Below are 72089 nucleotides of genomic sequence, written 5' to 3'. Positions count from 1 at the left end.
TGCTTATGGATTAGTACCAGAAACGTAATGAAGCCGTTCAGAAACATAAAGAAAGAACCAGGACAGACTTATGTGGAGATCTATACAATTAAACATAGTAATCGTTCTGCAACATCTCCAGTCTCCATGCGTCCCTCTGTCATGGTGAGCTGCTTCAATCCCCATAACATTTCCTGTCTCTGTACACCATCAAGTTGATACAACCCTTCTGATTTCTATCATGTCCTGCTTACCCGTTTTTGTGAATTCTGCTGAGCACTGATACTCTCTCTATCTGTGTAAATGCCTCAGTCTCTACAATCCCCATTACTTTGCAGCCCCCACCAGACCCGAAAGCCATCACTATCTGTGAAAGCTCCTTCAGGTCTATATCATCCACCTTGCTGAAACCCGCTATCACCATTGGAACCCCCAGTATTTCCTAACATTGTTGAGTCTCTAAAACCGACCCTATCAGTTTAATCTATTCCACTGCATACAACACTCCAAGTCTGTGTAATCTCTTCAATACCTTCAGTTCCTTTATACATATAGGTGTGACTGCATTGTGGCCATTGTATACTCATTTATATCTGCAAAAGAAGCTGCTCACTGTAGCACATCCTATGCTCATAAGTGAATCTGGTCTCTCACAAGCCTCTCTACGACTCTCTCCTCCAGTCTCTACAAGCTTCCCTATCCCTGTAGTATCTTGCAGCATGCACACCACTCACTCTCTCTGACATACCTTCCAGTGCATGAAATCATCTCTCTTTCTAACTTTTTTCCCAGTCTACAACTTCCTCCCTATCCCTGCAACATTCTCCAGTCTACATCATCTTCCATGTGCTTGCAACATTCTCCAGTACATACCACTCTCCCTTTCCCTGTAACATTCTCCAGTCCATACCATCCTCCCTATCACTGTGATATTGTCATGTCACGATCCACAGCCCTACACACATCCCTTTCTCTGAAGTCTAATCAAAGACGCTTTATCTCTCTAACATCCTCCAAACAATAAAATGCTTTCTCCTGCGAACATTCTGTAGCAACTGTAACTATGTTTAACCCTGCAACATTGTCGCGCCCACAAACATCTCTCCCACTCTGTGACCTCTACCCATTCCTCCAAGGCCCTCTCTCGGTGACACATGCCATGCATTTGCAACAAGGCAGATGGAATGACAGCATTAACTGAAGAGAACAGATATGATCGAACTGTTATTGTGGAGCGGTGGCTGCAGAATGACCATGACAGGGATGTGATTATTGAAGGGTTCTAGGGATTTAGGCAGGATCAGTAAAAATTCCAAACAAAATCCCGTTTTGTTGTGAAGAAAGGATGCAGTCAGTGCATTAGTGAGACAGCCAATTTAATCAGGGAATCAAAATATAGAGTCAGTTTGAATGGACAGCCTCCAAATAGCAAGGGGGATCTGGAAGATCAAATCACAATCCATGCTCGTTGTTAAGTTAGATACAATATTTTCTTGGTGATCGTCGGCAGAGGCATGTGGAGTGGTCAATTTTTGATTGGACGTCTGTGGCCAATGGTGTTTCACAAGGATCAGTGCTGCGATGTCTGTGTGTAATTTCTATCTGTGATTCAGATGAAAAGGTCAGCAGTTTGATTAGTATTTTGCAGACGACATTTGGAAAGGCATGTAATGATTAGGGATAGTTAGGGGAATTGTGGATAGTGAGGAGGAGTGTTAAAGGTTGCAGCAGTGTATAGGTCAGCTGGGACGCTGTGCAGAGAAATCACAAACCGAATGTCATCGGGACAAGTGTGAAGTGATACATTTATGAAGTCAAATGGAAGAGAGAGGTGCACTAATTGTCTAATTGGAAACATTGATAAATAGATGATCTTGAATGTAAATCCGTATCTCCCTCAAAATAACAACACAGTAGGATGTGGTGGTAAAGGAGGAGTATGGTATGCTTACCTTCATTGGTCACAGTATTGAGTACAGACGTTTGCATGTCATGTTGTGACTGAATGAAACTTCATTCGGCCATGTTTGGAAGGTTACGTGTCGTTTTCATCACCACACTACAGGAAGGATGTGGAGGCTCTGGGGAGGTTGCAACAGAGGGATTGTTTTGCGAGAGTATCGGAGACTGAGGGGTGACCTGGTACAGGTATATAGCGTTAGGAGAGGTGTGAATAGTGTGGATAGTTGGAATCCTTCTTCCAATGTCGAAATATCAAATACTGAGGCGCCTCGGTTTAAGGTGAGAGTAAGAAGTTTTAAATGAGATGAATGAGGCCAGTCTTCTTTACCGAGAGGGTGGAAGCTGCTCAGGAGGTGGGAGAGGTGGCAATGAGAGCAAAGTTATGAAGTGGCATTTAGACAGAAACATGAACAGGCAGAGAATAGAGGGATATCCCCCATGTGCAGGCAGATGGGATTAGTTTAGAATAGCATCATGGTCAGCACAGCCATGGTGGGCCGAAGGGCCTATTACTCTGCTGTACTGTTCAATTTTCTAACTTAACGGCATCTACCCTGTCCAAGCCCCTCAGAATCCTGGATGTTTCATTCAATTTCTCTCCCATTATTCAAAATCCCAGTTGGTTCCAGGTCAATTTCCTCCACCTCTGATCATTGGAAAATCCCGCCATCTCCAGGATCAGCCGAGTGAACTTTCCCTGGCCTGCCTCCAACACAAGAATGTCTTTCCTTAGGGCACACATACTGTTCATTATAACCTAGGTGTGGTTTGACTTGTACCTTGCATCATTTTCCCAAGACCTCCCTATTTTCAGACATTCCCTCTGTAACAAGTGCCACCATTTGATTTGCCTTCTCTATTACCTGCTGATCCGTAAGCTACATTTTTCAGATTGATAAACAAGAACTCCCTCACCCCTTTCTGCTGTCAATCTGAAACCAAATAGTGTTAGCCTGACAGTAAGTCGGGAACGTGCTGGAATGTGTTTTAAAGGATATGACAACAAATGAGAACTGGATGCTTAGAAACAATGGGAGACACATGATTTTGTAAAAAGGGAATATTTTAAATCTGTTGGATTCTGCATTTTGGTGTGACCATAAATGCAGAATAGATAAGGGTAGGGGAGGCTAGTTGCAGTAGAGGGATATTTGAAATTTCGATAAGTTTCAACAAGGGCTAAAAATGAGCTCGGGAGAGAATCGGGCCACTGAAAGGTCAGTGCGGCTGTCTGTGTGGAATCACTGCTGATGAGGGAGATACTGAACAAATATTTTGAGTTCGGATTTACTGTGGAGAAAGACATGGAAGCTGTGTGCTCTTCCAGCACCACTAATCCGGAATCTGGTTTCCAGCATCTGCAGTCATTGTTTTTACCTCTGTATCTAAATGGCTAGTTCTCCCTGTGTTCCATGAGATCGAACCATGCGAATCAGTCTCCCATGGGGAATCTTGTCGAAAGTTTTACTGAAGTCCATATAGATCACATCTACCGCTCAGCCCTCATCAATCCTCTTTGTTACTTCTTCAAAAAACTCAATCAAGTTTGTGAGACATGCAGAAAGCCATGTTGACTATCCCTAATCAGTCCTTGCCTTTCCAGATATATGTACATCCTCTCCCTCAGGATTCCCTCCAAACAGCTTGCCCACCACCGAGGTCAGGCTCACTGCTCTGCAATTCCCTGGCTTGTCCTTTCCACTCTTCTTAAAAAGTGGCACCACGTTTGCAAACTTACAGTCTTCCGGCGTCTCACCTATGACAATCTATGATACAAATATCTCAGCAAGAGGTCCAGTAATCACTTCTCTAACTTCCCACAGAGTTCTCGATTACACCTGATCAGGAAGTGGGAATTTATCCACCTTTATGCATTTCAAGACATCCAACACTTGCTCCTCTGTAATATGGACATTTTGCAAGGTGTCACCATCTATTTCCCTCCATTCTATATCTTCCATATCCTTTTCCACAGTAAAATCTGATGAAAAATACTCGTTTAGTATCTCTGTCTTTTAACCGTTGTAATTGTACCCACATCCACCCTTCCTCAGGAAGTTCATTCCACAATCAAAACACCCTCTGTGTAACAATTTGCCCCCATGCCTTTTTTTTGAACATCTCACTCTTCTAACCTTTAAATTGTGGTCTCTCCTTTTGAGACTCCCCCATCCTACAGAAAAGACAATTACCATTTAATCGATCTAAAAAACTCATTTTTTAAAATAAACTTTTATAACATCACGTCTCAACATCCAGACTCCTGTAAAAAAAAAGACTCACCCGATCCAATCATTTTTCAGAACTCAAGCCTTCCATATTCAACAACGCCCTGGTTAATCTTTTCCGAATCCCCTGCAGCTTAATAATATCCTCCCTATAACTGGGCGACCAGAACTGGGCAGAGTATTGCAGAACAGGCCTCACCAATGTCTGTGCAATCTCAACATGACGTCCCAAATCCTACACTCAATGGACTGAGCAATAGTCAGGCATGCCAAGCACTGTCTTATCCATCCTGTGATGCAAACTTCAAGAATTATGTACCTGAACCCAGAGGTCCCTCTGCTCTAAAACACTAACCGAGGCCCTAACATTAATTGTATAAGCTCTGCAATTGTTTATTTTACCTTGCATTTATTCAGATTGAATTCCATCTACAGTTTTTCAGCCCATTCACCCATTTCATCAAGATCCCTTTGTAATCTCAAAAAACCTCCTTCACTGCTGACAATGCCACCCTCCAGCCTTCCAGCCCATCACACAGGGCTGTCAATGGTACAAATATCTTTGCTCGGGGCTTCACAATTTATTCCCTACCATCACACAATGTCCTGTGATACACTTAATCAGGTCCTGGGGCTTTCCATAAATTTGTGTTTTAAAACCTCCAGCACCACCTCTTCTATAACATGGCCTCTTTTCAAGGCATAGAGATGTACAGGATAGTAACAGACTCTTCAGTCCAACTCGCCCATGCTGACCAGAAGATGTAAGTACATCCATCTCATTTTACAGCGCTTGGCCCATGTACCTCTAAACCCTTATTATTCATAAACCCATCCAGATATCTCTTAAAAGTTGTCATAGTATCAATATCTGCTACTTTCTCTCTAAGTCCATTCCATACACACATCGCCATGTGCATGAAAAGGCTGTCCCTTTTTATTCCTTTCCCCTCTAACCTTAAACCTCTGCCCTCTAGTTTTGGACTTCCCAACCCTTGGGCAAAGACCTTGAATGTTTACCCAATCCATGCCCCTCATGTTTCCATAAACCTCTGTCAGGTCACCCCTCAGTCTCCGACGCTCCGGAGAAAATAACCACAACTTATTCAGCAACAACCCTGTCAACATCTTGTGATTTTTTTCTGAACACATTCAAATTGCACAACCTCCTTCCTATCTTGGGGATACTGGAATTGCAGCGAACTCCAAATATGGACTAACGTATTACTCTTATTCCCTGAGTTCCCCAGTTTTTGTCCACAGTAAGTTCTGGAGTAAAAAATGTGTTTAATGTCTTAGCCATATCCTGCTGTTCCACACATCCATGGCCTCATTGATCTTTAAGGAGCAATATTTTGTCTCGAGTTTTCTTTTACTCAATATATTAATACAATCACTTTTGGATTCTTCTTCTCATTATCTGCCAAGGCTATTTCATGTACCCTTTCTGCATTCCTGATTTCCACCCAAAGTATATTCCTACTGCCCCTGTGATCCTCAGAGGTTCCCTTGATCCAGCTGGCTATACCTGACACGTAGCCCCTATTCCTTGACCAGACCCTCAATAGACAGCCAGTGTCTCCTAATGCTGTCAGCATTGAGTTGCACACAAACAGGAACCTGCTGGTAGTGATCGCTCAATTTATCTCAATTTTGAAATATTCTCACTTGCCAGACTTCCCTTTCCCTGCAAATAGACTCCCCAATCACCTTTTGAACGTTCCTGGCTAACACGATCAAGATTGGTCAGGCCACATTTTATGACTTGAACCTGTGGACCAGGCCTGTCCTTTTCCGAAGCTGTTTTCAAATTAATAGAATTGTGGTCACTTTGGCAAAATGCTTTCCCACTCACACCTCAGTCCCTTTCCCGACCTTAATACCCAAGGGAAGGTCAGGTTTTGCCCCTTTCTCTTTTCAGACCATTTTCATATTAATTGGGAGTTTCTGGAATACAATTACCAAATTCCTCCCTTGCAAACACTGAACACTGGCAGTCCCAGTCTAGGTTTGGAAGATTTGAAAACCCCAACCGTAACAGCCCTATTATTATGATTGATATTTGAGATCTCCTGATATATTTATTCCTCACTCTGCCACTGATTATTCGGGGTCAGTGGGACAATCGTGTCAGAGTGATGACCCATTCTTATTTCTCAGTTCCACAAACATAGGTTCACTGGGTGATCCCATCGGAATATCCTCTCTAAGTACTGCTGGGATGATTCATGCAATCAAAACCCACCACCACACGTCCTCTCTTGCCTCCCCTTCGATGCTTCCTGTAGCATCTCCAACTTGAAACAATGAGCTGCCAGTCCTGACCCTCCCTCAGTTGTGTTTCTGTAGTAACTATAATCTCCCAGTCCCATGTTCCAATCTATGCCGTGAGGTCATTCTCCTTAGCTATCTGGTCCCTTGCATTGAAGTAAATGCAGTTTAATCATCAGTTTCCACCCCTCCCCCATTTCTTGCTATATTCGTGCCTGCCTTGTCTGCTGAAATTGCTCTCTTTAACTTGTGCACCAACCTCAATCTTCTTTCTGGCCTTCCAACTGTTTAAGTTGCAACATCCTGCCAGATCAGATTATATCCTCTCAAGCAGCTCTAACAATTGCCCCACCAGGATATGGGTCCCGCTCCTGCTCCCAGTTCAGGTCCACTTATGCTGACACCTTCAGACGTCCAGAAACTTGTTCACCAATGTCCCTGTGTTCCTCAGTACCCCAGGAGGACCTACTATTCATGATGTATATCGTTCACTTATGAGACTTCCCACAGTGCATTACCTCACAGTGATCAGAAGTAAACTACATCTGCCATTACTCTGCTCAGATTATCATCTGATTGATATCTGACTGCAGTCTAAGACCATCCCTCACCTTTCATGTCATCTGCAAACCTACTAATGATTCCTTCTGTTTTTACATCGGAGTTATTATTCCACAAAATAACCAGCAATGCTTCCTGCTCAGATCCCTGTGGACCCACTGGTGAAAGAAGTTCAAACACGAGAAGTCTATCCACTTTTTTTTTAATCCACATTACCAAATTGCCTTGGATCCCAATGGCTCTTTACTTTTGGACCAGCCTTCCACGAGGGACCTTGTCAAAGGTCTTATTCAAGTCCATGTAAACCGCATCATCTGCACTGCCCTCATCAATATTTTTCGACACCATTTCAAAAAAACTGAACTGAATTCCTCAGACAGTATCTCACTCTTCCAAATCTGTGATGCTGCTGCAGAGGTGATCCTTGCCTTTGGAAGTGTTGATTCATCCTCAAAATTCATTCCAATAATTTCCCTCCCCCTGCTGTCAGACTACCGGCTCTGTAATTACCTGGCCTATCCCTGCTGCCCTTCTTGAACAAAAGAACCACATTAGCGACCCTCCAGTCATTCAGCACTTCACCTGTGGCCAGCAAAGTTTTATATATATCCACCAGGGGCCCAACAATCTCCTCCCTCACCTCCCATAGCAGCCTGGGATACATTTCATTAGGCACTGGGGATTTCTCCACCTTTATGCCTGTGAAAACATTTAATACCTCCTCCTTATTCATCTTTTCTTGTTCTCGAACCTCACCGTCCCAACTGAAATCCCCGGCGACAATGTCTTTCTCCTGTGTGAATACAGATGGGAAGTATTCATTGAAGTTCTCACCTATTTCCACTGGCTCCATTACAGATTGGCCCTTTGGTTTCTAACAAGCCTCGCTGTTTACCTGGGAATCCTCTTCCTCGAACTATACTCATTAAATTCCCTGTGGCCTCTCCTTAACAGTATCTGCCAAGGATATTTCATGCCCATTATTTGCCCATCATTTTAAGGATTGCCTTGCACTATCTATATGTTGGTCGGTCTTTGCCTGTTTTCATCGCCTTGTATTTCCTTTATCAAGCTCAGGATATCACTTGACCAGTATTCACTGGAGTTACTGCCTTTGTCATTCATTCTACGCAAAACACACTGGCCTTGAATTCTCCCTGTATCAATTTAACATATTTCCTGTTTCTGAGTGTGAACCCAACTGCAAAAAGTTCCTCCCGGTCTGTGTTTGCCAGATCCTGTCTCGTGATAGTGATAATGCCCAGTGACAGTAATATTCTAATGATGATGGGGCTTCCACAAATTTGGCGTCTTCACTTCTGCCCTATTCTTATTTTACCAAAATGACTTTGAAAGCTAGTGTTAGTACCATTATCACCGAAACACTCTAAAAATCCTTATGTCTGTCATCTTGTCCAGCACTACAGCCCAATCATGTTGCTGTAACCTTCTCCAATCCCAACAGCAGTCCTCCATCCTGTCCTACAGCACCTCATTATCTCTAACCTTCCATCATCCAATTCACCTCACTGTTTGTACAGCGTTTCCTACCAATCCTCCCATTGTGTAATGTTCTGAAGCTTCCTGAACGCTCCCGAGATCTGTAACCATGCCCTCTCTCTCTCTTCAATCTTCTCTGTCTCTGTGACTAACTCCCAACACTACAATGTTCCGTACCTTTGACCACCTCCAGTCAGTACTAGCCTTCCTAGCTCTCGAACATCCTGCAGCCACTAAAACCATCCATGTACCTGAAATATCCTCTCAGTTGTTGTAACAACTCTCATTCTCACAACTGCCTCTGTCGATAACCTCAGCCAGTCCAAAGAATCCTTGCTAACTCAGTAACCTCACCCAATGTGTACAACTCTGAGTATGACTAACTTCATCCAGTCTCCCCAACTGTCCCTACCTCTAATCGTAGAGAGAATCCACAACCCTCCCTATTGCATTCACCTCCTCCAGTCCCTCTCATGGACTTCATCTATGGAACTTTATCCTGTCCCTGACTATATTCTCTTCCTGTTCCAATAAACCTTGTGAACTTTGTGACCTAGTCCAATCTCTGCAGTGCTCTGTGTAATCAGCCTCGCTGTGCCTGGAACCTGGCTTCAATTCCAGCCTTGGCCGATTGTCTGTGTGGACTTTGCATGTTCTCCCCCCGACTGTGTAGGTTTCTTCCGGGTGCTTTAGTTTCCTGCCATAGCTCGACATTTGCACAATACGTGATTGGCCATCATAAATTGACTGTAGTATTCAGGCAAGTGTGCTTTAGGTGAGTTCATCATGAGAAATGCAGGGTTTAATGGACAGGGAGAGATTCCTGATGAAGGGCTTATGCTCGAAACGTCGAATTCTCTATTCCTGAGATGCTGCCTGGCCTGCTGTGCTTTGACCAGCAACACATTTGCAGCTGTGATCTCCAGCATCTGCAGACCTCATTTTTTACAGGGAGAGGGATGGGTCTGGTTAGGATGCTCTTTAGAGGGTTGGTGTGGGCTTGTTGGGCCAAATGGCCTTTTTCCACACTGTGGAGATTCTATTCAGGTTATTGTCCAGTCCTGTCAACCATCCCTGTCTCTTGAACCTTGCCTCATCCCCAATACTCTCCTTATATGTGTAATCTCCAACAGTCTCTAAAACACTCCTTGGCGATGTCAGCTTCTCCAGTCCTTACCACGATCGATATGACTGCCACCTCTTCCTGCTTTTAGAACAATCCTTATAACTGTTGTCATTGGTTACATCACTCCCAATCACTGTTCCATCCTGCAACCCTCCCCCCCCCCCCGCCCCCCAAAACATTTATATCTCTGTAAACCCATCTGGACTGTGTGTACCTCCTTTTGACAGTCCCGTTCTGAGACTTTCTCTATATCAAAAACGTCATTAAGTGTAGGAAACCCTTATTATTGTAACCTCCCTCCAGCCTTACAGCACTGAGGATCTGGAGAAGCTCTCTTCAACCCGCCAGCAATCTGTGTCTGTAATCTCCTCCACTCCCCAGAATTCATTCTCTCTGAGCTCTTCTGTAGTCCATTAAACACTCCCTAACACTGTCTGTATCATCTCCAAAAACACAACATTCCCTCTCTGTGTAAATCCCTACACCAGTCCCTATCCCTCTAAGCTCCGTCTAACAATACAACCCTCCATGTTTGTGTATTCACCTTCAGTCCCTACTCACCTCCCTATCTGTGTAACCTTCTCCATGCATTTTTGCTTCAGTCTCTTCAACTGTCCCTGTCAGTGTAATCTCTTCTGGACCCGAAAACTCCCCTCTCTTTAACTTACTCAGGCAACACAAACCTCACTATCTGTGACCTACTCCTGTCGGAGAATCCTTCCTCTGCGAACTGCTCCAACTCTTCAGCTCTCCATAAACTCCTGCAGTCTTCCAGTCCCTAAAACGCCATCAGTCTGTGGAGACCCTACCACCATCCCTATCTGTGTTATCCTCTCAGGTCCCTGCAGCACTCCGGATCTGTAGATCCCACTCCAATGCCTGTGTTTCACCCGGTCCTGTTCCTACAAGACTCATTAACTATGTAACATTCTCCCGTCACTATCACCCACCGTGTCAATGTAAGCTCCTCCTGTATCTCCATCCATTTACCCATCTCCATAACCTTCTCCAGCTCTTACACCCCTATCTGTGTAAACATCACTCTCCACTCGAACCCTCCCGACTGCAGGAACTTCCTCCTGTTTTTGTAATGCTCCCTTATCTGTGAAACTGTCTCCAACCAAACTTGCCACCCCGATCTCTGAAAAACGAATCCAGATTCCACAGCCTCCATGTCTAAATAACCCCCAGAACATAAACCTTCCTATATCTATAAACATCTTCAGTCACGATGACCCTCCATATCTCTGTTTGTTCCTCCAGATGATACAAACCTCTTTATCTCTGTAATCTGCTCAGTTCCCTAAAACAGTCCCTGTCTGTGTGATCCAGCCCTGTTCTACAAACATCCTTATCCCGGTAAACCTCTCTATCCCTCCCCGCATTCCCAACTCCTTGAACCCGTCAACCCTGCAGCTCTCCACATTTCTGTCCCCTCCTATGGGTCTATGGTCCTCCCTCCCCGTGAAACCGCCTTCAGTCCCCACATCCCTCCCAGTCTGGTCCTCTGCTCCAGATCCGACCATTGCTGTCTCTGTAAACACCTCCACTCCTGACAACTCTTCCCATCTGTGTAACCTCGTTCAGACCCCATACTCTCCAGCTTCCTGCATCCTCTTCCTGCATTGCAACTAAAACCACATGTTTATGTAATATCCACCAGTGCTTAAACCTCCCCAACTCAGTAACCACTTGCAGCCCTAACAAAGCACCTAAACTGCGAAACCTCTTAATTCCCTACAATCCTCCCTCCCTCCCTCCTCAACCACCTTCATCACCATGAAACCTCACAATCACTGAAGTCTCCTTTTGACACTGCAACCCTCCTAATGTCTGCAAAATCCTTTTGTCCTGATATCCCTCCCTGTCTCTGTAACCCCTACCACCCTCCAGTGCCCTTCTGGGGAACATGGCAGAGGAGGGAAGATTTGTAGAGTCCGGGCCATGTTACGGAGTTACAATCCTGGTAATTACAGATTTAGTCTAATGTCTGTGGGGTGCAGATTATTGGCGAGGACACTAAAGACAGGATTTATGACTACTTGGAAAACTATAGTTAAATTAGAGACAGCCAGCACGGGTTTGTGAGGGGCAGGTCATGCCTCACAAATCTTATTGAATTATTTGAGGATATGAGCGAATACGTTGATGGCTCATTCAGAAAATAAGGATGCATGGGATACAGGGAAATCTGTCTGTCTGGATACAGGATTGGATGGCACAGAAAAGACAGAGGGTGGCAGCAGGTGGACAGTATTGAGTCTGGAGCTCAGTGACCAGTGGTGTTCTGTAACAGTCGGCTCTGGGACTCTGCTCGCTGTGATTTTTATAAATGACTTGGATGTGGATTTTGGAGAGTGGGTTAGTAAGAGGTGAGGCCATACTGGATTTGGTTCTGGGTAATGAACCAGGCCAGGTGTTAGAATTGGAGGTAGGTGAGCACTTTGGGGACAGTGATCACAATTCGGTGACTGTTAATCTGGTGATGGAGAGGGATAAGTGTGCACTGCAGGGCAAGAGTTATAGCTGGGGTCAGGGAAATTATGTGCGGTGAGGCATGACTTAGGATGCGTGGCTTGGAAAAGTAGGCTTCAAGAGAAGGGTGCAATCGATATATGGAGCTTGTTCAAGTAGCAACTATTGAGTGGCCTTGATAAGTATGTACCTGTCAGGCAGGGAGGAAAGGGTCATGTGAGGGAGCCGTGGTTTAATACGGAATTGGTTACCCTGGTTAAAGGGATGAGGACGGCCTATGTAAAGATGAGGCGTGAAGGTTCAATTGGGGAAAATGAGAGTTATAAGGTAGCCAGGAAGGATCTAAAGAGAGCTAAGAGCAGCAAGGAGGGGACATGAAAAGTCCTGAGTTGGTAGGATTAGGGAAAACCCAAAGGCTTTCTATAGGTATGTCAGGAATAAAAGAATGACGAGGGTAGGAATAGGTCCAGTCAAGGATAGTAATGAGAAGTTGCGTGTGGAGGCTGAAGAGATTGGGGAGATACTGAATGAATACTTTTCGTCAGTATTCACTCAGGAACAGGACATTGTTGCCGAAGTGAATATTGAGTCACAATTAATTAGAATGGATGGCATTGAGGTATGTACGGAAGAGGTGTTGGAAATTCTGGAAAGGGTGAAAAGTCCCCTGGGCCTGATGGCATTTATCCTAGGATTCTCTGGGAAGCAAGGGAGGAGATTGCAGAGTCATTGGCCTTGATTTTTATGTCCTCGTTGTCTACAGGAATAGTGCCAGAAGACTGGAGGATAGCAAATGTGGTTCCCTTGTTCAAGAAGGGGAGAAGGGATAACCCTAGTAACTATAGTCCGGTGAGTCACACTTCTGTTGTGGGCAAAGTCTTACAGAGAATTGTAAGGGATAGAATTTATGAACATCTGGATAGGAATAATGTGATCAAGGATAGTCAGCATGGTTTTGTGAAGGGCAGGTCGTGCCTCACAAACCTTAGTGAATTCTTTGAGAAGGTGACTAAGGAGGTGGATGAGGGTAAAGCAGTAGATGTGGTGTATATGGATTTTAGTAAGGCATTTGATAAGGTTCCCCACGGTAGGCTACTGCAAAAAATACGGTGTTATGGCATTGAGGGTGCGTTGGAGATTTGGATTAGGAATTGGCTGGCTGGAAGACGACAGAGGGTAGTAGTTGATGGTAAAGTTTCATCTTGGAGTGTAGTTACTAGCGGTGTTCCGCAAGGATCTGTTTTGGGACCATTACTGTTTGTCATTTTTATAAATGACCTGGAGGAGGTGCTAGAAGGTTGGGTGAGCAAGTTTGCGAATGATACGAAAGTCGGTGGAGTTGTTGACAGTGAGGAAGGATGTGGCAGGTTACAGCGGGATATAGATCAGCCTGCAGAGCTGGGCAGAAAGGTGGCAAATGGAGTTCAATGTAGCTAAGTGTGAAGTGATTCACTTTGGTAAGAGTAACAAGAAGCTGGGGTACTGGGCTAATGATCAGATACTTGGTAGTGTGGATGAGCAGAGGGATCTTGGTGTCCATGTACACAGATCTCTGAAAGTTGCCACCCAGATAAATAGTGCTGTGAAGAAGGCATATGGCGTACTGGCTTTTATTGGCAGAGGAATTGAGTTCCGGAGTCCTGAGGTCATGTTGCAATTGTATAAGACTCTGGTGCGGCCGCATCTGGAGTATTGTGTGCAGTTTTGGTCGCCATACGATAGGAAGGATGTGGAGGCACTGGAACGGGTGCAGAGGAGGTTTACCAGGATGTTGCCTGGTATGGTAGGAAGATCATACGAGGAAAGGCTGAGGCACTTGGGGCTGTTTTCATTGGAGAAAAGAAGGTTTAGGGGTGACTTGATAGAGGTGTATAGGATGATTAGGAGTTTAGGTAGGGTTGACCATGAGAACCTTTTTCCACGTATGGAGTCAACTATTACAAGGGGGCATAGCTTTAAATTAAGAGGTCGTAGGTATAGGACAGATGCTAGGGGTAGATTCTTTACTCAGCGAGTTGTGAGTTCATGGAATGCCCTGCCAGTAGCAGTGGTGGATTCTCCCTCTTTCTGGGCATTTAAACGGGCATTGGATAGGCATATGGAGGATAGTGGACGAGTGTGGGTTAGGTGGGCTTGGATCAGCGCAACATCGAGGGCCAAAGGGCCTGTACTGCGCTGTATTTTTCTATGTTCTATGTAAGTTAGCTAATCATACGAAGATTGTTGGAGTGGTGGGTAATGTGGAGGGCTATTGTAGATTGCATAGGGACATTGACAGGACACAGCAATGGAAGTTGCAGATGGAGTTAAATCTGGAAAAGTGTGAAGTGATTCATTCTGGAAGGTTGAATTTTAATACAGAATTCAGGGTTAAAAGGCAGAATACTTGGCAGTGTGGAGGAACAGAGAGACCATGGGGTCTATGTCCATAGATCCCTCAAGTTGCCACGTACGTTGGTAGGGTTGTTAAAAAGGCATATATTGTGTTGGCTTTCCTTAGCAAGGGGATAGATTTTAAGAGCAGTGAGGTTTTAGTGCATCTTAATAGCCTCCTAGTGAGACCACACTTGGAATATTGTGTTCAGCTCCGGCCCCCTGTTTACAGGAAGGATGTGCAAGTTTCAGAGAGGGTACACAAGAAATTTACCAGGATGCTGCTTGGAATGGAGAACATTTCTCATGAAGAAAGTTTGAGGGAGCTAAGGCTTTTTTCAATGAAGTGAAGAAGGGGGTGGGGCAACCCTTTAGAGGTGAACAAAATGATGATAGGCACACAGAGAGTGAATAGTCAGAGACTTTTCCTCTTATGGAATAAATGGCTGTAACAAGGCGGCATAATTTTCAGGTGAATGGAGGATGGATAAGAGGATAGAGAATGGTAGGTGGTTGGATGGACTGCCAATGGTGGTAGTAAAATTAGACACATTCGGGACATTTAATAGACTCTTGGACAGACACATGGATAATAGTAAAATGAAGGGTATGTAGGTAATTTTGATCTTATAGTTGGATAAAAGGTTGGCATGAAATCATGGCCGAAGGGTCTTGGGCTGAACTGTTCTGTGTTCTATGTTCTGTCTGGTAAGCTGGGTGATAAACTCAGATCAGTGTAAAAAGGAGATGGCATTCAGGAGGAGCTAGTGAACTGGATTCAAAATTGGCTTGATGGGAGGAGACAGAGGGTGATGGGAGACATGTGTTTCTGACTGGAGGCATGTGACCAGCGGTGTAGTGGGTCCCCTGTTGTTTGTCATTTGGATAAATGGTTTGGATGGGAATATTGGTTTCCTGGTAAGTAAGCTTCTTGGGTGACACTGACATTGGAGGTAAAGTGGTTCGTGGAGAAGATCGTATATATTACAACATGATGAACAGTACTGCTGGGATAGTGGGCTGAAGAATAGCAGATGGAGTTTAATTAGATAAATGTGAAGTGTTCCATTTTGGTGAAACAAACCAGGGTGGGACCTGTACAGTTAACGTTTGGGCCCTGGGTGGTGTTGTCAGAGAACCAGGGATGCAGGTACACAGTTCTTTGAATGTGTTGTCACAGGTAGACAGGCTGGTGAATCAAATGTTTGGGATGTTTACCTTCATTGGGGCGAGCATTGAGAGTAAGAGTTGGGATGTCATGGTGCATCTGTAAAATACATTGGTGAGGCTATCATAAAAATATTGTTGTTCAGTAAGAAGAATTCATTTGGTTCACTTACCTCCTTTTCGGAATCTGATTCAGACCTACAGCAATATGGCTGACTCTGAGCTACCCTCTGGGTAATTAGCAGTCGGGTCAAAGAATGTTCGTCCAGGCAGTGACAACTACATCCAATGAATGAATAAATAAAAATACCTATGCACTTCCGTACCTCTGGAAACAAGTCCAGCTGCAGCAATCTGTACTGGTTTTGTAACACCATTCTAGACCTGACCACTCTCTGTAACACTCTCACCACCTCCAGCACCTTCAACTCTCCCTGTTCCTATCGTATCATTAAACCCTGACAATGATTCCCCTTCCCACAGCCCTCCTCCTGCTACCAGACCCTTTGCAATCCATTTAACATTTACTCCTAAAGCGCACTCTCACTTCAGGATTTTAAGTATTTTGTGCTGATCTTCTCAGCCTCATAATCTAGTATGATCCCTTTTGTCCTGACTGAGGAACCAGTGGGGATTTCTTGCTGAGGGTTTTACTGTTTCAATGGAATGTCCTTCTGTTGTGTTTTATACTGTTCCTTGAAATGTTTTCCACTGTCCATTTACAGACACATATTTCAGTCTGTTTAGGTTGTTTATCTTGGTCAGTTCTCCTCTCAAACTCATGTAATTGGCTATTTTTGTTTCTAGTTGTAGCTTGTCCTTTCTGTGATTCACTTTAAAACTTTTTGTGTATTTAAACTGTACTTTATCACAATTTCCCGAAGGATCTCTCTCGGTGACATTACTCATTCACTCAGTTTCATCACACGGTCGCTCTGACATAGTTACATCCCTAGCCTGCTGTACAGCGAAACACTGAAAAAAAAAATAACTGAACTCCTCTTCCAATATCAATACTGTCCGTGTGATTGTCCTAGATTATACAAATATTGAAGTTTTCCAAAATTATCACAATGCCTTTATTAAAAATACAATGAGTTCCTGTGTAATACAGTGATGAGCAATGGAATAATGTTCGTTGGCTAAAATTGTTCTGCTGCTTGTGTCCTTGGCAAGTAGTAGCCAGAATTTACATTCTGACTGATTCTACTTCATGATCTGTGGCCAAATGCTTTCTCTGTAATGCCTTCGTTATCCATTACTGTTAGCGTTACCCATTTTGCCCGAGTATCGGCAAGGTTGTGAACTACTGAATATTTTTGTTCACCCTGTATCCATGTTTCCCTGGTGTCTAAATCTCTTTTATCTCTGTGTCACAAATCCATCTACCTTATTGCATTGACGTTGTCCATTCAAAAAAAAGTACTCTTTCCCATAATTTATTGTCATAAATCTATTCACTGATGTACAATTTTAGTTAAACTCTGTCCCATCCTATTCCTTTTTGCTTGTCTTCAGCCACATCCCCATGCTGTTCTGCTGTGTCACCTTTTCCCTTTGGATTTGGAAAGCTCCTTTCACCTGAACGCTGTCCCTGCATCCTCTCTGTCAGTTTAAAGCTCTGTCCATAAACCTACTGACATGATCGGCCAGGACCCTGGTCCCAGCACAATTCCAGTGGGGCCATCCAAAAGGATTATATTTAAAATCAAGTATGGGATGACATATCTCTGGCTGACCAGCCTTTCTTGCCCAGCTGCCCTTGAGCTGAATAACTTTCTCGGCTATTTCAGCGGGTCAGTGAGAGGCAAACTCTTTGCTGGGTGTATGTCGTGCAGACCAGGTGAGGATGGGCAGATGTCCTTCTCGAAAGGACAAGTGTTTGGGTTTTTTTGTACATCAGCAATGTTATACATCTCATACTTATTTGTGGATTGTTAATTACTATTTTTAGAATTATTGATTTCAAATTCCACCATTTTTGATGGTGGGAATCCAACCTGCCTCCTCCAAACATTAGCAGAGGTTTGGGATACATGCTCTAGCAATAATACCACTAGGCCATCACTTCACCTGCTCACAGGTTGCTCATTCCTGATCGGTTATATCAGTGCCTAATGAAGCAAAACCTGTTATTCCAACACAGTTGTGTGATCCTGATATCTTCCAGCACTCTGGCGATATCACTTAGTATCTTGCTTTCTGTCTTTCTCTGTCTGTCTCTGTCTGTCTCTCTCTTCTGAAGAAAGACGAGGCAGCACAATTCCCATTCTGCCTATTCCTGTCTCCTGTAGGTACTCAGGAAGGTTCAGACTCGATTAACTTCCCAGCTGCTGGGTGTCTCGTCTATCACCACATTGAAGATGGTCAGCCAGAGAGACAAAAGAGAGGGAGATCTGCAGCCTGCAATAAATCCTTCAGTGAGGTGAGATCACTCAAAGTGCACAGAGCAGGGAGCATCGAGAGGGCACCAAACATCGGCTGACAATACATGACATTGATACAGTGCTGGAGGGTGAGCACAGTTCACACACACCCCAGGCTCAATCACCGCCCCAGTCTAAGTTCTGTTGTACTAAGACTCACTACTCTGCAACACTGTATCTACAGCATGTCTTGTCCACCAGTGTCTTCAATAATTTGTAACTCCTATAACAGTTCCTATCTCTGTAACCTCCTCCCTTCCCGATAGTCCCTCCACATATTTGAAATGTACTGCATTCCAGACTACCATCGCTGTCGCTGTAACTTGCTTCAGTGTCGACAACATGCCTTTTCTCGGTAATCTCCTCCTCCAATAACAGGAGACAGAGGCATGCAGCACAATCCTTCAATCCAACTAGTCCATGCTGATCAGAGTCCATGAACGAGTCACGTTTCCCTGAGTTTGACCCGTATCCCTTCAAACCTTCTCCTCCCCAAGTACCTGCCCAAATGTATTTTACATGTTGTAATTGTACTTTTCTCTACCACTTCCCCTGGAAGCTCATTCCATAACTGCACCATCCTCTGTTTAGAAAATTTTCTCCTAAAATCTCTTTTAAGTGCTTCCTCTCCCATCTCATATTTCTGCCCACTAGAACATGACAGCGCAATAAAGGCCCTTCGGCCTTTGATTTTGCACTAACCTGGAACCAATCTGAAGCCCAAGTAGCCAACACTCTTCCAAATCGTGTCCATATGCCTACCCAATGACCGTTTAAATGCCCTTATAGTTGACGAGTCTACCACTGTTGCAGGCAATGCATTCCATGCCCCGACTATTCTGAGTAAAGAACCTACCTCTGGCATCTGTCACATATCTATTTATTAATATTAGCATCTACCTCAATTTAAAGTTATCTCCCCTCGTGGTAGGCATCGCCATCCAAGAGAAAAGGCTCTCACTGTCCAACCCATCTCACCTGCTGATTATCTTATATGTCTCAATTAATTGACCTCAAACACATTCTTTTGAACTAAAACAGCTTAAAGTCCCTCAGCCTTTCCCCATAAGACCTTCCCTCCGTACCAGGTAACTTCCGAGTAAATCTCCTCTGAATAATTTCCAAAGCTTACACATCCATCCTGTAATGCAGTGACCTGAACAAATGTGGCTACGCACAGAGTTTTGTAAAGCTGCAGCATGATCTCATCATTCCGGAACTCAATCCCTCTACCAATACAAGCTCACACACTGAATGGCTTCTTAAAAATCCCATAAACCTGGCTGGCAACTTTCAATAATCTATGTACATGGACATAGAGATCTCTCTGTTCAACTACACTACCAAGAATCTTACCATTATCCCAGTACTCTGTGCTCCTGTTACTCCCTCCAGAGTGAATCGCCTCAAACCTTTCCACATTAAACTCCATTTGTGAGCTTTCAGTCCAGCTTATCTATATTTTTTATGTAGCCTACAACATTCTTCGTCACTACCCATAACTCTACCGACCTTAGTGTCTTCTGTAAATTTACTAACCCATCCTTCAATATCCTCGTTCAGGTCATTTATATAAATGACAAGCAACAGTCCTAAAACACATCCTGGCAGAACCTACCAGTAACTGAACTCCAGGATTGATATTTCCCATCAACCACTACACTCTGTCTTCTTTCTGTGAGCCAATTTTTGATCCAAGCTGCTAAATCACCCACAATCCTATGCCTACGTATTATCGGCTATAGCCTACCATGGGGAACCGTATCAAACGCCTTCCTGACGTACATATACACCACATCAACTGTTTTACCATCATCCATATTTTTGTTCACCTTCTTAAAGAACACAGTAAGGTTTGTGAAGCACGACCAACCCTTCACAAAACCGTGTTGACTATCCCTAATCAACTTATTCATCTCCAGATGATTATAAATCCGATCGCTTACAAGCCTTTCCAGCACCTTACCCAGATCAAAGTAAGGCTCACACGTCTAGAACTACCAGGATTGTCTCCACTCCCCTTCTTGGGGTGCCACGGTGGCTCAGTGGTTGGCTCTGATGCCTCACAGCGCCAGCGACCCGTGTTCAATTCCCGCCTTGGGCAACTGTCTGTGTGGAGTATGTACATTCTCCCAGTGTCTGCATGGGTTTCTTCTGGATGCTCCGGTTTCCTCCCTGTAGGTTAGGTGAATTGGCCACTAAATTGCCCGTAGTATTAAGTGAAGGGGTAAATGTAAGGGAATGGATCCGGGTGGGTTGCTCATCAGATGTGGTGGGTGTGGAGTTGTTGGGCCGAAGGGCCTATTTCAACACTGTAAGTAATTTAATCTAAGGGGACAACATTTGCTGTCCTCCAGCCTTCTGGCACTATTCCTGTAAACTGACAACAAAAAGATCAAAATCAAAGGCTTGGCAACCTCCTTCCTGGCTTCCCAGAGATTCTGAGGCTAAATCCCATCCAGCCCAGAGGATTTATCTATTTTTAGACTTTGCAGAATTGCTAACACCTCCCCCTTCTGTACTTCAATTCAATCTAGTTATGGACTCCACTACCCTGGGGTAAAGACGTTGGCTAATCACCTTACCTGTATCCCTCGTGGTTTTAATCATCGTCCTGCAATTTGTATCATCGAAGGACAATGATACAAATAGGTCTGCTCTTGTCCCTGCCACTACTTTGCCACAATGTTCTGGGATACACTTATTCAGGACTTAGGGCTTTCTCTACCTTTGCATTTGAAGACCTCCAGCACTACCACTTCGATAATGGGAACTCTTTACAAGCCATCACTGTCTCTTTCACTGACCTGACCGCAGTAATTTCTGACATAAAATGTTCATTTAGGGTCTTACCCATCTCCTGTGGTTCCACACATGAATGGCCTTATTGATCTTTGCAGGGCCCTGTCTCTCTAGTTGCTTTTTGTACTTGTGTGCTGTAGAATTTTCTTGCAATCTCTTTTACCTTATCTGCCAAAGCTATCTCATCCCCCCATGTTGCTTTCCAGCTTTATCCGGCTTCTCCGTTTCTCTCAAACCCTCCAGTATCAGTAACATCTTCATCAATCTTTGCTCCATTTACAGTTTCCGGAAATGCTTCCTAAAGCAGGAGGATCAGAATTCTCCACAGTACTCCAACTGGGGACCCAGCAATGCCTTGTACAGCCGTACCATGATGTGCCAACTTATGTATTCAATTCTCTGACCCATGAGGGCAAGTGTTCCAAATTCCACTTTCCCCACCTTGTCCACCTATGATGCAATGTCCAAGGACCTGCATCCCTTGGTCTCTCTCTGTTCGATAGCACTATCCAGGGCCCGACCATTAAATGTGTTAGTCCTCCCTAGTTTGTCTGAACAGAATCCATCACCTGAATTCAGCTCCATCTTTCATTCTTTGGCCCATTGGCTCAGTTGTTCGATATCCCCTTCGATAACTGTATTCCCTACCCACTATAACCCGTGTTCTATCCGGACTTTTATCAACAAACTTACTAACAATGACTCCCATGTTCTTACTGAAATGTTTTTTGTAAATGATGCATAACAGTGGACCCAGCACTGTTCCTTATGGCACACTGCTGGTCATAGGCCCCTAGTCTGCAAAACAACCCTCTCCCATCACTCTGTCTCCTAATGTCAAGCCAATTTTGTATCCAGTCGGCTATCTGTCCCTGATCCCATGTGATCTAACCTTACTAACCAGTGTTCCACGCTAAACCCTGTCCAAGGCCTTGCTCTGGTCAGTATAGACACAGTTTCCTGTTCTATCTTCTTAGTCACGTCTACAATAAACTCAGGCAAGTTTGTGAGACACTACTTGTGTACTTTGCGTCAACTGTCCCTAATCAATCTTGGCCTTTTGAAATGCATGTAACTCCTGTCCCTCAGAGCCCCCTCCAACACCATACGCACCACTAATGTCAAGCCAATTGGTCTTTCGGTGCCTTGCTTTCCCTCACAGCAGTTTTAAACACTGGCACAACATTAAACACCCTCCAGGCTTCCAGCCCATCACCCGTGGCTGTCACTGATATAAATACTTCTTTAAGGGGCACTTCTTCCTGAGTTTATCCCAGTGTCCTCTGATATACATGATTAGCTCCAGGGATTTGTCTATTTTTTAGGCGTTTTAAAGTCTCCACACCTCCTGTTTTGTTATGCGGACACTTCTGATGCCTATATTTCCCTGACTTCCCCAGTCTTTAAGGACTGATGTGAAATTTTCATCAAGGATCTCACCCATCTCCTGTGGTTCCACACATGGATTATCCCATTGATCTTTAAGGGGGCACATTCTGTCCCTAGTTAATCTTCTGTCGTTAGTATTCATGTCAAATCCCTTTGGATTTTCCTCAGCATTATCAGCCAAAGCTTTCTCAGGTCTCCTGTTTGCCTTACTGCTTTCCCACTTCAGGGTATTACTGTACCCACAATGTTCTTTGAGGAATCCAGCTGGCCATATATGACATGGACCGCCTTTTTCTTGACCAGAACGTCAATATCCCCAGTCATCCAGAATTTTCTACTTGTAATCAGCATTGTCCTTCACACAAAGAGAAATATCCTCACCCTGAACTCTCATTTTACCTTTCTTGTGAAAGCTTCTCACCTGCCTGAGGTGCATTTACCTGCAAATAGTGTCCACAATCAACTGTTAAAAGCTCTTGACCAATACCTTCTGGATTGGGGCAGGACAATGTTGATGTTTCACTTATGGACCAGGCCTGTCCTTTTCCATAACTGTTTTCAAATTAATACAGTTGTGGTCACTTTGTCAAAGTGCTCCCCAACTAACACCTCAGTCCCTTTCCCTACATTGTTCCCCAAGGGAAGGTCAGGTTTTGCCCCTTTCTCCAAGGGGAGGGCAAACAACCAGTGGTAATTGTGCACATCAGTACACACGGCATAGATACAGTTGGATGGGATCTGGTCAAGTGAGCATTAGGAGTTAGGTAAGAAGATAAAAAGCAGGACTACAAGGGTAGTGAGCCCCAGATTACTCCCAGTGCTGCTCGCAGTGAATATGGAAATAAAAAGACTAGTCGGATGGATGAGTGCCTGAGGAGCTGGTGGAGGGGGAAGGGTTTTTATGTCTTGGATCATTGGGGTCTCTTCTGGGGTAGAGGTGACCTGGACAAGGGGGATTCTGAAAAAGAGAGAGACCATCGGCCAGTCAGAGGAAAATACACCAGCCACCGAGAGCACGTTTCCTATTCAGGATATCCAGGGACGCAGTCAAGGGAGGGAAAAGACTTCTGGTTTAAAGGACATTTAGTTTGACACATGAGGCCTGACTGGTAAGGCAGGTGAGCTCAGAGCATGGATTGGCTCTGGGTACTGGGATATTATAGCCATAACAGAAATATGGCTGAGAGAAGGGCAGAACTGGCAGCTCAGTGTTGTGACAGAAAGACATGTAAATGAGGAGGGGAGTGCACTTTTGATAAGGGAGAACATAACAACAGTGTTCAGAGAGGATATTCCTAAAGAGTCATCAAATGAGGCCATATGGTTAGGAGTTATAAAGAAGAAAGGGGCGGTCACTTTGTTGGGACTGTATTACAGACTCGCAGATAGCCAGCGGGTATGAGAAGAGCAGATGTTAGAGAGATTGTAGATAGCTGTAGGAATAAGAGAGTAGTATTGATTGGAGATTTTAATTTCCACTGGATTGACTTATGCATTCAGAGAATAAAAGGCCCATATGGATAAAAATTTGTCAAATGGTTCCAAGAAAGTTTCCTTGAGCAATAAGTAGACGGTTCTACTCTACTCAGGTGGGCGCAACATTGAATCTCCCCTGAGAAAACGAGATGAGGAAGTGACTGATGTGTCAGTCAGAGAGCACTTTGGGTCCAGTGACCGCAACTGTCTTAGTTTTAACATAACTATAAAAAAGATAGGAGAGGTCCACAGGTTAGGGAGCTATGCTGGAACACAGCCAGTTTTGGGACCATGAAGCAGGACCTAGCAGAGGTTGGGTGGGTGAGTCTGTTTGAAGGAAAAGAAACGACTGGAAAATGGGAACCTTTTAAAAGTGTGATACTGAAAATCCAGGGTCAGTATGTATCTGTTAGGGTGAAAGGAAAATGGCAGGTTTAGGGATCCCTGGCTGATGAGTGATATTGAGGCTCTGGCCTGGCAAATGAAGATGGTATACATTGGGTTTAAGGGTTCCGTATCTACCGAACCTCTTCCAGCCCTAAAGACAGAATCAATCTGTGGAGACCCTATAATCTTCTCAGGTCTCTGCCACACTCTGATCTGTCGAACCCACTCCTGTCCCTGTGACTGTTCCAATCCAGTTCCTCAAGGACCTGCGATCTGTGTAACATGCTCTCATCATTGTCACCCACCCTGTCAATGTAAGCTCTTCCAATATTTCCACCCATCTACTCATCTGCATAAACTTCTCCAGCTCTTACACCCCTATCTGTGTTAATGACAACCTCCCCTACAACACTTGCCCACTTAGGTCAAACTGGAGGAGATTACTAATGCTCCTTTATCTGTGTAACTGTCTCCAATCAAAATTGCTATTCTCATCTCCAGGAAAACCTGTCCGATTCCACATCCTCCATGTCTAAATAACACCAGAACCTAAGAATTTTGATATCTCTAAACCTGTTCAGTCCCAACTACCCTCTGTATGTATGTTTTTTCTTCCAGTCTATACAACCTATATTATCTCTGTAATCTGCTCCATTCCCTAAATAGTCCCTGTCAGTATAAACCAGCACTGTCCTATCACTATCCTTATCCCTGTAAACTGCTCCATCCCTCCCAACCTGCCCATCTCCATGAACTCCTGCAGGCCCTACAGCTCTTTGCATTTCTGTAACCTCTGGAGGCTCTATGGTTCCCTCTCCCTGTCAAACTACCTGCAGTCCCCAATTCCCTCCCAATATGCGTCCTCTCCTCCAGATCAGACTATTGCTGTCTCTGTTAACACCTCCACCTCTGCCAACTCTTCCCATTTGTGTAACTTCATTCAGACCCCATACTCTCCAGCTTCCTGAATCCTCTTCCTGACATTGCAATCAAAATCATGTTTCTGTAAAATCCACCAGTGCTTAAACTTTCCCCAACTCAGTAACCTCTTGCAGTCCTAACAAAGCACCTAAACTGTGAAACCTTTCATTTCGGTACAATCCTCCCTCCCTCCCTCCTCAAATGCGGTCATAATCATGTAACCTCCCAATTACTGAATCCTCCTTTTCGCACTGCAACCCTTCGAATGTCTGTAAATCCTCCTGACCTGATATCCTTCCCTATCTCTGTAACCCCCACCACCCGCCATTGCCCTTTTGGGGAAGCTAGCAGAGGAGAGAAGAATTGTAGAGTCCGGGCCATGTTACGGAGGTAGAATCCTGGGAATTACAGATTTGGTCTAATGTCTGTGGTGTGCAGATTATTGGAGAGGACTCTGACAGACAGGGTTTATGACTACTTGGAATACCATAGTTAAATTTTAGACAGTCAGCATGGGTTTGTGAGGGGCAGGTCATGCCTCACAAACCTTATTGAATTCTTTGAAGATATGACAGAATATTTTGAAGCTCATTCAGAAACTGAGTAGGCATGGGATACAGGGAAATCAGTCTGTCTGGATACATGATTGGATGGCCCAGAGAAGACAGTGTATGGCAGCAGATGGACAGTATTGAGCCTGGAGCTCAGTGACCAGTGGTGTTCTGTAACAGTCGGTTTTGGGACTCTGCTCTGCTCTCTGTGATTTTTATAAATGACTTTGATGTGGATGTTGGAGAGTGGGTTAGTAAGTTTGCCAATCTGGTGGAGTTTCATTCTGGAAGGTGGAATTTGAGTACAGAATGCAGGGTGAAAGGCAGAATGCTTGGCCGTATGGAGGATCAGAGAGATTAAGGTGTCCATGTTCATAGATTCCTCAAAGTTGCCATGCACGTTGAAAGGGTTGTTAAAAATGCATATGTTGTGTTTGCTTTCCTTAGCAAGGGGATTTATTTGAAGAACAATGAGGGTTTACTGCATCTTTATAGCATCCTGGTGAGACCACACTTGGAATATTGTGTTCAGTTCTGGTCCCCACTATACAGGAAGGATGTGCACGTTTTAGAGAGCGTACACAGGAGATTTACCAGGATGCTGCCTGGAATGGAGGGCATTTCTTATGAAGAAAGGCTGAGGGAGCTAAGGCTTTTCTCATTGGCGTGAAGAAAGTGGTGGGCCAAGGTGGTAGAGGTGAACAAGATGATGAGAGGCTCAGAGAGAGTTAATAGTCAGAGACTTTTTCTCCTATGGCATAAATGGCTATTACAAGGGGGGGGGGGGAATGGAGGATGGATAAAAGAATAGAGAATGGTAGGTGGTTGGAATGCACTGACTATGGTGGTAGTAAAGTTAGATACTTTCGGGACATTTAATAGACTCTTGGATAAGCACATGGATGATAGTAAAATTAAGCTTATGGAAGTTAGTTTGGTCTTATAGTCGGATAAAATGTTAGCATGGCATCATGGCCAAAGGGTCTTGTGCTGTACTGTTCTGGGTTCTACGTTCCGTATGGTAAGTGGATAATAAGCTCAGATCAGTGTAAAAGGATATGGCATTCAGGAGAAGCTAGTCAACTGGGTACAAAATTGGTCTTGATGGTAGGAGACAGAGGGTGATGGGAGACATGTTGTTTTTCTGACTGGAGGCATGTGACCAGCGGTGTAGTGGGTCTCCTGTTGTTTGTCATTTGGGTAAATGGTTTCCTGGTAAGTAAGGTTTTTGGGTGATACTAAAATTGGTGGTAAACTGGACAGTGATGAAGGTTATCTGTGATGGACAGTACTGCTGGGAGACTGGGCTGAAGAATAGCAGATGGAGTTGAATTAGATAAATGTGAAGTGTTCCATTGTGGTGAAACAAACCAGGGTGGGACTTGTACAGTTAATGTCAGGGCCCTGGGTGGTGTTGTCAGTCAGAGACACGGGGATGCAGGTACACAATTCTTTGGAAGTTGCATCACAGGCAGGCAGGCTGGTGAAGCAGGCGTTTGGGATGGTTACCTTCATTGGGCAGAGCATGAAGAGTAGGAGTTGGGATGTCATGTTGTATCTGTACAAGACATTGGCGAGGCCACCATAAATGCATTGCTGATCAGTAGGAAGAACTCATCAGGTTCACTTCCCTGCTTTAGGGAAGGACAACAAATATTCTCACCTGGTCTGGCCAACATGTGACTCCAGACCCACAACAAGAGGGCTGACTCTGAGCTGCTCTGTGGGTAATTAAGAGTGGGGTCAAAGAATGTAAGTCCAGGCAGTGACACCCACATCCCAGAAATGATTAAATAAAATACATATGTCCCTCCCTACCTCTGCAAACCCCTCCAGCTGCAACACTCATACTTAGTTTGAAACACACTTCAGGCCCTGACCACTCTCTGTAACACTCTCACCACCTCCAGCACCTTCACCTCTCCCTGTTCCTATTGTGACATTATACCCTCACAGGGATTCCTCTTCCAATTGCCCTCCTCCTGCAAGCAGACCCTTTGCAACCCCTTTAAAATCTACTCCTAAAGCACACTCTCACTTCAGGATTTTAAGTACTTTTTGGTGATCTTCTCAGCCTCATAATCTAATATGATCCATTTTGTTCTGAGTGAGGGACAGGTGTGAGTTTCTTGTTAAGGTTTTGTCTGTTTCAATGGAATATTCTTTTGTTCAGTGATTTACACTGTTCCTTCAAATGTTTACCACTGTTCATTTACGCGCACACATGTTTCAGTCTGTTAGGTTGTTTACCTTGGTCAGTTCTTCTCTCAAACTCATGCAATTGGCAATTTTTGTTTTTAGTTGTAGCTTGTCCTTTCTGTGATTCACTTTAAAACTTTATATTTCTTTAAACTGCACTTTATCACAATTTCCCAGAGGATCTCTCCAGGTGACATTACTCATTCACTAAGTTTCATCACGCAACGGTCGATCTGACTTAGTTACATCCCGAGCCAGTTGCACAATGTGTTATTTAAAGAAACACTGAAAAAAATTCTCCGAACTTCCCTTCCAATATCACTGTTGTCAGTGTGATTGTCAGGATTATGCGAATTTTGAATTTTCACTGAATTTTTCTTAATGCCTTTATTAAAAATTCCAATGAGTTCCTGTGTGATGCAGTGATGAGCAATGAAATGCTGTTCAGTGGCCTAAAACTGTTCTGCTGCTTGTGTCCTTGGCAAGTAGTAGCCAGAATTTACATTCAGACTGACTCTACTTCATGATCTGCGGCCAAATACTTTCTCTGTAATGCCTTTGTTATCAATTATTGTTAGCGTTGTCCACTTTGCATGAGTTTCCACAAAGTTGTGAACCATTTGAATATTTATGTCCACCTTTTTTCACCCTGTAACCACGTCACCCTGGTGTCTAACTCTCTTTTATCTCTGTCACAAATTCATCTACCTTATGGCAGAGACTTTGTCCATTCCAAAAAAAACATAATTTAACTGTTTCCTACAATTTCCTGTCACAAAGTGATTCGCTGATGCACAGTTTTAGTTAAACTTGGTCCCATCCTGTTCCTTTCTGCTTGTCTTCAGCCACATCCCCATGCTGTTCCAAAGCTTCACCTTTTCTATTTGGATTTGGAAAGCTCCTTTCACCTGAACCCTGTCCCTGCATCCTCTCTGTCAGTTTAAATCCCTGTCCCTAAAACTACCGACGTGATTGGCCAGGACACTGGTCCCAGCATACTTCCAGTGGGACAATCCGAATGGTTTATTTTTAAACTCAGGTATGGGATGTTGGTGTCTCTGGCTGACCAGCCTTTTCTGCCCAGCCCTCGCTGCCCTTGAGCTGAGTAACTTGCACGGCCATTTCAGAGGCAAACACTTTGCTGTGGGGTTGTTGTACAAACCATGTGAGAATGGTAGTTGCCCCCTAGTGTATTTTTGATGAACAAACATTGTTTTGGACATCAGGAATGATTTCAGACATATTCATAGATGGTTAATTGCAATTTTAAAAAAAATGATGATTGCAAATTCCACCATTTCTGATGGTGGGATTTAAACCTGCCTCCACTGAACATTGGGTGAGCTTTTGGATACATGCTCTCGCAATAATACCACGAGGTCATCGCTTCACCTGCTGAAAGGTTGCTCATTCCTGAGCACTGACACCAGGACATCCGGAACCTAAACCTGTTCTTCCTACATGATTGTTTCGTTATGAAATTTTCCTGCCCTCTGGTGATATCACTCAGACTCTCTTCATGAGGTGTCCCTCACTGTGAGGGTCGAATTGCTGCCCCTGTCAGCGTCTCTCACTCTTGCAGCTTCTCCGGATCCTGAACCAATTGAAGTCTTTACTCCAGAGAGACGCAGCAGCATATGCAAGGGATGGAGACAGGGTTTTTCAGATCTCTGTTGGACTTAGTTTCATTGTCCATGTGTATCCCTCACGGGATCAGTCTAATTTCCCAAATTGTTGATTCCTCTGACTCCTGTAGGTATGAGGAACGGCCTGACTCAATAGACTTCCCAGCTGCTGGATGTCTCGTCCATCGCCACATTGAAGATGGTTGATCAGCCAGGGAGACAAAGAGAAGGGAGATTTGGAGTGTTCAATAAGTCCTGCAGTGAGGTAAGATCACTACAGTGAACAGAGCAGACAGCAAAGACAGAGCTCCCAACATCAGACAACAAAACATGACATAGATACAGTGCTGGAGGGGGTGCACAGTACAGACACACCCCAGGCTCAATCAAAACCTTATAGTAAGTTCTGTTGTGCTAAGACTCACTACTCTGCAATAATCTATCTATGGAATGTCATGGTGACTTAGTGTCTTCAATAATTTGTAACTCCTATAACAGTTCCTATCCCGGTAACATCCTCCCTTCCCTATACTCCCTCTACATATTGGAATCCTCCCTTCCCTATACTGTCTCCACATATTTGGATTGTACTGCATTCCTGACTACCAGCCCTATCGCTGCAACTTGCTTCAGTGTCTATAACGTGCCTTATCTCAGTAGTCTCCTACAATAACAGGAGACAGGGTCATCCAGCACGGAACAGGTTCCTTCGATCGAACTAGTTCATGCTGAACAGAGTCTATGAACGAGTCGCGTTTCCCTGCACTTGACCCATATCCCTTCAAACCTTCTCCTCTCCATGTACCTGCACAAATGTCTTTTCCATGTTGTTATTGTACTTTTCTCTATCACTTCCCCTCGAATCCCATTTCCTACCTGCACTGTACTCTGTGTGGAAAATCTTCTCCTCCAAATTCTTTGAAGTTTTTTTTTCTCTCCCATCTCCTCCTTATATCCTCCAGACACAGAACATAAGAACATGACAGTACAGTACAGGCCCTTCGGCCCTCAATGTGTGCTAACCTGTGGACCCAATCTGAAGCCCATCTAACCTTCCCTATTCCATTCTCCCATGGCTATCAGTGATAGAAATATCTCTTTATGGGACCCCACAATTTCTTCCTGAGCTTCCCGCAATATCCTAGGATATACATGATTAGTTCCCAAGGATTTGTCCATCTTATACGCATTATAGAACCTTCACTACCGCCTGTTAAGTTAAGTGGAGTCTTTTGAAGACGTTATTGTTCCTTATTCCCTGACTTGCCCAGTATTTCACCAAGTTAAGTTCAAACATGAAATTTTTGTTCAGGATCTCACCCATCTTCTGTGTTTCCACACTTGGATGGCCCCATTCGTCGTCAAGGAGCCACATTCTTCCCCTAGTTAATCTCCTGAAGAATATACTTGAAGAATCACTTTGGATTTTCCTCAGCCTGATCTGGCAATGCTTTCTGTAGTCCCCTTTGTGCCCTCCTGATTTCCCTCTTAAGTGAATACTCCACCTGCAATGTTCTTCAATAGATTCCCTGAATCCAGCTGGCTATGTGACACGTGCCCCCTTTTTGTTGACCAGAGTCTCAATACCCCCAGTCATCAGTGTATCCCACTTGTGTCAGCATTGTCCTTCACACTAACAGAAATATGATATCCCTCAAATATCATTTTATCGCTCTTTTGAAAGCTTCCCACCTGCCTGACGTCCCTTTACCTGCAAATAACCTCCACAATCAATTGCCAAAAGCTCTTCACCAATACCTTCTGGATTGCGGCAAGACAAATTTTGATCTTTAACTTGTGGACTAGGCTTGTGCATTTCCATCACTATATTCAAACTAATACAATTGTGCTCACTTTGCCAAAGTGTTGTCCCACTAGTGCCTCAGTCCCTTTCCCTACCTTGTTCCCCAAGGCGTAGTCAGGTTTTACCCCTTCCTGCAGTCCAACCATTTACATTCTGACTGAGACATTTTTCTTGTACATGCCGAACAAATCCCACCCATTCAAGCTCTGAGCACTCTGGCAGTCCCAGACTAGGTTTGGAAAGTTAAAATCCCTGACCATTCCAACCCTATCATTCTTACAGATATCTGAGATCTCCCAACATATTTGCTGCTCAAACTCTCGCTGACTGTTGGCAGCCTGTAGTACAGTCATATCAAACTGATGGCCCATTCCCATATCTCAATTGCACCATTATAGCTTCAATGGGTGTTCCCCAGGAATATCCTCTCCAAGTGCTGCAGTGATATTTCACTGATCAAAAACTCCACCCCCTCCTCTCTCACCTCCTGTTCTATCCTTCGTATGGAATCTGTACCCTGGAACATTGAGCTCCCAGTCCTGTCCCACACTCAGCTGTGTTTCTGCCATATCTATGGTATTCCAGTCCCATGTTCTCATCCATGCGCTGACTTCATTTGCCTTAATTATTACGCCTTTTATTTTGAAATGAATGCACTTTAGTCACTCAGTTTTCCCTCAATGTCTGCTGTGCTCTTTCCTGATGTTTCTACTTGAGTTCCTGTCTTGAAATTCTGTCCCAGCCTCTACATTCAGACTGCAGCCTGGCACCATCCACCTCACTATGGACAACACCCTCAGCTTTCATGTCATCTGCAAACCTACTAATGATACCTTCTGCTTTCACATCAGAGTTATTAATGTATATAATAAACAGCAACGGCTCCCGCACAGATCCCTGTGGTACATCCGTTAGTGAAAGAATTTCAATTGTAAAAACAGCCCTCCACCAGTTGTGGATCCTGTTTGCCAAATTGCCTTGGATCCCATTGGTCTGTTTGACCAGCCTTCTATGTGGGATCTTGTGAAACGATGTAATGAACTCCATGTAACCCACATCATCTGCACAGCCCTCATCAAAATCCTCAATCATAATTTCAAATAAAAATCTCGGCTGAATTTGGGAAAGGATCTTACTCTACCAAATGTATGATGAGTATCCCAAATCGATCTCTGCCTTTCCAATTTTTGATTCATTCTGTTCCTCAGAATTGTTCCCAACAATTTCTCTCCCCCTGCTGTCAGACTGTCTGCTCTTTAATCAGCTGGCCTATCCCTGCTGCCCTTCTTGAACAAAGGAACCACATTAGCTATCCGCCAGTCATTCCACACTTTATCAGTGGCCAGCAAAGTATTAAATATATACACCAGGGCCCGAGCAATCTCCTCCCTTACCTCCCATAGCACCTCCCATAGCAGCGTGGGATACATTCAATTGGGCACTGGGGATTTCTCCACATTTAAGCCTGTGAAAACATAAAATACCTCTTCCTTATTGATCGTAATATGTTTGAGAAAATCACCATCCCAACTGAAACCCCCAGCTATAATGCCTTGCTCCTGTGTGAATACAGATGGGAAGTATTCATTGAAGACCTCACCTCCTTCCTCTGGCTTCATGTCCCGATTGTCCCTTTGCATTTCTTTGTGAAAACAATTGAGACTGATTGATTTGCTGCAGACAACATCCACCAGTCATCATGGGTACGGTAATCGAGTTGTGCGTCTGTCCTTGTCAAATGATATATTGCGCTGGTGAGGCTTTCTGCTTCGTGATTTTGTGGGACAATTTGTTGGAAATACAGCAACGCAGCTGAGATCCGGCATGGGACCGACGAGTTGATGTTCCAGGACAGCGATGGCCGGCTTTCGAATGAATACACATCTGAATCGATCATGTGACAAGTTCTTGCCGACGGTGAAAGCAAAAGCCACGACAAACCTTGACACAGAACAGCTGACGAGACGAGCGCTGCACGTGGTCAGCGTGGGAACTGAACCAACGACCGTGGCGCTATTAGCACCATGCTCGAACCAGCTGATCTAACCAACCAACGAGCACTCTGCTTCAAAGCATATGCCTATATTGCCGACGCTCATAACCACGGCGGCTATTGTAACGTACCTTCAACGATCGCTCACTGTGCTTCTGGAAACTCACAGACCTTTGGAGTCAGGGTTACGTGCTGCTGATAAACTGCTGCGAACCTTATGCCAAATGCATTGGAATTGTAACCCAACTGTGGGATTCTTTCTGCTCCCGAAGGACGCAGTTGCTTTAGAGTCAGCAACAGCGCAGAACTCAATTGCACGTTTTGCTCAATGACTCATGTTGCTTTTGCAATCTTCGTTTGACAGCATATTTAGCAGGTTATCACGCCTTCCTGCAGCGTTTGTCAGCGACAGATCAGCTGCTAAGATGACTGCTTCAGACAGCATGCTACATCCTACATTTGAAAATGGAAAAGGTGCAAACGCTTACAGGCTGAACACTCTCTCACTATTTTGCCTGGCGCGTCAGAGGCTGGGAGCTGACCTTATGAAGGTTTTTCAATCATGAGGGGCATTTTTCGGGTAAATAGATAAGTTCGTTTCGCTCAGGTGGGGCAGTGCAGCACGACAGGGTATAAATCTGGTGTGGGAGGGTGAGAATTCGACAGGCAGTGAGGAGCAACGGCGTCACGCAAAGGGTGGTGAGTGTCTGCAATAAGTTGCCGGACGAGCTGGTGATGGCTGTTACAATTCCAATATTTTTAAGGAATTTGGATGTGTATTTGAATCGGAAGGGTTTAGAGAGACATGGGTCAAGTGCATGCAATCGTGGCTGGATCAGTTGAGGATATCTGTTCGGAATGGACGAGCCAGACCGAAGATTGTGTTTTCAGTGCTGTCCATATCTAATGGCTCTATGATATTGCAGGTGAAATGATAAAAGAGATGAATAAAATAATGAAGTAAAATTGTCTGAAGTTGTTAAATTCAAACAACTTCAGATAATTTTATTTCAATTATTTTACTTACCTTTTTTATTTGCGTTTTTCTCACTGTTGTGTACCTCTTATTTCTTGATTGTCTCTCTTTCTGTCGCTTCCCACTCTGTCAATACATTTTTCCTCTCCTCTTCCCGCTTTGCTACGCTTCTCCCCTGTTTTCCATTTTGTCTCTGTTTCACACATCCCCCACATATTTTGTCTCGTAACACTGGCTTCAGCCTTGGTCATTCGCGGCTCCTAATCTCCCTTTAATCTCTCCGTGCACTGTCATTATCACCTTTGCATCTGGAGCCTTGACTCACCTTCTCTCAGCCTGGTGTTAATAGCTCTGTAAATCTCCCCTTTTTTCAAAATCTTTACCAAAGGGTCAGTTAGACTCGAAACGTCAACTCTTTTCTCTCCTTGCAGATGGTGCCAGACCTGCTGAGATTTTCCAGCATTTTCTCTTTTGGTTTCGAATTCCAGCATCTGCAGTAATTTGCTTTTATTAATGACTCTGTGATATTGCTGGGGATATGATGACTCCAGTGTCGATGCATGAGAGGTGAGCAAGCGAATGAATTCCCTCTGGAAGTCGCGGGAAATGGAGTAACAGAGATCCAGGAAAATGCATTGAACGAATCTTTGAAGTGAATTGAAGCCTGAACTCTGGTTCTCCTCCGAGACTGTGCCAGGTCGACTTAATACTTTATATATTTCATGTTTTGCATTTCTTTGTGAAAACAATTGAGACTGATTGATTTGCTGCAGACAACATCCACCAGTCATCATGGGTACGGTGATCGAGTTGTGCGTCTATCCCTGTCAAATGTTTTATTGCGCCGGTGAGGCTTTCTGCTTGGTGATTTTGTGGTTTCGTGGTGCACTTTGTTTGGAAATACAGCAACGCAGCTGAGATCCGGCATAGGACCAACGAGTTGATGTTCCATGACAGCGATGGTCGGCTTTCGAATGAATACACATCTGAATCGATCATGTGACAAGTTCTTGCAGACGGTGAAAGCAAAAGCCACGACCAACCTTGACACAGCACAGCTGACGAGACGAGCGCTGCACATGGTCAGTGTGGGGATTGAACCCACGACCTTGGCGTTATTAGCACCACGCTCTAACCAGCTGAGCTAACCGACCGACAGAGCCCAGCGCTCAAAACAAAGGCTTATATTGCCTGCGCTCACAACCACGGCGGCTATTCGTTTTCTGATTTGCAATCGATCGCATGATCGTCTGAAGTATTTCCATCCGTTGCAAAGTTTTTTAAACAAAAAAAAACATTGACTCTTCCGAACGCGCACACTCGAGGTAACCATTTGCTCTGATATTCAAAATTAAGCACAATGTTCGGACGCATGCAATTTCAATCGCAATGCCACCAGCTCAGCTGCAGCTTGTCATGTTGACAAATATCATCTGGTTGAGACGTACCTTCAACGATCGCTCACTGTGCTTCTGGAAACTCACAGACCTTTGGAGTCAGGGTTACGTGCTGCTGATAAACTGCTGCGAACCTTATGCCAAATGCATTGGAATTGTAACCCAACTGTGGGATTCTTTCTGCTCCCGAAGGACGCAGTTGCTTTAGAGACAGCAACAGCGCAGAACTCAATTGCACGTTTTGCTCAATGACTCATGTTGCTTTTGCAATCTTCGTTTGACAGCATATTTAGCAGGTTATCACGCCTTCCTGCAGCGTTTGTCAGCGACAGATCAGCTGCTAAGATGACTGCTTCAGACAGCATGCTACATCCTACATTTGAAAATGGAAAAGGTGCAAACGCTTACAGGCTGAACACTCTCTCACTATTTTGCCTGGCGCGTCAGAGGCTGGGAGCTGACCTTATGAAGGTTTTTCAATCATGAGGGGCATTTTTCGGGTAAATAGATAAGTTCGTTTCGCTCAGGTGGGGCAGTGCAGCACGACAGGGTATAAATCTGGTGTGGGAGGGTGAGAATTCGACAGGCAGTGAGGAGCAACGGCGTCACGCAAAGGGTGGTGAGTGTCTGCAATAAGTTGCCGGACGAGCTGGTGATGGCTGTTACAATTCCAATATTTTTAAGGAATTTGGATGTGTATTTGAATCGGAAGGGTTTAGAGAGACATGGGTCAAGTGCATGCAATCGTGGCTGGATCAGTTGAGGATATCTGTTCGGAATGGACGAGCCAGACCGAAGATTGTGTTTTCAGTGCTGTCCATATCTAATGGCTCTATGATATTGCAGGTGAAATGATAAAAGAGATGAATAAAATAATGAAGTAAAATTGTCTGAAGTTGTTAAATTCAAACAACTTCAGATAATTTTATTTCAATTATTTTACTTACCTTTTTTATTTGCGTTTTTCTCACTGTTGTGTACCTCTTATTTCTTGATTGTCTCTCTTTCTGTCGCTTCCCACTCTGTCAATACATTTTTCCTCTCCTCTTCCCGCTTTGCTACGCTTCTCCCCTGTTTTCCATTTTGTCTCTGTTTCACACATCCCCCACATATTTTGTCTCGTAACACTGGCTTCAGCCTTGGTCATTCGCGGCTCCTAATCTCCCTTTAATCTCTCCGTGCACTGTCATTATCACCTTTGCATCTGGAGCCTTGACTCACCTTCTCTCAGCCTGGTGTTAATAGCTCTGTAAATCTCCCCTTTTTTCAAAATCTTTACCAAAGGGTCAGTTAGACTCGAAACGTCAACTCTTTTCTCTCCTTGCAGATGGTGCCAGACCTGCTGAGATTTTCCAGCATTTTCTCTTTTGGTTTCGAATTCCAGCATCTGCAGTAATTTGCTTTTATTAATGACTCTGTGATATTGCTGGGGATATGATGACTCCAGTGTCGATGCATGAGAGGTGAGCAAGCGAATGAATTCCCTCTGGAAGTCGCGGGAAATGGAGTAACAGAGATCCAGGAAAATGCATTGAACGAATCTTTGAAGTGAATTGAAGCCTGAACTCTGGTTCTCCTCCGAGACTGTGCCAGGTCGACTTAATACTTTATATATTTCATGTTTTGCATTTCTTTGTGAAAACAATTGAGACTGATTGATTTGCTGCAGACAACATCCACCAGTCATCATGGGTACGGTGATCGAGTTGTGCGTCTATCCCTGTCAAATGTTTTATTGCGCCGGTGAGGCTTTCTGCTTGGTGATTTTGTGGTTTCGTGGTGCACTTTGTTTGGAAATACAGCAACGCAGCTGAGATCCGGCATAGGACCAACGAGTTGATGTTCCATGACAGCGATGGTCGGCTTTCGAATGAATACACATCTGAATCGATCATGTGACAAGTTCTTGCAGACGGTGAAAGCAAAAGCCACGACCAACCTTGACACAGCACAGCTGACGAGACGAGCGCTGCACATGGTCAGTGTGGGGATTGAACCCACGACCTTGGCGTTATTAGCACCACGCTCTAACCAGCTGAGCTAACCGACCGACAGAGCCCAGCGCTCAAAACAAAGGCTTATATTGCCTGCGCTCACAACCACGGCGGCTATTCGTTTTCTGATTTGCAATCGATCGCATGATCGTCTGAAGTATTTCCATCCGTTGCAAAGTTTTTTAACAAAAAAAAACATTGACTCTTCCGAACGCGCACACTCGAGGTAACCATTTGCTCTGATATTCAAAATTAAGCACAATGTTCGGACGCATGCAATTTCAATCGCAATGCCACCAGCTCAGCTGCAGCTTGTCATGTTGACAAATATCATCTGGTTGAGACGTACCTTCAACGATCGCTCACTGTGCTTCTGGAAACTCACAGACCTTTGGAGTCAGGGTTACGTGCTGCTGATAAACTGCTGCGAACCTTATGCCAAATGCATTGGAATTGTAACCCAACTGTGGGATTCTTTCTGCTCCCGAAGGACGCAGTTGCTTTAGAGACAGCAACAGCGCAGAACTCAATTGCACGTTTTGCTCAATGACTCATGTTGCTTTTGCAATCTTCGTTTGACAGCATATTTAGCAGGTTATCACGCCTTCCTGCAGCGTTTGTCAGCGACAGATCAGCTGCTAAGATGACTGCTTCAGACAGCATGCTACATCCTACATTTGAAAATGGAAAAGGTGCAAACGCTTACAGGCTGAACACTCTCTCACTATTTTGCCTGGCGCGTCAGAGGCTGGGAGCTGACCTTATGAAGGTTTTTCAATCATGAGGGGCATTTTTCGGGTAAATAGATAAGTTCGTTTCGCTCAGGTGGGGCAGTGCAGCACGACAGGGTATAAATCTGGTGTGGGAGGGTGAGAATTCGACAGGCAGTGAGGAGCAACGGCGTCACGCAAAGGGTGGTGAGTGTCTGCAATAAGTTGCCGGACGAGCTGGTGATGGCTGTTACAATTCCAATATTTTTAAGGAATTTGGATGTGTATTTGAATCGGAAGGGTTTAGAGAGACATGGGTCAAGTGCATGCAATCGTGGCTGGATCAGTTGAGGATATCTGTTCGGAATGGACGAGCCAGACCGAAGATTGTGTTTTCAGTGCTGTCCATATCTAATGGCTCTATGATATTGCAGGTGAAATGATAAAAGAGATGAATAAAATAATGAAGTAAAATTGTCTGAAGTTGTTAAATTCAAACAACTTCAGATAATTTTATTTCAATTATTTTACTTACCTTTTTTATTTGCGTTTTTCTCACTGTTGTGTACCTCTTATTTCTTGATTGTCTCTCTTTCTGTCGCTTCCCACTCTGTCAATACATTTTTCCTCTCCTCTTCCCGCTTTGCTACGCTTCTCCCCTGTTTTCCATTTTGTCTCTGTTTCACACATCCCCCACATATTTTGTCTCGTAACACTGGCTTCAGCCTTGGTCATTCGCGGCTCCTAATCTCCCTTTAATCTCTCCGTGCACTGTCATTATCACCTTTGCATCTGGAGCCTTGACTCACCTTCTCTCAGCCTGGTGTTAATAGCTCTGTAAATCTCCCCTTTTTTCAAAATCTTTACCAAAGGGTCAGTTAGACTCGAAACGTCAACTCTTTTCTCTCCTTGCAGATGGTGCCAGACCTGCTGAGATTTTCCAGCATTTTCTCTTTTGGTTTCGAATTCCAGCATCTGCAGTAATTTGCTTTTATTAATGACTCTGTGATATTGCTGGGGATATGATGACTCCAGTGTCGATGCATGAGAGGTGAGCAAGCGAATGAATTCCCTCTGGAAGTCGCGGGAAATGGAGTAACAGAGATCCAGGAAAATGCATTGAACGAATCTTTGAAGTGAATTGAAGCCTGAACTCTGGTTCTCCTCCGAGACTGTGCCAGGTCGACTTAATACTTTATATATTTCATGTTTTGCATTTCTTTGTGAAAACAATTGAGACTGATTGATTTGCTGCAGACAACATCCACCAGTCATCATGGGTACGGTGATCGAGTTGTGCGTCTATCCCTGTCAAATGTTTTATTGCGCCGGTGAGGCTTTCTGCTTGGTGATTTTGTGGTTTCGTGGTGCACTTTGTTTGGAAATACAGCAACGCAGCTGAGATCCGGCATAGGACCAACGAGTTGATGTTCCATGACAGCGATGGTCGGCTTTCGAATGAATACACATCTGAATCGATCATGTGACAAGTTCTTGCAGACGGTGAAAGCAAAAGCCACGACCAACCTTGACACAGCACAGCTGACGAGACGAGCGCTGCACATGGTCAGTGTGGGGATTGAACCCACGACCTTGGCGTTATTAGCACCACGCTCTAACCAGCTGAGCTAACCGACCGACAGAGCCCAACGCTCAAAACAAAGGCTTATATTGCCTGCGCTCACAACCACGGCGGCTATTCGTTTTCTGATTTGCAATCGATCGCATGATCGTCTGAAGTATTTCCATCCATTGCAAAGTTTTTTAAACAAAAAAGACATTGACTCTTCCGAACGCGCACACTCGAGGTAACCATTTGCTCTGATATTCAAAATTAAGCACAATGTTCGGACGCATGCAATTTCAATCGCAATGCCACCAGCTCAGCTGCAGCTTGTCATGTTGACAAATATCATCTGGTTGAGACGTACCTTCAACGATCGCTCACTGTGCTTCTGGAAACTCACAGACCTTTGGAGTCAGGGTTACGTGCTGCTGATAAACTGCTGCGAACCTTATGCCAAATGCATTGGAATTGTAACCCAACTGTGGGATTCTTTCTGCTCCCGAAGGACGCAGTTGCTTTAGAGACAGCAACAGCGCAGAACTCAATTGCACGTTTTGCTCAATGACTCATGTTGCTTTTGCAATCTTCGTTTGACAGCATATTTAGCAGGTTATCACGCCTTCCTGCAGCGTTTGTCAGCGACAGATCAGCTGCTAAGATGACTGCTTCAGACAGCATGCTACATCCTACATTTGAAAATGGAAAAGGTGCAAACGCTTACAGGCTGAACACTCTCTCACTATTTTGCCTGGCGCGTCAGAGGCTGGGAGCTGACCTTATGAAGGTTTTTCAATCATGAGGGGCATTTTTCGGGTAAATAGATAAGTTCGTTTCGCTCAGGTGGGGCAGTGCAGCACGACAGGGTATAAATCTGGTGTGGGAGGGTGAGAATTCGACAGGCAGTGAGGAGCAACGGCGTCACGCAAAGGGTGGTGAGTGTCTGCAATAAGTTGCCGGACGAGCTGGTGATGGCTGTTACAATTCCAATATTTTTAAGGAATTTGGATGTGTATTTGAATCGGAAGGGTTTAGAGAGACATGGGTCAAGTGCATGCAATCGTGGCTGGATCAGTTGAGGATATCTGTTCGGAATGGACGAGCCAGACCGAAGATTGTGTTTTCAGTGCTGTCCATATCTAATGGCTCTATGATATTGCAGGTGAAATGATAAAAGAGATGAATAAAATAATGAAGTAAAATTGTCTGAAGTTGTTAAATTCAAACAACTTCAGATAATTTTATTTCAATTATTTTACTTACCTTTTTTATTTGCGTTTTTCTCACTGTTGTGTACCTCTTATTTCTTGATTGTCTCTCTTTCTGTCGCTTCCCACTCTGTCAATACATTTTTCCTCTCCTCTTCCCGCTTTGCTACGCTTCTCCCCTGTTTTCCATTTTGTCTCTGTTTCACACATCCCCCACATATTTTGTCTCGTAACACTGGCTTCAGCCTTGGTCATTCGCGGCTCCTAATCTCCCTTTAATCTCTCCGTGCACTGTCATTATCACCTTTGCATCTGGAGCCTTGACTCACCTTCTCTCAGCCTGGTGTTAATAGCTCTGTAAATCTCCCCTTTTTTCAAAATCTTTACCAAAGGGTCAGTTAGACTCGAAACGTCAACTCTTTTCTCTCCTTGCAGATGGTGCCAGACCTGCTGAGATTTTCCAGCATTTTCTCTTTTGGTTTCGAATTCCAGCATCTGCAGTAATTTGCTTTTATTAATGACTCTGTGATATTGCTGGGGATATGATGACTCCAGTGTCGATGCATGAGAGGTGAGCAAGCGAATGAATTCCCTCTGGAAGTCGCGGGAAATGGAGTAACAGAGATCCAGGAAAATGCATTGAACGAATCTTTGAAGTGAATTGAAGCCTGAACTCTGGTTCTCCTCCGAGACTGTGCCAGGTCGACTTAATACTTTATATATTTCATGTTTTGCATTTCTTTGTGAAAACAATTGAGACTGATTGATTTGCTGCAGACAACATCCACCAGTCATCATGGGTACGGTGATCGAGTTGTGCGTCTATCCCTGTCAAATGTTTTATTGCGCCGGTGAGGCTTTCTGCTTGGTGATTTTGTGGTTTCGTGGTGCACTTTGTTTGGAAATACAGCAACGCAGCTGAGATCCGGCATAGGACCAACGAGTTGATGTTCCATGACAGCGATGGTCGGCTTTCGAATGAATACACATCTGAATCGATCATGTGACAAGTTCTTGCAGACGGTGAAAGCAAAAGCCACGACCAACCTTGACACAGCACAGCTGACGAGACGAGCGCTGCACATGGTCAGTGTGGGGATTGAACCCACGACCTTGGCGTTATTAGCACCACGCTCTAACCAGCTGAGCTAACCGACCGACAGAGCCCAGCGCTCAAAACAAAGGCTTATATTGCCTGCGCTCACAACCACGGCGGCTATTCGTTTTCTGATTTGCAATCGATCGCATGATCGTCTGAAGTATTTCCATCCGTTGCAAAGTTTTTTAAACAAAAAAAAACATTGACTCTTCCGAACGCGCACACTCGAGGTAACCATTTGCTCTGATATTCAAAATTAAGCACAATGTTCGGACGCATGCAATTTCAATCGCAATGCCACCAGCTCAGCTGCAGCTTGTCATGTTGACAAATATCATCTGGTTGAGACGTACCTTCAACGATCGCTCACTGTGCTTCTGGAAACTCACAGACCTTTGGAGTCAGGGTTACGTGCTGCTGATAAACTGCTGCGAACCTTATGCCAAATGCATTGGAATTGTAACCCAACTGTGGGATTCTTTCTGCTCCCGAAGGACGCAGTTGCTTTAGAGACAGCAACAGCGCAGAACTCAATTGCACGTTTTGCTCAATGACTCATGTTGCTTTTGCAATCTTCGTTTGACAGCATATTTAGCAGGTTATCACGCCTTCCTGCAGCGTTTGTCAGCGACAGATCAGCTGCTAAGATGACTGCTTCAGACAGCATGCTACATCCTACATTTGAAAATGGAAAAGGTGCAAACGCTTACAGGCTGAACACTCTCTCACTATTTTGCCTGGCGCGTCAGAGGCTGGGAGCTGACCTTATGAAGGTTTTTCAATCATGAGGGGCATTTTTCGGGTAAATAGATAAGTTCGTTTCGCTCAGGTGGGGCAGTGCAGCACGACAGGGTATAAATCTGGTGTGGGAGGGTGAGAATTCGACAGGCAGTGAGGAGCAACGGCGTCACGCAAAGGGTGGTGAGTGTCTGCAATAAGTTGCCGGACGAGCTGGTGATGGCTGTTACAATTCCAATATTTTTAAGGAATTTGGATGTGTATTTGAATCGGAAGGGTTTAGAGAGACATGGGTCAAGTGCATGCAATCGTGGCTGGATCAGTTGAGGATATCTGTTCGGAATGGACGAGCCAGACCGAAGATTGTGTTTTCAGTGCTGTCCATATCTAATGGCTCTATGATATTGCAGGTGAAATGATAAAAGAGATGAATAAAATAATGAAGTAAAATTGTCTGAAGTTGTTAAATTCAAACAACTTCAGATAATTTTATTTCAATTATTTTACTTACCTTTTTTATTTGCGTTTTTCTCACTGTTGTGTACCTCTTATTTCTTGATTGTCTCTCTTTCTGTCGCTTCCCACTCTGTCAATACATTTTTCCTCTCCTCTTCCCGCTTTGCTACGCTTCTCCCCTGTTTTCCATTTTGTCTCTGTTTCACACATCCCCCACATATTTTGTCTCGTAACACTGGCTTCAGCCTTGGTCATTCGCGGCTCCTAATCTCCCTTTAATCTCTCCGTGCACTGTCATTATCACCTTTGCATCTGGAGCCTTGACTCACCTTCTCTCAGCCTGGTGTTAATAGCTCTGTAAATCTCCCCTTTTTTCAAAATCTTTACCAAAGGGTCAGTTAGACTCGAAACGTCAACTCTTTTCTCTCCTTGCAGATGGTGCCAGACCTGCTGAGATTTTCCAGCATTTTCTCTTTTGGTTTCGAATTCCAGCATCTGCAGTAATTTGCTTTTATTAATGACTCTGTGATATTGCTGGGGATATGATGACTCCAGTGTCGATGCATGAGAGGTGAGCAAGCGAATGAATTCCCTCTGGAAGTCGCGGGAAATGGAGTAACAGAGATCCAGGAAAATGCATTGAACGAATCTTTGAAGTGAATTGAAGCCTGAACTCTGGTTCTCCTCCGAGACTGTGCCAGGTCGACTTAATACTTTATATATTTCATGTTTTGCATTTCTTTGTGAAAACAATTGAGACTGATTGATTTGCTGCAGACAACATCCACCAGTCATCATGGGTACGGTGATCGAGTTGTGCGTCTATCCCTGTCAAATGTTTTATTGCGCCGGTGAGGCTTTCTGCTTGGTGATTTTGTGGTTTCGTGGTGCACTTTGTTTGGAAATACAGCAACGCAGCTGAGATCCGGCATAGGACCAACGAGTTGATGTTCCATGACAGCGATGGTCGGCTTTCGAATGAATACACATCTGAATCGATCATGTGACAAGTTCTTGCAGACGGTGAAAGCAAAAGCCACGACCAACCTTGACACAGCACAGCTGACGAGACGAGCGCTGCACATGGTCAGTGTGGGGATTGAACCCACGACCTTGGCGTTATTAGCACCACGCTCTAACCAGCTGAGCTAACCGACCGACAGAGCCCAGCGCTCAAAACAAAGGCTTATATTGCCTGCGCTCACAACCACGGCGGCTATTCGTTTTCTGATTTGCAATCGATCGCATGATCGTCTGAAGTATTTCCATCCGTTGCAAAGTTTTTTAAACAAAAAAAAACATTGACTCTTCCGAACGCGCACACTCGAGGTAACCATTTGCTCTGATATTCAAAATTAAGCACAATGTTCGGACGCATGCAATTTCAATCGCAATGCCACCAGCTCAGCTGCAGCTTGTCATGTTGACAAATATCATCTGGTTGAGACGTACCTTCAACGATCGCTCACTGTGCTTCTGGAAACTCACAGACCTTTGGAGTCAGGGTTACGTGCTGCTGATAAACTGCTGCGAACCTTATGCCAAATGCATTGGAATTGTAACCCAACTGTGGGATTCTTTCTGCTCCCGAAGGACGCAGTTGCTTTAGAGACAGCAACAGCGCAGAACTCAATTGCACGTTTTGCTCAATGACTCATGTTGCTTTTGCAATCTTCGTTTGACAGCATATTTAGCAGGTTATCACGCCTTCCTGCAGCGTTTGTCAGCGACAGATCAGCTGCTAAGATGACTGCTTCAGACAGCATGCTACATCCTACATTTGAAAATGGAAAAGGTGCAAACGCTTACAGGCTGAACACTCTCTCACTATTTTGCCTGGCGCGTCAGAGGCTGGGAGCTGACCTTATGAAGGTTTTTCAATCATGAGGGGCATTTTTCGGGTAAATAGATAAGTTCGTTTCGCTCAGGTGGGGCAGTGCAGCACGACAGGGTATAAATCTGGTGTGGGAGGGTGAGAATTCGACAGGCAGTGAGGAGCAACGGCGTCACGCAAAGGGTGGTGAGTGTCTGCAATAAGTTGCCGGACGAGCTGGTGATGGCTGTTACAATTCCAATATTTTTAAGGAATTTGGATGTGTATTTGAATCGGAAGGGTTTAGAGAGACATGGGTCAAGTGCATGCAATCGTGGCTGGATCAGTTGAGGATATCTGTTCGGAATGGACGAGCCAGACCGAAGATTGTGTTTTCAGTGCTGTCCATATCTAATGGCTCTATGATATTGCAGGTGAAATGATAAAAGAGATGAATAAAATAATGAAGTAAAATTGTCTGAAGTTGTTAAATTCAAACAACTTCAGATAATTTTATTTCAATTATTTTACTTACCTTTTTTATTTGCGTTTTTCTCACTGTTGTGTACCTCTTATTTCTTGATTGTCTCTCTTTCTGTCGCTTCCCACTCTGTCAATACATTTTTCCTCTCCTCTTCCCGCTTTGCTACGCTTCTCCCCTGTTTTCCATTTTGTCTCTGTTTCACACATCCCCCACATATTTTGTCTCGTAACACTGGCTTCAGCCTTGGTCATTCGCGGCTCCTAATCTCCCTTTAATCTCTCCGTGCACTGTCATTATCACCTTTGCATCTGGAGCCTTGACTCACCTTCTCTCAGCCTGGTGTTAATAGCTCTGTAAATCTCCCCTTTTTTCAAAATCTTTACCAAAGGGTCAGTTAGACTCGAAACGTCAACTCTTTTCTCTCCTTGCAGATGGTGCCAGACCTGCTGAGATTTTCCAGCATTTTCTCTTTTGGTTTCGAATTCCAGCATCTGCAGTAATTTGCTTTTATTAATGACTCTGTGATATTGCTGGGGATATGATGACTCCAGTGTCGATGCATGAGAGGTGAGCAAGCGAATGAATTCCCTCTGGAAGTCGCGGGAAATGGAGTAACAGAGATCCAGGAAAATGCATTGAACGAATCTTTGAAGTGAATTGAAGCCTGAACTCTGGTTCTCCTCCGAGACTGTGCCAGGTCGACTTAATACTTTATATATTTCATGTTTTGCATTTCTTTGTGAAAACAATTGAGACTGATTGATTTGCTGCAGACAACATCCACCAGTCATCATGGGTACGGTGATCGAGTTGTGCGTCTATCCCTGTCAAATGTTTTATTGCGCCGGTGAGGCTTTCTGCTTGGTGATTTTGTGGTTTCGTGGTGCACTTTGTTTGGAAATACAGCAACGCAGCTGAGATCCGGCATAGGACCAACGAGTTGATGTTCCATGACAGCGATGGTCGGCTTTCGAATGAATACACATCTGAATCGATCATGTGACAAGTTCTTGCAGACGGTGAAAGCAAAAGCCACGACCAACCTTGACACAGCACAGCTGACGAGACGAGCGCTGCACATGGTCAGTGTGGGGATTGAACCCACGACCTTGGCGTTATTAGCACCACGCTCTAACCAGCTGAGCTAACCGACCGACAGAGCCCAGCGCTCAAAACAAAGGCTTATATTGCCTGCGCTCACAACCACGGCGGCTATTCGTTTTCTGATTTGCAATCGATCGCATGATCGGCTGAAGTATTTCCATCCGTTGCAAAGTTTTTTAAACAAAAAAAACATTGACTCTTCCGAACGCGCACACTCGAGGTAACCATTTGCTCTGATATTCAAAATTAAGCACAATGTTCGGACGCATGCAATTTCAATCGCAATGCCACCAGCTCAGCTGCAGCTTGTCATGTTGACAAATATCATCTGGTTGAGACGTACCTTCAACGATCGCTCACTGTGCTTCTGGAAACTCACAGACCTTTGGAGTCAGGGTTACGTGCTGCTGATAAACTGCTGCGAACCTTATGCCAAATGCATTGGAATTGTAACCCAACTGTGGGATTCTTTCTGCTCCCGAAGGACGCAGTTGCTTTAGAGACAGCAACAGCGCAGAACTCAATTGCACGTTTTGCTCAATGACTCATGTTGCTTTTGCAATCTTCGTTTGACAGCATATTTAGCAGGTTATCACGCCTTCCTGCAGCGTTTGTCAGCGACAGATCAGCTGCTAAGATGACTGCTTCAGACAGCATGCTACATCCTACATTTGAAAATGGAAAAGGTGCAAACGCTTACAGGCTGAACACTCTCTCACTATTTTGCCTGGCGCGTCAGAGGCTGGGAGCTGACCTTATGAAGGTTTTTCAATCATGAGGGGCATTTTTCGGGTAAATAGATAAGTTCGTTTCGCTCAGGTGGGGCAGTGCAGCACGACAGGGTATAAATCTGGTGTGGGAGGGTGAGAATTCGACAGGCAGTGAGGAGCAACGGCGTCACGCAAAGGGTGGTGAGTGTCTGCAATAAGTTGCCGGACGAGCTGGTGATGGCTGTTACAATTCCAATATTTTTAAGGAATTTGGATGTGTATTTGAATCGGAAGGGTTTAGAGAGACATGGGTCAAGTGCATGCAATCGTGGCTGGATCAGTTGAGGATATCTGTTCGGAATGGACGAGCCAGACCGAAGATTGTGTTTTCAGTGCTGTCCATATCTAATGGCTCTATGATATTGCAGGTGAAATGATAAAAGAGATGAATAAAATAATGAAGTAAAATTGTCTGAAGTTGTTAAATTCAAACAACTTCAGATAATTTTATTTCAATTATTTTACTTACCTTTTTTATTTGCGTTTTTCTCACTGTTGTGTACCTCTTATTTCTTGATTGTCTCTCTTTCTGTCGCTTCCCACTCTGTCAATACATTTTTCCTCTCCTCTTCCCGCTTTGCTACGCTTCTCCCCTGTTTTCCATTTTGTCTCTGTTTCACACATCCCCCACATATTTTGTCTCGTAACACTGGCTTCAGCCTTGGTCATTCGCGGCTCCTAATCTCCCTTTAATCTCTCCGTGCACTGTCATTATCACCTTTGCATCTGGAGCCTTGACTCACCTTCTCTCAGCCTGGTGTTAATAGCTCTGTAAATCTCCCCTTTTTTCAAAATCTTTACCAAAGGGTCAGTTAGACTCGAAACGTCAACTCTTTTCTCTCCTTGCAGATGGTGCCAGACCTGCTGAGATTTTCCAGCATTTTCTCTTTTGGTTTCGAATTCCAGCATCTGCAGTAATTTGCTTTTATTAATGACTCTGTGATATTGCTGGGGATATGATGACTCCAGTGTCGATGCATGAGAGGTGAGCAAGCGAATGAATTCCCTCTGGAAGTCGCGGGAAATGGAGTAACAGAGATCCAGGAAAATGCATTGAACGAATCTTTGAAGTGAATTGAAGCCTGAACTCTGGTTCTCCTCCGAGACTGTGCCAGGTCGACTTAATACTTTATATATTTCATGTTTTGCATTTCTTTGTGAAAACAATTGAGACTGATTGATTTGCTGCAGACAACATCCACCAGTCATCATGGGTACGGTGATCGAGTTGTGCGTCTATCCCTGTCAAATGTTTTATTGCGCCGGTGAGGCTTTCTGCTTGGTGATTTTGTGGTTTCGTGGTGCACTTTGTTTGGAAATACAGCAACGCAGCTGAGATCCGGCATAGGACCAACGAGTTGATGTTCCATGACAGCGATGGTCGGCTTTCGAATGAATACACATCTGAATCGATCATGTGACAAGTTCTTGCAGACGGTGAAAGCAAAAGCCACGACCAACCTTGACACAGCACAGCTGACGAGACGAGCGCTGCACATGGTCAGTGTGGGGATTGAACCCACGACCTTGGCGTTATTAGCACCACGCTCTAACCAGCTGAGCTAACCGACCGACAGAGCCCAGCGCTCAAAACAAAGGCTTATATTGCCTGCGCTCACAACCACGGCGGCTATTCGTTTTCTGATTTGCAATCGATCGCATGATCGTCTGAAGTATTTCCATCCGTTGCAAAGTTTTTTAAACAAAAAAAAACATTGACTCTTCCGAACGCGCACACTCGAGGTAACCATTTGCTCTGATATTCAAAATTAAGCACAATGTTCGGACGCATGCAATTTCAATCGCAATGCCACCAGCTCAGCTGCAGCTTGTCATGTTGACAAATATCATCTGGTTGAGACGTACCTTCAACGATCGCTCACTGTGCTTCTGGAAACTCACAGACCTTTGGAGTCAGGGTTACGTGCTGCTGATAAACTGCTGCGAACCTTATGCCAAATGCATTGGAATTGTAACCCAACTGTGGGATTCTTTCTGCTCCCGAAGGACGCAGTTGCTTTAGAGACAGCAACAGCGCAGAACTCAATTGCACGTTTTGCTCAATGACTCATGTTGCTTTTGCAATCTTCGTTTGACAGCATATTTAGCAGGTTATCACGCCTTCCTGCAGCGTTTGTCAGCGACAGATCAGCTGCTAAGATGACTGCTTCAGACAGCATGCTACATCCTACATTTGAAAATGGAAAAGGTGCAAACGCTTACAGGCTGAACACTCTCTCACTATTTTGCCTGGCGCGTCAGAGGCTGGGAGCTGACCTTATGAAGGTTTTTCAATCATGAGGGGCATTTTTCGGGTAAATAGATAAGTTCGTTTCGCTCAGGTGGGGCAGTGCAGCACGACAGGGTATAAATCTGGTGTGGGAGGGTGAGAATTCGACAGGCAGTGAGGAGCAACGGCGTCACGCAAAGGGTGGTGAGTGTCTGCAATAAGTTGCCGGACGAGCTGGTGATGGCTGTTACAATTCCAATATTTTTAAGGAATTTGGATGTGTATTTGAATCGGAAGGGTTTAGAGAGACATGGGTCAAGTGCATGCAATCGTGGCTGGATCAGTTGAGGATATCTGTTCGGAATGGACGAGCCAGACCGAAGATTGTGTTTTCAGTGCTGTCCATATCTAATGGCTCTATGATATTGCAGGTGAAATGATAAAAGAGATGAATAAAATAATGAAGTAAAATTGTCTGAAGTTGTTAAATTCAAACAACTTCAGATAATTTTATTTCAATTATTTTACTTACCTTTTTTATTTGCGTTTTTCTCACTGTTGTGTACCTCTTATTTCTTGATTGTCTCTCTTTCTGTCGCTTCCCACTCTGTCAATACATTTTTCCTCTCCTCTTCCCGCTTTGCTACGCTTCTCCCCTGTTTTCCATTTTGTCTCTGTTTCACACATCCCCCACATATTTTGTCTCGTAACACTGGCTTCAGCCTTGGTCATTCGCGGCTCCTAATCTCCCTTTAATCTCTCCGTGCACTGTCATTATCACCTTTGCATCTGGAGCCTTGACTCACCTTCTCTCAGCCTGGTGTTAATAGCTCTGTAAATCTCCCCTTTTTTCAAAATCTTTACCAAAGGGTCAGTTAGACTCGAAACGTCAACTCTTTTCTCTCCTTGCAGATGGTGCCAGACCTGCTGAGATTTTCCAGCATTTTCTCTTTTGGTTTCGAATTCCAGCATCTGCAGTAATTTGCTTTTATTAATGACTCTGTGATATTGCTGGGGATATGATGACTCCAGTGTCGATGCATGAGAGGTGAGCAAGCGAATGAATTCCCTCTGGAAGTCGCGGGAAATGGAGTAACAGAGATCCAGGAAAATGCATTGAACGAATCTTTGAAGTGAATTGAAGCCTGAACTCTGGTTCTCCTCCGAGACTGTGCCAGGTCGACTTAATACTTTATATATTTCATGTTTTGCATTTCTTTGTGAAAACAATTGAGACTGATTGATTTGCTGCAGACAACATCCACCAGTCATCATGGGTACGGTGATCGAGTTGTGCGTCTATCCCTGTCAAATGTTTTATTGCGCCGGTGAGGCTTTCTGCTTGGTGATTTTGTGGTTTCGTGGTGCACTTTGTTTGGAAATACAGCAACGCAGCTGAGATCCGGCATAGGACCAACGAGTTGATGTTCCATGACAGCGATGGTCGGCTTTCGAATGAATACACATCTGAATCGATCATGTGACAAGTTCTTGCAGACGGTGAAAGCAAAAGCCACGACCAACCTTGACACAGCACAGCTGACGAGACGAGCGCTGCACATGGTCAGTGTGGGGATTGAACCCACGACCTTGGCGTTATTAGCACCACGCTCTAACCAGCTGAGCTAACCGACCGACAGAGCCCAACGCTCAAAACAAAGGCTTATATTGCCTGCGCTCACAACCACGGCGGCTATTCGTTTTCTGATTTGCAATCGATCGCATGATCGTCTGAAGTATTTCCATCCATTGCAAAGTTTTTTAAACAAAAAAGACATTGACTCTTCCGAACGCGCACACTCGAGGTAACCATTTGCTCTGATATTCAAAATTAAGCACAATGTTCGGACGCATGCAATTTCAATCGCAATGCCACCAGCTCAGCTGCAGCTTGTCATGTTGACAAATATCATCTGGTTGAGACGTACCTTCAACGATCGCTCACTGTGCTTCTGGAAACTCACAGACCTTTGGAGTCAGGGTTACGTGCTGCTGATAAACTGCTGCGAACCTTATGCCAAATGCATTGGAATTGTAACCCAACTGTGGGATTCTTTCTGCTCCCGAAGGACGCAGTTGCTTTAGAGTCAGCAACAGCGCAGAACTCAATTGCACGTTTTGCTCAATGACTCATGTTGCTTTTGCAATCTTCGTTTGACAGCATATTTAGCAGGTTATCACGCCTTCCTGCAGCGTTTGTCAGCGACAGATCAGCTGCTAAGATGACTGCTTCAGACAGCATGCTACATCCTACATTTGAAAATGGAAAAGGTGCAAACGCTTACAGGCTGAACACTCTCTCACTATTTTGCCTGGCGCGTCAGAGGCTGGGAGCTGACCTTATGAAGGTTTTTCAATCATGAGGGGCATTTTTCGGGTAAATAGATAAGTTCGTTTCGCTCAGGTGGGGCAGTGCAGCACGACAGGGTATAAATCTGGTGTGGGAGGGTGAGAATTCGACAGGCAGTGAGGAGCAACGGCGTCACGCAAAGGGTGGTGAGTGTCTGCAATAAGTTGCCGGACGAGCTGGTGATGGCTGTTACAATTCCAATATTTTTAAGGAATTTGGATGTGTATTTGAATCGGAAGGGTTTAGAGAGACATGGGTCAAGTGCATGCAATCGTGGCTGGATCAGTTGAGGATATCTGTTCGGAATGGACGAGCCAGACCGAAGATTGTGTTTTCAGTGCTGTCCATATCTAATGGCTCTATGATATTGCAGGTGAAATGATAAAAGAGATGAATAAAATAATGAAGTAAAATTGTCTGAAGTTGTTAAATTCAAACAACTTCAGATAATTTTATTTCAATTATTTTACTTACCTTTTTTATTTGCGTTTTTCTCACTGTTGTGTACCTCTTATTTCTTGATTGTCTCTCTTTCTGTCGCTTCCCACTCTGTCAATACATTTTTCCTCTCCTCTTCCCGCTTTGCTACGCTTCTCCCCTGTTTTCCATTTTGTCTCTGTTTCACACATCCCCCACATATTTTGTCTCGTAACACTGGCTTCAGCCTTGGTCATTCGCGGCTCCTAATCTCCCTTTAATCTCTCCGTGCACTGTCATTATCACCTTTGCATCTGGAGCCTTGACTCACCTTCTCTCAGCCTGGTGTTAATAGCTCTGTAAATCTCCCCTTTTTTCAAAATCTTTACCAAAGGGTCAGTTAGACTCGAAACGTCAACTCTTTTCTCTCCTTGCAGATGGTGCCAGACCTGCTGAGATTTTCCAGCATTTTCTCTTTTGGTTTCGAATTCCAGCATCTGCAGTAATTTGCTTTTATTAATGACTCTGTGATATTGCTGGGGATATGATGACTCCAGTGTCGATGCATGAGAGGTGAGCAAGCGAATGAATTCCCTCTGGAAGTCGCGGGAAATGGAGTAACAGAGATCCAGGAAAATGCATTGAACGAATCTTTGAAGTGAATTGAAGCCTGAACTCTGGTTCTCCTCCGAGACTGTGCCAGGTCGACTTAATACTTTATATATTTCATGTTTTGCATTTCTTTGTGAAAACAATTGAGACTGATTGATTTGCTGCAGACAACATCCACCAGTCATCATGGGTACGGTGATCGAGTTGTGCGTCTATCCCTGTCAAATGTTTTATTGCGCCGGTGAGGCTTTCTGCTTGGTGATTTTGTGGTTTCGTGGTGCACTTTGTTTGGAAATACAGCAACGCAGCTGAGATCCGGCATAGGACCAACGAGTTGATGTTCCATGACAGCGATGGTCGGCTTTCGAATGAATACACATCTGAATCGATCATGTGACAAGTTCTTGCAGACGGTGAAAGCAAAAGCCACGACCAACCTTGACACAGCACAGCTGACGAGACGAGCGCTGCACATGGTCAGTGTGGGGATTGAACCCACGACCTTGGCGTTATTAGCACCACGCTCTAACCAGCTGAGCTAACCGACCGACAGAGCCCAGCGCTCAAAACAAAGGCTTATATTGCCTGCGCTCACAACCACGGCGGCTATTCGTTTTCTGATTTGCAATCGATCGCATGATCGTCTGAAGTATTTCCATCCGTTGCAAAGTTTTTTAAACAAAAAAAAACATTGACTCTTCCGAACGCGCACACTCGAGGTAACCATTTGCTCTGATATTCAAAATTAAGCACAATGTTCGGACGCATGCAATTTCAATCGCAATGCCACCAGCTCAGCTGCAGCTTGTCATGTTGACAAATATCATCTGGTTGAGACGTACCTTCAACGATCGCTCACTGTGCTTCTGGAAACTCACAGACCTTTGGAGTCAGGGTTACGTGCTGCTGATAAACTGCTGCGAACCTTATGCCAAATGCATTGGAATTGTAACCCAACTGTGGGATTCTTTCTGCTCCCGAAGGACGCAGTTGCTTTAGAGTCAGCAACAGCGCAGAACTCAATTGCACGTTTTGCTCAATGACTCATGTTGCTTTTGCAATCTTCGTTTGACAGCATATTTAGCAGGTTATCACGCCTTCCTGCAGCGTTTGTCAGCGACAGATCAGCTGCTAAGATGACTGCTTCAGACAGCATGCTACATCCTACATTTGAAAATGGAAAAGGTGCAAACGCTTACAGGCTGAACACTCTCTCACTATTTTGCCTGGCGCGTCAGAGGCTGGGAGCTGACCTTATGAAGGTTTTTCAATCATGAGGGGCATTTTTCGGGTAAATAGATAAGTTCGTTTCGCTCAGGTGGGGCAGTGCAGCACGACAGGGTATAAATCTGGTGTGGGAGGGTGAGAATTCGACAGGCAGTGAGGAGCAACGGCGTCACGCAAAGGGTGGTGAGTGTCTGCAATAAGTTGCCGGACGAGCTGGTGATGGCTGTTACAATTCCAATATTTTTAAGGAATTTGGATGTGTATTTGAATCGGAAGGGTTTAGAGAGACATGGGTCAAGTGCATGCAATCGTGGCTGGATCAGTTGAGGATATCTGTTCGGAATGGACGAGCCAGACCGAAGATTGTGTTTTCAGTGCTGTCCATATCTAATGGCTCTATGATATTGCAGGTGAAATGATAAAAGAGATGAATAAAATAATGAAGTAAAATTGTCTGAAGTTGTTAAATTCAAACAACTTCAGATAATTTTATTTCAATTATTTTACTTACCTTTTTTATTTGCGTTTTTCTCACTGTTGTGTACCTCTTATTTCTTGATTGTCTCTCTTTCTGTCGCTTCCCACTCTGTCAATACATTTTTCCTCTCCTCTTCCCGCTTTGCTACGCTTCTCCCCTGTTTTCCATTTTGTCTCTGTTTCACACATCCCCCACATATTTTGTCTCGTAACACTGGCTTCAGCCTTGGTCATTCGCGGCTCCTAATCTCCCTTTAATCTCTCCGTGCACTGTCATTATCACCTTTGCATCTGGAGCCTTGACTCACCTTCTCTCAGCCTGGTGTTAATAGCTCTGTAAATCTCCCCTTTTTTCAAAATCTTTACCAAAGGGTCAGTTAGACTCGAAACGTCAACTCTTTTCTCTCCTTGCAGATGGTGCCAGACCTGCTGAGATTTTCCAGCATTTTCTCTTTTGGTTTCGAATTCCAGCATCTGCAGTAATTTGCTTTTATTAATGACTCTGTGATATTGCTGGGGATATGATGACTCCAGTGTCGATGCATGAGAGGTGAGCAAGCGAATGAATTCCCTCTGGAAGTCGCGGGAAATGGAGTAACAGAGATCCAGGAAAATGCATTGAACGAATCTTTGAAGTGAATTGAAGCCTGAACTCTGGTTCTCCTCCGAGACTGTGCCAGGTCGACTTAATACTTTATATATTTCATGTTTTGCATTTCTTTGTGAAAACAATTGAGACTGATTGATTTGCTGCAGACAACATCCACCAGTCATCATGGGTACGGTGATCGAGTTGTGCGTCTATCCCTGTCAAATGTTTTATTGCGCCGGTGAGGCTTTCTGCTTGGTGATTTTGTGGTTTCGTGGTGCACTTTGTTTGGAAATACAGCAACGCAGCTGAGATCCGGCATAGGACCAACGAGTTGATGTTCCATGACAGCGATGGTCGGCTTTCGAATGAATACACATCTGAATCGATCATGTGACAAGTTCTTGCAGACGGTGAAAGCAAAAGCCACGACAAACCTTGACACAGCACAGCTGACGAGACGAGCGCTGCACATGGTCAGTGTGGGGATTGAACCCACGACCTTGGCGTTATTAGCACCACGCTCTAACCAGCTGAGCTAACCGACCGACAGAGCCCAGCGCTCAAAACAAAGGCTTATATTGCCTGCGCTCACAACCACGGCGGCTATTCGTTTTCTGATTTGCAATCGATCGCATGATCGTCTGAAGTATTTCCATCCGTTGCAAAGTTTTTTAACAAAAAAAAACATTGACTTTTCCGAACGCGCACACTCGAGGTAACCATTTGCTCTGATATCCAAAATTAAGCACAATGTTCGGACGCATGCAATTTCAATCGCAATGCCACCAGCTCAGCTGCAGCTTGTCATGTTGACAAATATCATCTGGTTGAGACGTACCTTCAACGATCGCTCACTGTGCTTCTGGAAACTCACAGACCTTTGGAGTCAGGGTTACGTGCTGCTGATAAACTGCTGCGAACCTTATGCCAAATGCATTGGAATTGTAACCCAACTGTGGGATTCTTTCTGCTCCCGAAGGACGCAGTTGCTTTAGAGTCAGCAACAGCGCAGAACTCAATTGCACGTTTTGCTCAATGACTCATGTTGCTTTTGCAATCTTCGTTTGACAGCATATTTAGCAGGTTATCACGCCTTCCTGCAGCGTTTGTCAGCGACAGATCAGCTGCTAAGATGACTGCTTCAGACAGCATGCTACATCCTACATTTGAAAATGGAAAAGGTGCAAACGCTTACAGGCTGAACACTCTCTCACTATTTTGCCTGGCGCGTCAGAGGCTGGGAGCTGACCTTATGAAGGTTTTTCAATCATGAGGGGCATTTTTCGGGTAAATAGATAAGTTCGTTTCGCTCAGGTGGGGCAGTGCAGCACGACAGGGTATAAATCTGGTGTGGGAGGGTGAGAATTCGACAGGCAGTGAGGAGCAACGGCGTCACGCAAAGGGTGGTGAGTGTCTGCAATAAGTTGCCGGACGAGCTGGTGATGGCTGTTACAATTCCAATATTTTTAAGGAATTTGGATGTGTATTTGAATCGGAAGGGTTTAGAGAGACATGGGTCAAGTGCATGCAATCGTGGCTGGATCAGTTGAGGATATCTGTTCGGAATGGACGAGCCAGACCGAAGATTGTGTTTTCAGTGCTGTCCATATCTAATGGCTCTATGATATTGCAGGTGAAATGATAAAAGAGATGAATAAAATAATGAAGTAAAATTGTCTGAAGTTGTTAAATTCAAACAACTTCAGATAATTTTATTTCAATTATTTTACTTACCTTTTTTATTTGCGTTTTTCTCACTGTTGTGTACCTCTTATTTCTTGATTGTCTCTCTTTCTGTCGCTTCCCACTCTGTCAATACATTTTTCCTCTCCTCTTCCCGCTTTGCTACGCTTCTCCCCTGTTTTCCATTTTGTCTCTGTTTCACACATCCCCCACATATTTTGTCTCGTAACACTGGCTTCAGCCTTGGTCATTCGCGGCTCCTAATCTCCCTTTAATCTCTCCGTGCACTGTCATTATCACCTTTGCATCTGGAGCCTTGACTCACCTTCTCTCAGCCTGGTGTTAATAGCTCTGTAAATCTCCCCTTTTTTCAAAATCTTTACCAAAGGGTCAGTTAGACTCGAAACGTCAACTCTTTTCTCTCCTTGCAGATGGTGCCAGACCTGCTGAGATTTTCCAGCATTTTCTCTTTTGGTTTCGAATTCCAGCATCTGCAGTAATTTGCTTTTATTAATGACTCTGTGATATTGCTGGGGATATGATGACTCCAGTGTCGATGCATGAGAGGTGAGCAAGCGAATGAATTCCCTCTGGAAGTCGCGGGAAATGGAGTAACAGAGATCCAGGAAAATGCGTTGAACGAATCTTTGAAGTGAATTGAAGCCTGAACTCTGGTTCTCCTCCGAGACTGTGCCAGGTCGACTTAATACTTTATATATTTCATGTTTTGCATTTCTTTGTGAAAACAATTGAGACTGATTGATTTGCTGCAGACAACATCCACCAGTCATCATGGGTACGGTGATCGAGTTGTGCGTCTATCCCTGTCAAATGTTTTATTGCGCCGGTGAGGCTTTCTGCTTGGTGATTTTGTGGTTTCGTGGTGCACTTTGTTTGGAAATACAGCAACGCAGCTGAGATCCGGCATAGGACCAACGAGTTGATGTTCCATGACAGCGATGGTCGGCTTTCGAATGAATACACATCTGAATCGATCATGTGACAAGTTCTTGCAGACGGTGAAAGCAAAAGCCACGACAAACCTTGACACAGCACAGCTGACGAGACGAGCGCTGCACATGGTCAGTGTGGGGATTGAACCCACGACCTTGGCGTTATTAGCACCACGCTCTAACCAGCTGAGCTAACCGACCGACAGAGCCCAGCGCTCAAAACAAAGGCTTATATTGCCTGCGCTCACAACCACGGCGGCTATTCGTTTTCTGATTTGCAATCGATCGCATGATCGTCTGAAGTATTTCCATCCGTTGCAAAGTTTTTTAACAAAAAAAAACATTGACTTTTCCGAACGCGCACACTCGAGGTAACCATTTGCTCTGATATCCAAAATTAAGCACAATGTTCGGACGCATGCAATTTCAATCGCAATGCCACCAGCTCAGCTGCAGCTTGTCATGTTGACAAATATCATCTGGTTGAGACGTACCTTCAACGATCGCTCACTGTGCTTCTGGAAACTCACAGACCTTTGGAGTCAGGGTTACGTGCTGCTGATAAACTGCTGCGAACCTTATGCCAAATGCATTGGAATTGTAACCCAACTGTGGGATTCTTTCTGCTCCCGAAGGACGCAGTTGCTTTAGAGTCAGCAACAGCGCAGAACTCAATTGCACGTTTTGCTCAATGACTCATGTTGCTTTTGCAATCTTCGTTTGACAGCATATTTAGCAGGTTATCACGCCTTCCTGCAGCGTTTGTCAGCGACAGATCAGCTGCTAAGATGACTGCTTCAGACAGCATGCTACATCCTACATTTGAAAATGGAAAAGGTGCAAACGCTTACAGGCTGAACACTCTCTCACTATTTTGCCTGGCGCGTCAGAGGCTGGGAGCTGACCTTATGAAGGTTTTTCAATCATGAGGGGCATTTTTCGGGTAAATAGATAAGTTCGTTTCGCTCAGGTGGGGCAGTGCAGCACGACAGGGTATAAATCTGGTGTGGGAGGGTGAGAATTCGACAGGCAGTGAGGAGCAACGGCGTCACGCAAAGGGTGGTGAGTGTCTGCAATAAGTTGCCGGACGAGCTGGTGATGGCTGTTACAATTCCAATATTTTTAAGGAATTTGGATGTGTATTTGAATCGGAAGGGTTTAGAGAGACATGGGTCAAGTGCATGCAATCGTGGCTGGATCAGTTGAGGATATCTGTTCGGAATGGACGAGCCAGACCGAAGATTGTGTTTTCAGTGCTGTCCATATCTAATGGCTCTATGATATTGCAGGTGAAATGATAAAAGAGATGAATAAAATAATGAAGTAAAATTGTCTGAAGTTGTTAAATTCAAACAACTTCAGATAATTTTATTTCAATTATTTTACTTACCTTTTTTATTTGCGTTTTTCTCACTGTTGTGTACCTCTTATTTCTTGATTGTCTCTCTTTCTGTCGCTTCCCACTCTGTCAATACATTTTTCCTCTCCTCTTCCCGCTTTGCTACGCTTCTCCCCTGTTTTCCATTTTGTCTCTGTTTCACACATCCCCCACATATTTTGTCTCGTAACACTGGCTTCAGCCTTGGTCATTCGCGGCTCCTAATCTCCCTTTAATCTCTCCGTGCACTGTCATTATCACCTTTGCATCTGGAGCCTTGACTCACCTTCTCTCAGCCTGGTGTTAATAGCTCTGTAAATCTCCCCTTTTTTCAAAATCTTTACCAAAGGGTCAGTTAGACTCGAAACGTCAACTCTTTTCTCTCCTTGCAGATGGTGCCAGACCTGCTGAGATTTTCCAGCATTTTCTCTTTTGGTTTCGAATTCCAGCATCTGCAGTAATTTGCTTTTATTAATGACTCTGTGATATTGCTGGGGATATGATGACTCCAGTGTCGATGCATGAGAGGTGAGCAAGCGAATGAATTCCCTCTGGAAGTCGCGGGAAATGGAGTAACAGAGATCCAGGAAAATGCGTTGAACGAATCTTTGAAGTGAATTGAAGCCTGAACTCTGGTTCTCCTCCGAGACTGTGCCAGGTCGACTTAATACTTTATATATTTCATGTTTTGCATTTCTTTGTGAAAACAATTGAGACTGATTGATTTGCTGCAGACAACATCCACCAGTCATCATGGGTACGGTGATCGAGTTGTGCGTCTATCCCTGTCAAATGTTTTATTGCGCCGGTGAGGCTTTCTGCTTGGTGATTTTGTGGTTTCGTGGTGCACTTTGTTTGGAAATACAGCAACGCAGCTGAGATCCGGCATAGGACCAACGAGTTGATGTTCCATGACAGCGATGGTCGGCTTTCGAATGAATACACATCTGAATCGATCATGTGACAAGTTCTTGCAGACGGTGAAAGCAAAAGCCACGACAAACCTTGACACAGCACAGCTGACGAGACGAGCGTTGCACATGGTCAGTGTGGGGATTGAACCCACGACCTTGGCGTTATTAGCACCACGCTCTAACCAGCTGAGCTAACCGACCGACGGAGCCCATCAGTCAAAACAAAGGCTTATATTGCCTGCGCTCACAACCACGGCGGCGATTCGTTTTCTGATTTGCAATCGATCGCATGATCGTCTGAAGTATTTCCATCCGTTGCAAAGTTTTTTAACAAAAAAAACATTGACTTTTCCGAACGCGCACACTCGAGGTAACCATTTGCTCTGATATCCAAAATTAAGCACAATGTTCGGACGCATGCAATTTCAATCGCAATGCCACCAGCTCAGCTGCAGCTTGTCATGTTGACAAATATCATCTGGTTGAGACGTACCTTCAACGATCGCTCACTGTGCTTCTGGAAACTCACAGACCTTTGGAGTCAGGGTTACGTGCTGCTGATAAACTGCTGCGAACCTTATGCCAAATGCATTGGAATTGTAACCCAACTGTGGGATTCTTTCTGCTCCCGAAGGACGCAGTTGCTTTAGAGTCAGCAACAGCGCAGAACTCAATTGCACGTTTTGCTCAATGACTCATGTTGCTTTTGCAATCTTCGTTTGACAGCATATTTAGCAGGTTATCACGCCTTCCTGCAGCGTTTGTCAGCGACAGATCAGCTGCTAAGATGACTGCTTCAGACAGCATGCTACATCCTACATTTGAAAATGGAAAAGGTGCAAACGCTTACAGGCTGAACACTCTCTCACTATTTTGCCTGGCGCGTCAGAGGCTGGGAGCTGACCTTATGAAGGTTTTTCAATCATGAGTGGCATTTTTCGGGTAAATAGATAAGTTCGTTTCGCTCAGGTGGGGCAGTGCAGCACGACAGGGTATAAATCTGGTGTGGGAGGGTGAGAATTCGACAGGCAGTGAGGAGCAACGGCGTCACGCAAAGGGTGGTGAGTGTCTGCAATAAGTTGCCGGACGAGCTGGTGATGGCTGGTACAATTCCAATATTTTTAAGGAATTTGGATGTGTATTTGAATCGGAAGGGTTTAGAGAGACATGGGTCAAGTGCATGCAATCGTGGCTGGATCAGTTGAGGATATCTGTTCGGAATGGACGAGCCAGACCGAAGATTGTGTTTTCAGTGCTGTCCATATCTAATGGCTCTATGATATTGCAGGTGAAATGATAAAAGAGATGAATAAAATAATGAAGTAAAATTGTCTGAAGTTGTTAAATTCAAACAACTTCAGATAATTTTATTTCAATTATTTTACTTACCTTTTTTATTTGCGTTTTTCTCACTGTTGTGTACCTCTTATTTCTTGATTGTCTCTCTTTCTGTCGCTTCCCACTCTGTCAATACATTTTTCCTCTCCTCTTCCCGCTTTGCTACGCTTCTCCCCTGTTTTCCATTTTGTCTCTGTTTCACACATCCCCCACATATTTTGTCTCGTAACACTGGCTTCAGCCTTGGTCATTCGCGGCTCCTAATCTCCCTTTAATCTCTCCGTGCACTGTCATTATCACCTTTGCATCTGGAGCCTTGACTCACCTTCTCTCAGCCTGGTGTTAATAGCTCTGTAAATCTCCCCTTTTTTCAAAATCTTTACCAAAGGGTCAGTTAGACTCGAAACGTCAACTCTTTTCTCTCCTTGCAGATGGTGCCAGACCTGCTGAGATTTTCCAGCATTTTCTCTTTTGGTTTCGAATTCCAGCATCTGCAGTAATTTGCTTTTATTAATGACTCTGTGATATTGCTGGGGATATGATGACTCCAGTGTCGATGCATGAGAGGTGAGCAAGCGAATGAATTCCCTCTGGAAGTCGCGGGAAATGGAGTAACAGAGATCCAGGAAAATGCGTTGAACGAATCTTTGAAGTGAATTGAAGCCTGAACTCTGGTTCTCCTCCGAGACTGTGCCAGGTCGACTTAATACTTTATATATTTCATGTTTTGCATTTCTTTGTGAAAACAATTGAGACTGATTGATTTGCTGCAGACAACATCCACCAGTCATCATGGGTACGGTGATCGAGTTGTGCGTCTATCCCTGTCAAATGTTTTATTGCGCCGGTGAGGCTTTCTGCTTGGTGATTTTGTGGTTTCGTGGTGCACTTTGTTTGGAAATACAGCAACGCAGCTGAGATCCGGCATAGGACCAACGAGTTGATGTTCCATGACAGCGATGGTCGGCTTTCGAATGAATACACATCTGAATCGATCATGTGACAAGTTCTTGCAGACGGTGAAAGCAAAAGCCACGACAAACCTTGACACAGCACAGCTGACGAGACGAGCGCTGCACATGGTCAGTGTGGGGATTGAACCCACGACCTTGGCGTTATTAGCACCACGCTCTAACCAGCTGAGCTAACCGACCGACGGAGCCCGTCGGTCAAAACAAAGGCTTATATTGCCTGCGCTCACAACCACGGCGGCTATTCTTTTTCTGATTTGCAATCAGACAAATGAAATGTTAAGGATGAGAGCATAGGAGAACAAGAACATCAGAGCACAAGCGATTAAGAAAATGAATACTCAAATTCAAGATCAAAGCAATAAGAATAACACTGACTGATAAAATAATACCATACGGACATATGGGTAGAATGGAAAACAGAATATCAAAGAGGAAGAACATAAGAGACTAAGAACACAACAGAATAAGAACATAACATGATGAGAACATAATGAAATACGTACAATAGCGACTTAGAAAATAAGTGTCTTGGCGAAAAAGAACAAAAGAGAACAGGAAGATAAGACATTACAAACAGAAGTGATTAACAAGGTCAGAGCATAAGATCATACGGGAATAAGAAAATAAGAACAAAATAGCATTTGCGAACACTAAAATGAGAACACGAGAGAAAAACTACACAAGACAAGAATAGAAAAAATAATACAGATGTTAGAGCGGGCATAAGACAGTGGGAACATATGAATGAAACACAAGAGAATAAGTACACGCAAAGACAAGAACGGACGAGCACAGGAGAACAAGAACATCTCTAAAATATTTCAAGAGCAAAGGTTAAGAACATAAATGATTGGTAAAATACGCTCATAAAAGCATGGGAAGAATGAAGGGGAAAATAAGAGACAAACAACATAAAAAATAAGAAAATAAGAATAGGAATGAATAACGACATTGTATAATGTGAACATAAGTTAAACAGAAAATATAGTTGAATAAGAATAAGTGCACGTGACCGCAAGAACAAAAGCGAATTAAAATACAGGAAGATAACAGAACGTAAGTGAATATCAGAATACAGACATCAGGGAATGTGAAGGTTAGATAAAAAGAACATAGGTGAATTCGAACATTCATCACTATGTGAATTAGTAATGGTCAGCATGTGTCTCAGCCTGGTTGTTGGTTCCTTTATAGATCTGTGAATTTCTGCTGTGCTTCGGAGTCCTAACGATTAACGCTTAGGACAGAGGTTCTACCTATGATTCAGCGTGGAATAAAATGTTTAAGATCAAGTTCTGCCTCTCGAGAATTTGTTGAACAACTGGTCTTTTCACCTTCAATAGATGGTCTTGTGTGAATCTATGTTAGTGCCTTCAATAACTTGAATTGGTGCATGAGAAAGTGTGAATATTGTGTGGAGCTAATCAAATTGCTAAAATTGATTAAGGGCATGATTCTGACCTGAGCCTGCAGGCTGATCCCTTGAAGGAAGACGAAAAAATGAAATGACCACATTCAAGTAGTACATTTGGTTAAGGATTTAATCCTGACTTGCCCCTGCTGGCTGTTCCCATGAGAAAGTGAGGACTGCAGATGCTGGAGATCAGAGCCGAAAATGTGTTGCTGGAAAAGCGCAGCAGGTCAGGCAGCATCCACCGAGCAGGAGAGCCGACGTTTTGGGCCCGAAACTTTGATTCTCCTGTTCCTTGGATGCTGTCTGACCTGCTGGGCTGGTCCCCTGAGGCAAGGCAGAAAATAAGCAGATGGTGTCTCTAAATGTATAAAATGCCAAACTCCTGATCTGAGCCTGAAGGCTCATTCCTTGAGGTGCGATGGAAGATGGGCAGATCTAAATGTCCAGGATTGGAAACGTTGCTGATTGCCAGGCTTGGTGAAGCCTTGAGGAATTGGACTCGGCGCCGGTGTTGTATCATTTTGTTGTTTGGCTTTCTTTGTGTCTTCTTTGTTTACCTGCAGGTGACTGCTCTGCGCCTGGGACCGTCGAGGTGAGGAAGCGATCGAATCACTCTACAAGCATGATCAAAGCAAAGCCATGGGTTTCGAGACAATCTCTTGCAGACGGAACGTCGTCCTTTTCCCCGCTCAGTGGAGACTATGTTTTGCCACGGTAAACAGACGAGGTGCAACATTTAAGATCAGAAATTCCGTTGTTGGGTTTAAGGAAGTGGCAAAGAGCCATCAGCCCTCAATAAAGATAATCGAGATCAGCGTCCAAGGAACTCTTTCGTAAGCCCTCCCAACATACCAGCACCCGAATCCCCAAGTTCCAAAATATTTCCGTCCCAGACCGGATTGCTGCTGTTATCCCTTGCCAAACGAGCATGAGGGATGTCCAGGGACAGAAAGCTGGTTAAAATCCTATTGCAGCTCACGATACTTGTCCACAAGTTCTTCGTGTAAGTACTCAAGAGGCTCTAATTTTCTGCAAAGGCAATGATAGTGCAAGCATCTTATGATTTACGGTGATTGGTAATAAGAAAAACTTGCTTGTCCGAGGATTATGAGAGATGAATCCAAATTCACAAGCCTTGGACCCGCTCTAAGGTCCGGAGCATGATGCAACACGCCCTGATCCACTCTAGTGATCAACATTTTTTTTATTGGCGAGTACAAATCTGTTGTACTTATAGTAGCATGCATCAGGATTTTCAAACATTGCTGAATTTAGTCTAGGCGACACATTTGACGACTACTGAAGACTCCATTATATTTCCCCTGGGCCACGGATTAAATCAGAAGCACAGACAATTTGGCATGAAAATGTTGTTAGAATTGAAACTCTCTAATTTTGACTGTTCTGAAATGTGAATGTTTCATTCCTTAACGAGCAAGGAAGCAACGGATGCTAAAAAAAAACTGGATAAGGATGAAAGTTGACAGAGAGTGAAAGATACCTCTTCAGCGCTGAGTCACTGAAGCTTGCAGAAAGGGTAACATTTTGTGATTTGCGTTGAAATCACATTTGCTTGTTGGCCACTGAATGTTGATGTTTTGCTGCCTGGAGCTCGAGGTCTGTGAATGTTTTTTTTCCCCCACAGATCATGAATTCAGTACTGTCAACTTCCAAATTGTCTAAAAATTTCTCATTGCAAATGGGGTGAACAGTGATCTTCTATTGCTATGGCCAGAACAAGACCATGCCACGATAAAAAATACAGGCAAAACACATATATGCCCAACAACCCCGCGATCCATGCACGCCGTGTGCCAACACTGAAGAGGTTGATTGAGATTACATGCACGTGGGGGGTGGAATCAACCTCAGATGTCCGCCCAGCAACTACTGTTGAGAACAGATTCCAGAGAGGACCCTGGGAAACGCGACAGCAGGACCCGGTATGACACCTTTGGGACTGGGAACAAGCCAGCCAAAACCCCAGGACCAATGGCACGCCCTTACTTTAACTGTGGAAATGTGGCCACTGAGGAGTAAACTGCCCATGTGGGTGCCTTGGAGCTAATGCAAGGACCAACATGCTTGCATCCTCGCATAAGGAAAACTTGCTAAACCACTCACTGACTCTCGTTGAGCTTTTGGTGTGACCTACCATTTCGGAGCCTTGTGGAAAAATCCTGCCTATTTTAGCTGATTGTGAGCGTAGCTGTACACACTTTGGCAAGAAGGGGTTCTCGAACCACTCGCTTGCATGATCGGCCCTTTCACTTGTTCGCAAATAAATTTCATAGACTTACCTCGAAGAAGTTGTTGCAAATATTGCCTAATAATAACAAATGTATTTAGTAGATGAGTGGGAATCCTTCCAACGTCTGATACTGCTTCCACAATAGTAGGGGACAAGTGTGAAATATCTGCACAGGTTAACCAAAACTCTTCAATGTTTACATTCGCAGGAACACCCAGTCTTGGGACCAGGGAAAATTGGAGCCGAGGGGACATGTCCGGTACCTGGTTCTGTGAGCAAACCACACAGTAGTCAAAGTCAAAGCAATATTCGTGTGGACGCACAAATATCATTCCAAGAGAACACCACCTCAAAGGGAGCCCAGCTCCCGGTGGGACATTTGGAGTTGGGTGGGCTCATCGCTCGGGTCCTGCAGCAGCGCCCTACTGCATGGATTAATGGTCCTTATTTTCTTTCCACTTCTCGCGATCCTTGATAGTTTCATTAAGCAGGATTGTGGATGCTTTGTTTCACTGCTGCTGCACTCTGTCCCATTATAATTTCAGCTGATCAGCATCCGCCTGGCTCCTCAGGGCACTGAGCCCCAGACTCCAGAAATAACAGCGCTGAGGCCTCTTATTCTGAGGACTATCTCTCCGATTCTGAGCCTACCTGTCCATACAATCTCCTGGCTCTGCTTACATTCCTCTTTCACTGAAGCTCCTGACCTGCTCAACTGATTATGTAAAAAAAAAGCAGACTTTGTGGAAATCATTTTGCTGTGAATGGCTTCCCTCCCGGTTAAGCAACGATTTCTCTGAAATGCCACTCACGCAACAGAGCATTAGTCCTTGGCTTGCAGCTTTAATAAGCTGTCTCACAGCCTCCTGTACATAAATTAGTTCATCTCTCACCAGAAGGTAATGCTGAAGTGTAGAATCTCTGTGCAAGGCCCCACCGTCCTCCTGCTTAATGTTTCCCCATTGTGATCTATTACTTGTGCATGTAGCTTAGTTGGTCAAGCGTGCAAAGCCCCGCCAATTAGTTTACAATGTTCCTCTAATCAAGGACATCTGTAATTGATCTCTGTAAACAAAATGTTCGATGGTAACTTTCACTCCTGCCCACTTCTGGAATACGTAGCATCAACTAGAACTGACTCCGAGAGGTGGGCCCTGATTTGGGACCTCCTCGAACCATACTGGCACTTATTATTTAATGGTCAGCCTGTAGCTCAGCAAGGATCTTGTATCCCATGTAACCCTTTAACTTACTGCTGTACTTCGGAGTCTTACCTAGCCACTGTTAGGACGGTGAGGCTTCCCACTATGCATCTTGTCAATGCTTAAGGTCTGCCTCCCTAGATTTTGTTCAATAGAAAGGGATAAAGAATAACTGACGAAACGACAAACCAGTAAGTTTGACATTGGAGTTCGAAAACTGATGGCAGACCTAACACGGGATACGGTATATGTACAGGTCGAGAAAACTAAAGTAATTCCAGACAGTCAAACAAAGCATTGCGAAAGGCAGTTCATGTCTGAAAAGTTTGTTTCATTTCATTGATGAGGTGACCCAAGTAGCAGATCACGATAATGCTATGGACGCTGTACATTTGGACTTTCATAAATGTTTTGATACGGTTCCTCATAGCAGGTTAATTACCAAAGGAGGAATGCTTAGGATTGGTGTGTCTCTGGCAGCATGGAATCGATGTTGGCGAAAGGAAATGAAACAGATGATAGTTACAGCTGGTCATTTCTCAAACTGAAGATGAATTGAAAATGGTGTTTCCTTGCCAACTGTATTGGGACCTTGCTTTTCTCTGATTTGGCGTGGCTTACTGATGTCAAAACTTCTACAGTTAAATATGATACGAAGCCAGTGAGAGTTGTGAATTGTGAGGACGATGCTGAGAGACATAATATGGACTTTGAAAATTTGTTCAAATGATCAGTTACCTGTCAGATGAAATTTAATGCAGAAATCTGTGAGGGACTACATCTTGGTGTCAGAAACATATAAAGACAAAATGGGCTCAAAAGCACATTTTTGAAATTAGTACAGGAGAGGATAGAATGAGGGTTCATTCCACATAATTCTCGGAAGGTGAACAGATAATTTGAAATATTATTTCAGAAGACTTGGAGAATGTTTGAGGTTTTAAACAGGGATCTAGAGGAAAACAACAAGTAAATGATGATGTCGCTAAAAATCATTGGTGAGTCCACGTTTAGAGTATTGTTTTCAATTATGGCGCCGAGTTTAAGCCCTGGAAAGAGTACAAAGGAGATTTCGTACAATCGTACCAGAAAAAAAAAGTGTTTAGATACAAGGAAAAACTGGAGACATTGGTCTTGTTTTTCCTGAAGGTGAGAAGATAAGGAGGTGATCCCAATGACGTAATTAACATTGTGTATGATTTTAATCGTGTACAAAGCATATTTTACTTCGACTAATTAATATGTCAGTGACGTGTGTATTCGTAACTTCAATATTGTCAGTAAGACAACGAGGAACGAGTTGAAGAGAAACGTCATTACACAGAGAGATTTTCTGAGTTGTAGTGCATTGCTTGGGAGAGTGTTGGAAGCAGTTAACATACAATGTTTCAAATGAGAGTTGAATATATGTTTGAAAGGGATGAAGGTAGGGGACGGCCAAGGCAGTGCTGGACTGTGGTACTACCTGTGGAGCTCTTGCTGGAGTGGGTGCAGATGATCACATGGTGCCCTTCTGCCCTGCAAAACTCTCTGATTTTGTTATTATTTGCCCTTCCATTCCTCGACTGTGAGTCTGATCCACTGTTTTATAAAGCTCACCTGCAAAAGCAAGAGAGATTGATCACTTGTTTATTTCAATTTCTCCCGACCCAACCAATCCACCTGTGCTTCATCACACTTTTTATTAAGTTATCTTGAAGTGTGTTACTGGAAAGGTTCTGCATCTCAGGTACCTTCTACGGAGAAAGAACCAGACTTAATATTCGGGGAGATCTATGGGTTTCGAGTTCACAGTGAGATGGGAAGAGGTTAGGGGATATGTAAGGGGAACGTTCTTCACAGAGAGGGTGGTGGGTGCCTGGAATGCGCTGCCAGCAGAGGTGGAAGGACAAGAATAATGGTAGTCGGTGAGATGTACCTGGACATACAAATGAATGGTCAGGTACCAAAGGGAATAGAGCCATAGAAAATAGGCGGCCTGTTTAGATAGTGGGTCTGGATCCACGCAGGCTTGCAGTTTCGAAGAGGCTGTTCCGGTGCTGTAAGTTTCTTTGTTCTTTGTCCTTCGGGGGCAGTATCCATATTCAGAGTTGATTGCAGTTAGGATGTGGGGGCGGGGTGCAGGAGTAAACGACAGGTGGGAATGCGCCCAGAGAGTGAGACTTGTGCAAAGATCATCCTTACAGAATGAATAGTTCCAAAAGGGGATCGTTGCGGTCTGACAGCATAATACAGTTTTCATAGTTCTGCGTGCTAAACCGAATTCTCGTTATAATATAAACAGCTCATAAACTCATACAGGATAGCAAAAGTTCAGGAAACATTACCTGTTCTAAGTAGAACAAACCACATAAAATTACAAAATATATTTCCCAGTGTGGTACATGTAAATGTACAGCTTCAGGTGTTCAAGGAAAGAAGCGATTTATTGAATCTTAATGAGAACACAATTAAATATCTAGACCTTTAACTTTAGTCCTTCTAACAAGAGAAACGACCAAATCATAAACCCAAATACGTTTACGTGATCATTCATTTCTGTTTCATTCATGGGTCACATTCAATTCAGAAAAACAAAACTGTGGTAAATGAGCATGCTTATGACATTTCTAATTAGTTGTTTGTGTCATCTGACTTATTATGTTGTTACATTCGATAGTTTCTTGGGTATATATGTATGGGTATATATGTGGTTTTGAGAGGGAAATAATGCGGTCCATTTCTTCTGGCTCTGTGTACTGTTATCAGCGCACTAAGATGTCTGTGAAGATGGGTCATCTAGTCTTATTTCATTTCAGTTGTTCTTGACTTCCTACCAGAAGTATTCCTCCACTGAGAGTGCAGGAAAGCTGCATGGTACAACAGAAATTCCTGTAATATGAATGCACTTGTTTACACAAACCTTTCAAGTTCCATTAACTGACATTAAAAGCACATCATTCTGAACTTTTGCAAATAGATCTTGCTAGTTAGGATGCATTGGAACCTGCCTTATTTAATGTTGCACAGGGGCACAGTTGCTTAACCTATACAAGATATTTTCTTTCAATGCAGCAAAATCATAACCCGGAAAGCAATTTCTGGATCCTACTCCCCAGTTTTGTTTTTATTTCTACGAATATTTACACACCTGCCTGTTCGTTGTCTTGCACATTTCAATGCACCCATCTCTTTGGCACTGTCAATACGCATGACATCCATCACTTCTTCCCCACTCTCATTTTTTGCCTTCACAGTTTTTTTTTTCAATCTCTGCCCATTACCCATCTCACTCTCTGGCCCTGCAAGTTTACATCCCCTCCAACAAACGTTGTAATCTTTGTGTTGAGGAGAAGCCCATCTCTTCAGAAGAACATTGTGCTTGCGCAACAATGATCCAAGTGTCTGAGAAATCAGAATTCCTCCACTGTATGTCACCCCTCAAGTCATGGTGTTGGGTTTTGCGTAAATGGTGAAACTCGAAGCATCCAAAATATTTCGAAGATTTTGGCCACATTACTACTGTGGTTTCGTTCCTGCATTTCAATCTACACCTAAATCCATGGAACGGCTCCTGCATGTTCTCCACGCTGTCCATCGCTATCTCATTGGTTCCAGCATGAACCCCAATGACTGATCTTTTTACTCTTACTTATGCAATGATTCTCTTTATGTTTCAAACACTTGCACCCGAAGACAGGACATCATATGGTCCTCACGATGTCGATGCAAAATTAAACGTAGTTCTTTCTAACGATTGAGTCACACACGACTACTAATCTGCCTTCCAGCCTCTCCGTTATTTTTTCCAGCGTATCCTCGACACAACGACACTGTGGTTTTCTCTCACGCCATCACCAAGACTCACTCAAGTTGCTCAACAAATCGGACTCCAAAATATAATACATCTGACACCGATCAAAGGATACTTGCGTTTCTGCTCCTGCTTTCTCTATTCCCTTGGCGAATGGTCACCGGTTCACCTGCCATCTCTGCACTGCTCCTTGATTGCTTATCGTGATGTCGCATGATAACCCTCTGGCTTGACTCTTCCAGAAACCTCTCTCTTTCTTGAATGCTGCACAGTGCGAACAGTTGATTGCCCAAGTCAACCACGTATTATTCAAGAACTGTAACTGTTTGACCCTAATGCAGATCTGACTATCCTGGATACCTTGTTAATACAAAATCTCACACGTTTTATATAGCCCAAGTATCATAAGCTTTCCCCGAGTTTCTGCCATATTTGAAGATCAAGATGATGCAAAATGTTGATGAACTGCTCTCCCTTAGATATTACCAGTCGTTCTAAAGTCTTCTCACTCTCTCTCTCTCTGTCTCTCTCTCTCTCTTGCGTTTCAGCGAGGATGGAGGAAGAGAAGGAAACACTACAGTCATCTAATTTCGGAGCTCCACTGTTTTGTGTCGCATGATCCTTCAAGGAGCCTTTCACAATTATGGTGAGCAAGGAAACCTCTCTCAGAATCCTGAGCCGTCTCTTCTCAATGCCACCTTCTGTTGGATTTTCGTCCTCCTGTTAAACACAACTCTTCTTCAAAATCATTATGAA

The 72089-nt window shown here is 44.2% G+C and overlaps 13 non-coding genes across 13 annotated transcripts; all 13 read right to left on the bottom strand.

Annotated features, from left to right (window-relative positions):
• Positions 1–35271: 35271 nt before the first annotated feature.
• On the bottom strand, positions 35272–35345 carry trnai-aau (transfer RNA isoleucine (anticodon AAU)). The gene has a single exon. It is a non-coding gene; the product is annotated as a tRNA-Ile (tRNA).
• Positions 35346–37564: 2219 nt separating this feature from the next.
• Positions 37565–37638, bottom strand: trnai-aau (transfer RNA isoleucine (anticodon AAU)). Its single transcript has one exon. It is a non-coding gene; the product is annotated as a tRNA-Ile (tRNA).
• A 2218-nt stretch (positions 37639–39856) lies between these two features.
• trnai-aau (transfer RNA isoleucine (anticodon AAU)) lies at positions 39857–39930 on the bottom strand. Its single transcript has one exon. It is a non-coding gene; the product is annotated as a tRNA-Ile (tRNA).
• A 2218-nt stretch (positions 39931–42148) lies between these two features.
• Positions 42149–42222, bottom strand: trnai-aau (transfer RNA isoleucine (anticodon AAU)). The gene has a single exon. It is a non-coding gene; the product is annotated as a tRNA-Ile (tRNA).
• A 2219-nt stretch (positions 42223–44441) lies between these two features.
• trnai-aau (transfer RNA isoleucine (anticodon AAU)) lies at positions 44442–44515 on the bottom strand. The gene has a single exon. It is a non-coding gene; the product is annotated as a tRNA-Ile (tRNA).
• A 2219-nt stretch (positions 44516–46734) lies between these two features.
• On the bottom strand, positions 46735–46808 carry trnai-aau (transfer RNA isoleucine (anticodon AAU)). The gene has a single exon. It is a non-coding gene; the product is annotated as a tRNA-Ile (tRNA).
• A 2218-nt stretch (positions 46809–49026) lies between these two features.
• On the bottom strand, positions 49027–49100 carry trnai-aau (transfer RNA isoleucine (anticodon AAU)). The gene has a single exon. It is a non-coding gene; the product is annotated as a tRNA-Ile (tRNA).
• Positions 49101–51319: 2219 nt separating this feature from the next.
• Positions 51320–51393, bottom strand: trnai-aau (transfer RNA isoleucine (anticodon AAU)). The gene has a single exon. It is a non-coding gene; the product is annotated as a tRNA-Ile (tRNA).
• Positions 51394–53611: 2218 nt separating this feature from the next.
• trnai-aau (transfer RNA isoleucine (anticodon AAU)) lies at positions 53612–53685 on the bottom strand. Its single transcript has one exon. It is a non-coding gene; the product is annotated as a tRNA-Ile (tRNA).
• Positions 53686–55904: 2219 nt separating this feature from the next.
• On the bottom strand, positions 55905–55978 carry trnai-aau (transfer RNA isoleucine (anticodon AAU)). Its single transcript has one exon. It is a non-coding gene; the product is annotated as a tRNA-Ile (tRNA).
• Positions 55979–58196: 2218 nt separating this feature from the next.
• Positions 58197–58270, bottom strand: trnai-aau (transfer RNA isoleucine (anticodon AAU)). Its single transcript has one exon. It is a non-coding gene; the product is annotated as a tRNA-Ile (tRNA).
• Positions 58271–60488: 2218 nt separating this feature from the next.
• Positions 60489–60562, bottom strand: trnai-aau (transfer RNA isoleucine (anticodon AAU)). Its single transcript has one exon. It is a non-coding gene; the product is annotated as a tRNA-Ile (tRNA).
• Positions 60563–62779: 2217 nt separating this feature from the next.
• trnai-aau (transfer RNA isoleucine (anticodon AAU)) lies at positions 62780–62853 on the bottom strand. Its single transcript has one exon. It is a non-coding gene; the product is annotated as a tRNA-Ile (tRNA).
• Positions 62854–72089: the final 9236 nt, after the last annotated feature.

Source organism: Hemiscyllium ocellatum, unplaced genomic scaffold, assembly GCF_020745735.1.
Source record: "Hemiscyllium ocellatum isolate sHemOce1 unplaced genomic scaffold, sHemOce1.pat.X.cur. scaffold_234_pat_ctg1, whole genome shotgun sequence".
Lineage (NCBI taxonomy): Eukaryota > Metazoa > Chordata > Chondrichthyes > Orectolobiformes > Hemiscylliidae > Hemiscyllium > Hemiscyllium ocellatum.
This window is presented reverse-complemented; position numbering and strand designations above follow the sequence as displayed.